Source organism: Triticum urartu, chromosome 6, assembly GCF_003073215.2.
Source record: "Triticum urartu cultivar G1812 chromosome 6, Tu2.1, whole genome shotgun sequence".
In the NCBI taxonomy this organism is placed as follows: Eukaryota; Viridiplantae; Streptophyta; class Magnoliopsida; order Poales; family Poaceae; genus Triticum; species Triticum urartu.
Genome location: NC_053027.1, coordinates 5,510,724 through 5,582,812, shown reverse-complemented (window position 1 = coordinate 5,582,812; position 72,089 = coordinate 5,510,724). Strand labels below are relative to the sequence as shown.

The 72,089-nt window shown below is 41.6% G+C and overlaps 2 protein-coding genes across 3 annotated transcripts in view; both read right to left on the bottom strand.

Moving 5' to 3' along the window:
* Positions 1-713, bottom strand: part of LOC125517445 (extra-large guanine nucleotide-binding protein 3) — a 6,240-nt gene extending 5,527 nt beyond the window's left edge. The window contains exon 1 of the mRNA XM_048682648.1: positions 1-713. This exon is cut by the window's left edge and continues 520 nt beyond it. Within this exon, the coding sequence (XP_048538605.1) occupies positions 1-482 (482 nt within the window). The 5' untranslated portion in view covers positions 483-713.
* Positions 714-24,218: 23,505 nt separating this feature from the next.
* On the bottom strand, positions 24,219-28,428 carry LOC125513490 (probable transcription factor KAN2). 2 transcript variants are annotated; one of them, XM_048678618.1, is made up of 6 exons: positions 27,558-28,428; positions 27,304-27,380; positions 26,315-26,360; positions 26,031-26,190; positions 24,722-24,779; positions 24,219-24,632 (listed from the first exon to the last, which is right to left on the bottom strand). In XM_048678618.1, the coding sequence occupies exons 1-6, from the start codon at positions 28,087-28,089 to the stop codon at positions 24,510-24,512; spliced, it is 996 nt and encodes a 331-aa protein (XP_048534575.1). In that variant the 5' UTR covers positions 28,090-28,428; the 3' UTR covers positions 24,219-24,509. The 2 variants fall into 2 exon arrangements, with proteins under 2 accessions (XP_048534575.1, XP_048534574.1); XM_048678617.1 differs by having other exon boundaries at positions 24,722-24,782; positions 27,558-28,418.
* Between the last annotated feature and the right edge of the window lie 43,661 nt (positions 28,429-72,089).

Below are 72,089 nucleotides of genomic sequence, written 5' to 3'. Positions count from 1 at the left end.
GCCCTCCTCCCGTCCCGGCTCCCCGGCCCCGGCGAGCTCTGCGCCGACCCGTGCGACCGCGACCGGGAGTCGTCGTCCTCGTCGTCGAACTCCTCGTTCTGCAGCACCGAGTTGACCGACCCCGAGCTGCCGCCCCCGCCGTCGCCGTCGCCGCCCTGCCTGGCGGCCGCCGCAGGCTCCGCGCACCGGGCGATCCGGGACACCGGGAGCCGGATCGGCTCCACCACGGGCGCCACGGGCAGCCCTCGTCCGCCGACCCCGAGGCCCTGGGGGGCCGACGCCGCCTCCGCCGTGGGGATCTCGGCGGGGATCTCCACCGGGTCCACCCTGGGGAGGTCGTAGGGCACAGGCGGGCCGTCGTAGACGAGCGCGATGGAGTAGTCGAGGTTGGGCGCCTCCTCCGGGACGGGGGCGCCGGGGGGAAGGATCCGCCGCATCATCTCCTGCCAGCTGCCGCCGTCCGCCGCCTCCGCCTCCGCCATGGCGCGGCGGATCTGGACGGCGCCGGAGCGCTAAAAGCTCGCGCCTTTACCCGTCAAAACCCAATGCTTGAGACGGGTCGCCGGCGGCGGCGGCGACGCTGGGCTGGGCCACGCCACGGCGCGGCGGAGGGGGAGGGATTGGGTAGGGGAAGTGGTGGCGAGAGGAAGAGGAAAGGTGGAGGAGGAGTTGCTGCCGCTGCTGCGCTGTGGAGTGGAGGAATCGATTTTTTTGGCAACTTGGTAGAGTACATAGTACTACTACTTCTGAATGTGATTATGTGAATAACCCCACAACTGAAAAATGGATCTAAATATGAGGTCAGCTTCAGTTTCAGGTATATACTTTTTTTTAGAAAAGTTTCAGGTGTATACTGAGAATGTCAAAAAAAAATATCTTACATTATGACACAGAGGGAGTAGTTTTTATTTTTAATTGATTAACTGAAATGATAAGGTTTTCTCAATCCAACCACCTCACCCAAAAAATGGCGTTGTCACCGTTGTCGACAACCACCTTAATAGTTGAATTGAATTTGATCGTATCATCAGCGTCAGCAGAACGTAAAGTGGCGCGAGGGGACGTCCGGGGTGGTGCAAGCGATCCATACTCTTCGTTTTTTTCATGGCCGAGCTCATGACTTCAAAAGACGTGTGAGCCCGAGGCCACCCTTGACCTTGGGGCTGCAAACCATGTCTCGTTTAAACAAGACTGGCAAATGGGTTTTCTCTAGATCTTCATCTGGAGCAGTGGTTCTTTCGGCTTTTGATGTTGGATTTAGAAGGGATTGTTTGCGTCGTCTTGGGTCCTTCAAATATTGGGTGGTCGTTTTGTGTTCGTGTGGATATAATGAACATCTTCTTCATGCTCTTTTGCGATGGTGGTGTTATGGATATCCAACGACATCGATGGAAGGTCGACCTTTGGAGATCATGATGATGTTTCCCTGGCCATTTTTGCGTCAAAGGTGAGGTTGCCATGGTTTCGCTCTATGACGGTTCATACTTCCTCGGAATCGCATTAGTGTTTTCTGCGCCCTGTTGGATGTTTTTATTAAGGGGGTGTTTCAGCTCACGGTTTTTCGATATACGTTGGGCTTCGATAATGACAACTTCTTTTTTGAATTGTTGGTCCAACTTGATCTTAGCACGACAAACTTCTCGGCTGTGAGGTACGATGTCTGATGGTGGGGCAGCGGCATCGGTGACGCGTCTTCTGCTCACACCCCTAAATAAAAAAATATTGAAGCAAGTGTAATCCATTGTACCCTTCATCCTTCACTGGAGAAAGTGAAGCACGTGTGATCCGCCTCTGCTTCAATATTTCCCTGTTCGCAACAAGGAAACCCGTGCAGGATAATCATTTGAATTTTGCAACATCTATGCGCCAAACTTTGTGTTTTGTGGATAAGGTAATATGCTTCTATTCCTGTGGTTGAAATGCTCTACGACGTGAATGTGCTTTATTTTTGTACTGTTAATTTTTCGAGACAGTGAAACCGTGTTTGTATGGAAAGAAGAGTATGTTTCAACGGTGGTTGAAATTTACTCATGGTTTGACATAATGTCATACGCAGGGGTAGACACATAGGATGGAGGCGAGCAGGGGCAAGCCCCCTCCCCCCAATTAAATTTCCCCTATGCATAATACACGTATCGGCAGGGTGTGCGCGTACATGGAGTATAGCGTATCGATTAATCATCGGCTTATTATCTCTCACCAAGGCACGACCCATAAAGCCTTTGTCATACAAAGGCAAATACAAGGGACCAACTAATCGAGGGGTACCCGGTGGATGGGCCTTGTTTTTTTTTTCTTCCGGGATTTTGGATTTTTGTTTTTCCTAGGTTTTCTTGGTTTTTTATTGTTTTGTTTTTCTCACATGAAGCATAGTGATGAAGCACAACTAGAAAATTCCCCTTTTTTGTTTTCACTTTCCCTTTTTTTTTATTTTGGAAAAACAGTTGATCCAAACTCATTAACATGGGATTTAGTTGAAAGCACCCTTTCACGCCACACTAAAGAAAAAGGGTGGAAATCTCAAAAAAGAAAAGGGTGGAGATCAACATTAAAAAAGCCCAAATATGATACTAGAAGGCACCAACAGTGACCGTAGTCATGGCAAAGATTGCGCAAGAGAGACCCGATCCATGACCCAAATGAAAACGACCGGCAGCGAGAAACCATACTCGTGTCACCGGGCTGACCATACGACGTGTTTTTTCCATTCCATGACGTAGCATGCCCAAACTTTTCGAGATAAAACTTTGATCATAAATTGATGAACCAATAAGGGCCTATTTGATTCATAGGATTGCAAAAACACAGGCATAGGGAAAACGTAGGATTAGAATGACATGTCCATTGGATCTCTATAGGATTTGAGTTTGTTTAATTGTGTCACGGGAAAAACAAAGGATTTTTTTCAAGAGGTTGGAGTGGATGTTGGAATTCCTGTAAAATGTAGTACAAATGAATTCTTAGGAAAAAATCCTACAAAATTCAATCCTACGAATCAAACAACCAATGTAGGAAAAATTCCTAAGGATTCTAATTCTTTAAAATCCTGTGAAAATCCTTTAAATTAAAGAAACCCTAATACATAAACCATCTTGCTGGAAAATTATACCTCTAAAAACGTCTTTCGAGCGCGAATTCGAAGGTATCTCTCATGCCTCTCCTATAGCCAGCCGTCTATGTTGATTAAATTTACAGTTAAAGCTAAATCTTAAAAAGAACAGACGTAGTAATAGTACGTGGTTGTGGAACGAAGACTTGATCGCTTCTTTTTTGTGTGGTGTGGGACCACGAGCTGCTAACTTTGTCATCATCGCCGTTTTTACATCTCTCGCGTACAGCTGGTAGTAGCACGTGTAGTATACGTGTAGTACGAGGTCGGGAGGGTGTACGAGTAAAGTTACATTTACTGCTACTGCTAGCCATAGCTGAGGACAGCATCGCCGTACCGGGCCACCCACCGACCGACCGACCGACCGACGCCGCCTAGTTATGGCCTTTGGATCGGTGTCGCAGCAGCAGACAGGCAGACGATGCTCCATCCACCCGCGCGCCCGTATTTCCTCCGTTTTTATTTACTTCACGCTTTAACTTTGATCAAAATCAAGCTTCGTAAACTTTGACAAAGTTTATAGACAATAATTTTAATATATACAATAAAAAAATCAATATCATTAGATTCATCATTATTATTATTTTAAAATTTTCACCAGGGGAGGAGGGGGCCCCTCAACCACTTGAATATATTCCATCGAATTTGCCTGGAAGCCTCACAGCTCCATACAAAATAGGTTCAAGTGAACTAGAATACACCGGAGAACAAAAGGAGACACAACAGAAATACACACACGCGCACGTACGCACGCACACATCCAACCGAACCTTCGGAAGACCCGCCGAGGAAAGGGCACAGAAGAAAGCCTTTCAATGATCCGAAGCTGGACACACCAACACCACCGACCGCCATTTCAGATATCATCAGCACAACCATCAAGGAGGAGGACCTCAACTTACACCTTCATCTGACCAAGCAAGGAGAGAGCCTTGAACGTTGGCCGTCTGGTCGCCACCCAACAGCCCCCCGCAGAGGTAGAGGTGCCATATATATGGGAACGAGATGATCCATTGAGTAGGATAACGACCTCGCTAACCCGGCTTTGGATGAAAATCAGACCCATTCCGGCGCATGGCTGAGCCACGATCTCGCAGAGCACCAACTCCTCACCAACAAAGCACACACCACCGTCAACCCCAAACTGGACGCACCACCACCACCATCGAACCCACAACGAGCAACCTCCACATAGCCGAACCGAGCCGAACCTAGATGATGCCTTCAAGAAGGGATGCGACACAAAATGCGCCGCCATCACCCGTTTCAGGAGAACCTGGAACATGGGTTTCCCCAGCTTTTCAGAGGGGCACTCACCATGACAGCGCCGCCTCCACGGAGGTTCACGGCGCCCGCAGGCGTCGCCGTCGCCGGCTCCGGCAGGAGCAGAGCTTTCGCCCAAGTGAGCATACCACATTCTAGAAGCATCGACAGGTCGTGGAGCACTGCCTCCTGCACATTTCCACAGAGAAGGGACACTGCAGCCCCGCCGCCACACATGACCGGATCCGGTCAGCACATGTCAGATCCGGCAGGATCCAACATGCCCCGCCCGCTCCCCGTCGGATCGAAGCCAATCCGAGGCCGGCAGGCACGCCGCCCCCACCAGAAGGCAAGGGGCGAGCACCACCACCCCACGCCTCACAGAGCACCTCCGCCGGACCCCCCAAGTCGAATCCAGCAGCCATCACCGACGCCCCCGAAGCCAACCGGGCGCCAACGCAACGGGGAGTCGCCAGTTCGAGGGAGGCCAGCGGGAGGGAGCCGCAAGCGCACCCACCCCCATCGTCCCCAGCCACCGCTCGAAGAAGTGACGCGCGCCGGAGTCACGCCGCGCCGCCCACCACCACACAGAGCTCCCCCGGCTCGTGGGTGCTCTGCGCGAAGAACGACGCCCCGCCGCCGCCAGACCTGAGCGGGCTTTGCCCGACAGGAGCTTTTGGCGGCGGCGGGAGGGAGAGAGAGTAGCGGGAGGGGGGTTCGGCCGGGGGGAGGGGTCGCCGCCCGAGCCGCCCATTAGATTCATTATTGAATGTACTTTCACATCATATATATTTGTTACCGTAAAGGGTTATATGTTTCCCTATAAACTTGATCGAATTACGAAATTTGACTTCAATCAAAACCAATATGCAGAGTAAATAGAAAACGAAAAGATTAATATGGTGTTTGGTCTGCTGCGCGGCACACTCGGCAGGTGGCAGCGGTAAGGCTGGTCACAATGGGCAAGAACATAAGCTAGTAACTTACACACTTCCCTAGACTATGTTACTACCTCCATAGTGGGTAGGAACATCTATGTAGTGTCATGCAACAATGTATTTATTAGGTTATAGACTCATTGTTTCTTGGAGTGTGTGATGTTCCGGTAACTTAGCTAGTTACCACAAGCACCTCTCTCTTCATTAAATATGTGCCACATAAGCAACATTGTATTGGAGTGTGTGATGTTACTCCTAAGTTCCTCCCCATTGTGACCAGCCTAAATAAACAAGGTAAAAACTCTCAACTCTAAACTGTAGTAGTAAGGCTGGTCATAGTGGGGAGTAACTTAGACTAGTGTCATATGCATGACACTAGTCTAAGTTACTACCCCCATAGTGCAAAGTATCTTAATAGTAGTGTCATAGTTTGTTTCATTTATTGCCTTATAAACTCATTTTACTTCGGAAAGCGCTATGTTACAGTAACATATTATGTTACTCCAAGCACCTCTCTCCTTATTAAATACTTGCCACATAAGCAAAATTGTTTTGGAATGTGTTAAGTTACTACCTAAGTTATCCCACTATGGCTAGCCTAATGACTTAGCACAACTGATTAATTCATTAATGGACTAGCCACGCCGGAGGGAAAAAAAAGTGCTGTTGGCGTCAACTGGTTATTACTCGTTCTGCAAACCGGCGGTTGCAGCGGCTTTAGCTGGGCTCGCGTATTGAAAAAGTTTAGCTGGGCTCGGACCATTGTGGTACCCCCCCCGCCACAAGACCTTGATGCACTAGTTTCATCACTTTTATTTCCTTATCCTATTTTCGTTCCTTTTTTCTATTTTTGTTTAACATTTTTTTCATTTTTCGTTTTTCTTTTTATATTTTATTTTTCCTTCTTCCTCGTTTGATGTTTTTGTTCAAATCCATCCACATTTTTTAAAACTGATGAACTTTTTCCTAATTCAATGAACTCTTTTTAAAATTTGAAAAACTGTTTATTTTTCAAATTTGATGAACTTTTTATAAAATTCGATGAACTTTTTCAAGATTGATGAATTGTACCTTAAAATTTGTGAACGTTTTTCAATATCAATGAACTATTTTCAAACTCGATGAACCTTTTGACAAAATCGATGAACTTTTTTCGAAAATGATGAACTTTTAAACTTCTTCATAGAGTTTTTCCAAAATCGGTGAACTATTTCTCTAAATGGATGAACTCTTTTTAAGTTTGTGAACATTTTCTCAAAATCAATGAACGATTTTAAATTCACGTTTTTTTATAAAAAATCTGAATGATAAATAAATAGCACGGCTACACTAGTTCGTGTACAGTTAGCGCTATTAAAATCGCAATGATCCTATTGCTATGGTGGTCAGCTAAACTTGAACAAGGCTTGACCAATTTTGACATGCGAGTTCGAACAGGAGCTCCCGGCCGTTACCCCGTCGGCTGAATTCTCAAGAAAAAACATTTGGCTGAGCCCACACGGCGCTAGGACTATATCTCGCCTAACGCGAGTCCTAACCTAAGCTGGTATTATCTGATGGTTATCCCCTTCTTTAGTTTACCGGGCCGGCCCATGTTGCTGTTTTTTTTCTCTGCTCGCTGGTGTGTGTACGTTCGTTCGGCTTTCATTCGATCGCTCTAAAGTTTTTTTTTCCGGTGGAGTCAGTTCGTTTTTCTTTCTTACTAGTCAGTGTGTACGTGCAATGCACGTTAATTTGAAAAGTATATTAAGTGCATGCGGATATTAAGTAGGATATTATTTGCGTGTTATTATGTGATTAACACTATTTTTGTCATGAAATTAACTGCATGCTAAACGTGTTGAACGCTCGACATTGAAGTAGTCTAGGTCGTTGGATTGAGATGATTTGATGGCCGAGATTAATTGGATCTGTCCCTTTGGGTCTTTTTATATTGGTATAGATATAGATTATCTTTTTATACTAATATTGTTTAACAAATTTCAAACTTGATTAACATTTTTTGGAAATATATTGTTTGATGGCTACTTTTTTCCACGCACATTGTACATTTTTTGTATACATCTAAAACATTTTCTTTGTACAAGTTTAATGTTTTTAAATGAGTGACAAATATTTTTTCAAATATATGTTTTGATGCCTAATTTTTGTATGTGTATTGTAAATTTTCTGTATACATAATGGACATTTTTAATGTATTTTTAACATTTTCCAGACATGATTTTTTTAAATATATCTTTTGATGCCTACTTTTTTCCATGCACATCGTACATTCTTCGCATACATCTGAAAAACTCTTTTTATACATGTTTAATATTTTAAAATACATTAATAGTTTTTTGAAATATATGCTTTGATGCCTAATTTTTGTATTTGCATTTTACATTTCTTTATACATAATGGGAATTTTTTATAAATGTTTTTGAAAAATTAAAATACAGGACTAATTTTTCTTCAAATATATAGGTTTTGAGTCTGTTTTTTTATATGCATTGCACATTTTTTATATACATAATGAGCATTTTTATGAGTGTTTAACATTTTACAATTACTCTAGTACATGATTTATATGTAAAAAATACATTTTTCTATGTCTACTTTTTACATGCACGTTGTACATTTTCCATATACATTTGAAACATTATTTTTATACATGTTCAGTATTCTTAAAATACACAGTTAATATTTAAGACTGAGCAAACATGTTTGGAGTGAAGTAATTGTTATGAAATATGTATTCGATGCCATGCTGCCGTGTTCGAGGCAAGATGCCTCACATGTCTACACACATGAAGTAGTTGTGGCCCGCTTGGCCCATTGAGAAAGGGGTGTGCATGCGAGATAGAGGCGTGCCCCACGCACGGTGCTCGTGATCAAAACCAAATCTCCTCTCCCTGCTGAATAATTTTATTATCCAAAACATGACAATTAATTCTCAAAAAATTCCTCCACCGCACCTCACTATTTGCTTGAATCAAGACACTTGTAATTGGAGCACGGGCCAAGGACAACTAGTTGCTATACATATGCTTGTACAAAGCGATCCTAGCGTCCTGACTCTCATGAATGGCCGTGCATACAATTGTGAGGATGGAGACGGTTGGAAGCAGCAACAATGAGAGGAACGACGGTGGATTGTGCATAAGGAGGCAGAACAAATGCAATTTGATTAGGTGGTATAGAGTTGTCTATGTGTCACCTATCGTATCCTCTATAACACTAAGCTCCTTAGTTTTAAAGAGTCCACATCCAACTGAGGTCTCCAATTAGAATTGAGTTACCACATTTTGACCGGGTCAACAATTTCTCTAAGCTGCTCTCATTCAATTTTTTATATTATTCAATATGCTTTCTAATTTTGAAGGCCTCACACTTTAATTGAGATATTCAATTTAGAATCGGGTCAGCAGATTTTGAACGGGTCAACACTTTCTCAATCTCTTCCATTCAATTTTTTTAATTCACTTTGTTCCTAAAATTTGAAAGTCTTTCATTCAATTGAGTTATCCAATTTTGGATTTGGTTTACAATTTTGATCAGTTCAACGATTTTTCAAATCAATCGGCAACAACCGGCCTATAAAAACATTATCAATTCCGCGCACCCTCCCACCACCTGGAAAAAAGAAGCGCCACCATGTGACATTGTAACAATAATATAGTACTACATGTGACCATCGCCACAAAAATCCCCCCCCCACACACACACACACACACACACACACACACACATATATATATATATATATATATATATATATATATATAGCGGATAACACAAAATCATAGCATGAAAGGCCCACCAAATAACCGCATTATAAATAAAAATAAAACACACTCTATCATCTCCCCACCCGCCAAACTAAATATTCCGCCAGCCAAAAATATAAAGGGGTATTGGATTTGTTGAAATTCAAATTTCTTTGAATTCCACCAAGTTCAGAGCAAAAATATCGGCATCCACAATATTAAAAAATGAAAATTCATTTCATGATGAATTTAAAATTTTGATTTGATATTATGGATTATGATATATTTCTCTGTAAATTTGATCAAACATAAAAGGTTTAACTTTTCAAAAAAGTAACATCTTATATTTTAAAACGGAGTGATTATTTTTTGAACAAACCCGACAACACCAATGACGCAGCAAAGCGCGTCCGACCCTTCTAGTATGGGACTAAATCCCATCTATAATTCAACAATCCATCATGTTATGAAACCTCACGTAAATCCCATCTATTTTGTGAGATGGTGCACAAAGAACTATAGAAATTTCACATGAAGTTGGAGTGGATGAATGTTTAACTAGTACAATCCACATAGGAACAATCATAATGATTTAAAATAAGTATTCTCTGAATTGAAAAGGCCTTTAAGGGCATACTGTTATGGTTATAATCTACTATCTCTGTAAATAGTGACCTAAAACGTCTTATATTTTTTGCAAAGGGAGTTATATTTGTCTCTGTGCATGCACACACACAACACACACATTGGTCATGGAAGCTCTGATGTTTTGCGCTGCCATTGGTGGTTTAGGCGAGATAAGGATGCTTACATCGCCCTGAGCAGAGCGGTCGGGGGTTGTCTCACAAACTAAACCAAATCTTCTCTCGCTGTCAAATAATCTGTTGGCCAAAACATTAAGTGTTGCTGTCAGATAACCGAGTTGTTGGTCTGCTTGCACCACCAGTCCACCGCACCTCACTTCTAGCTTGAACTAAGCCTGACAGTCGTGGAGGAAGGATTTACACTTTGCATTGCACGCAACTCAACAAGCCGATCACTAGCACAGAAAAATCTTCTTGCAGTGTTCGAAAATCATTGTTAGTGGCGCACAATCCGCACGCCACTAGTAGCACACTGCTAATAAGGTGTTACTAGTCGCGTGGCCATCCGACGCAACTAATAGCACACACATTAGTGGGATTGGTGTTGCATATCCTTGAAATATGTTTTTCATAATAATTTTTATCATATGCATCTAGTTCACCGTGATCGAAATTATATCTATAACTTTTGGCCTCGTGATGGAGAAAGTATAACTCAAACTTGGGGGAGACTTAAGAAATTAATGCTCAAATGCCCCAATCACGAGTTTTCTAAAGATATTACTGTTCATAATTTTTATGCGAGACTTCCTCTGCAGGACAAAGAAATGCTTGATTCTTCTTCTACTGATTCTTTTACAATTAAACAAATTGTTTATAAATGGGATATTATTAAAATAATTAAACGTAATGCTAAAGATCAGGAGATTAGCAAAGGTATGAAATCTGGTATAAATCTTGAATATGACTGTGTTAAGTCTTTCATTGAAACTGATGTTTTTCAAGAACTTTGTGCAAAATATGGAATTGATTCTGAGATAATTGTTAATTTCTGTAAAGTTTTGCTACTCATGTTGATCTCCCTAAGAGGAAATGGTTTAAGTATCAGGAACCCACTAAAGATGTTTGTAAGGAACCTATCATTGCTCGTAATAAAATACAAGCTTATATTGTTAAACCTATTGTGCCTACTGCTTATATTAAAAAGCCACTCTTTACTATTATGATTAAGAACGAATTAAAGTTCAATCTTAGATAGCCATGGTCAAAGATCTTGTGAATGAAAATGTAGATGGACATATTATTCAATTGTGTGAGCAAGCTTCTAACATTGATTGAGATAATGTATCTGCTAGAGTTGTTGGCATGTTTGTTGTTTCAGTTAAGATTGATGATCACTGCTATCATGATGTGACATGAGTGCTAGTATAAGTGTCATTCTTTTTCTCTCTATCAAAAAGTTAGCATAATATTTCACCTATTGAGATAGAAGAAATTAATGTTACTATTAAGCTTGTAGGGATACTATTATTATATGCATTGTCAATTTTCTGTATACATAATGAACATCTTTTCATAAATGTGTAACATTTTGCAAAGCCATGACTAATTTTAATAAATAATACATTTTCTATGTCTACTCTTTTTCATGCACGTCGTACATTTTCTGTTTACAACTGAAAAATTATTTTTATGCATGTTCAACATTCTTAAAATACACGATTACTTTTTTTTAAATATTTTTTTGATGACTAAATTTTTTTTTACATCTTAAACATTTATTTATGTATATTTAACTTTTTCAAATACAAGAATAACATTATTTCTAAAAAGAATTGAATTTTTTTAATACATGTTATTTTTTTAAATACGTGTCAAAACATTTTTTTAACACTGCACAAACATGTTTTCAAAATCTAAGTAATTCTTTATGAAATATATGTATTTTAGAATTATTTGAAAATACATCAAAACATAAGAAGGGGGGTAAGCCGCTTGCTTGTGGGAGAATTCGATGCCATGCTACAGTGGTCGAGGGCGGCCGCTGCAGCCACTATGATAAATGTGTGTGCTTTGTCGAATGAGTATTTCAACGTTACGTGAGGCAATATGCCTCACAGGCCTACACACCCGAAGTAGTTGTGGCCCGCTTGGCCCATGTAGAAAGAGGTGTGCGGGCGAGTATATATGCGTGCCCCACACACGGTGCTCGTGAGCAAAACCAAATCGCTTCTCACTGTTGAATAATTTGTTATCCAAAACATGAAAATTAATTCTCAAAAAGAAAAAAAAAATCCACCACTGCACCTCACTATTCGCTTGAATTAAGCCTGATGCTTGTAACTGGAGCACGGCCCAACGGCAGCTAGCTGCTATACAAAGTGCTCCTGACGTCCTGGCTCTCACGAACTGTTGTGCATATGGTCGTGAGGATGGAGACGGTTGGAAGCAGCAACAACGAGGGACGATGGTGGATTGTGCGCAAGGAGGCACAACAGATGCAATTTGATTAGGTGGTCTAAAGTTGTCTACGCCTCAATTGTTGTTATATGGGACTGAATCCCATCTATAATTCAAAAATCCATCATATTAAACCTCGCATGGATCTTTGAGATTTTTCAGAAACTATTTGTCAGATGATGCACAGAGAAACTATAGAAATATTCACATGAAGTTGGAGTGGACTAATTTTTAACTAGTACAAATAAATTTTAAGAAGAAATTTCTATGAATTGTAATACTACAAATTAAACAATCCATGTAGGAATAGTTATAATGATTTAAATTAAGAATTCTTTGACTCAAAGAGGCCATTAAGTACTAAATTTGTAAATAGTGACCTAAAACGCGAATATCCAATTCTGTGCCTAGGTCTAGATGAACCTGGTGAGAGAACAGTAGCGCAATAAAAAATAGAAAACAAAATTGAAATAACTCAATTTTTTTTAATTGAAGATGTTCGAGTGCGTGATGTGCGTGCAAATTTTCATCCCATTTGAACATCTGTGGAGCTCGTGGCAAAAAAGAGAAAACAGGCCAGTGCATGAACAGTAACTTTGCTCAGAGAGCCGAATTTTATCTTTTTTGTCGTGTGCTCCTCGAATATCGAAACTCCACCAAAATTTGCACAAAGATCACACACACAGGCATCTTGCTTGCAAAAAAAGAGATTTTTTTGAATTTATTTTCTATTTTTGGCGATTGATTTTGCCCGTGCTCATCTGAGCGCTCCGGCGCTCAAACGCGGCTCTCCCTAAAACACCCTATATTTATTTAAAGAGGGAGTATGCTTACACGCCGTCCAGAGTAGAGCGTCGAGGGTTCTCTCACAAAGTAAACCAGATCGTCTGTCTCTATCAAATAATCTGTTGCCCAAAACTTGAATTGTTGCTGTCCAATAAACTGAGTTGTTGGTCTGCTTGCACCACCGTACCTCACTGCTTGCTTGAACTAAGCCTAACAGTCGTGGAGGAAGGATTTACACTTTACATTGCAAACAGCTGAACCTACCGATCACTAGCAAAGAAAAATCTTCTAGCGTCGTTCGAAAATCATCGTTAGTGACGCAAAATCCGCACATCACCAGTACCACACCACTAATTAATAAGGTGTTACTAGTCGTGTGGACGTCCGATGCTACTAATAGCACACACATTAGTGGCGTTGGTGTTGCACGTCACTGGTTCTGTTCTTACCGGTGGCGTGGCCATCGAAAGCCTCAGGTATTTTCCGTATTAGTGCTGTTTGCTCGTAATCGTTCGTTGGTAGGAATTTATATATTAGTGGCATTTTGTGATACTCGAACAACACCAGTAAGCGTTGAAAGTTTCTCTTTTAAAAACTGCCGCTGAGGTACCACTTTGTCTAGTTAATCCACCAATTACTAATTCCTATTATGAGTACCTCAGGCAAAAAAATGCTGCCTGGCAGGATTTTTTAGTTCTAAATAGTAATATCATATACGGAAATTGCTAGTGGAGCTTGAGCTCATGGAGCCCTTAATTTGACATTTTCAAAATTCAAAATTTTAAGTTTCAAAAATTCAAAACACACACACACACATATACATATGGATGTATACTACTTGTCTACAAAGTTTCATGGTGAAATGATTTTTTCAGGAGCTACCAAAAAATGACAAAACCACGTATTTCTAGCACATGTATTATTCACTATAAAAGTACATGATCTTTTTGTACAGCCCACATCAGAATATATTTCGCAGTCAAATTTCGCACAATTGTAGTATACATCTATATGTACCAGTGTATTTATTTTTAGATTTTTTTTAAGACTTAAAAAGTTGATTTTTTTAAATTTGTGCTCCATGCAGGCCTAGAGCAAAAAAATCCACTCTCTGTTGCATAGGCTATATTCTCTATAACACTATGCTCCCTAGTTTTAAAGAGCCCACATTAAATTGAGGTCTCCAATTGAAATTGGTTCATCTAATTTTGACCGGGGCAACAATTTCTCAAAGCTCTCTCATTCAATTCTTTATAATATACACTATACATCCTAATTTTTTAAGGTCTCACAATTAATTTAGGTCCTCAATTTACACATGGGTCACCTGATTTTGACCAGGTAAAAAATTTCTCAACAAGCTCTTTCATTCAAGTCTTTTAATTTTCTGTGTTCCTTAATTTGATGCTCTTTCATTCAATTGAGGTATTCAATTTTGAATTTGGTATACGATTTTGACGGGGCTAACGATTTTCTAAATCAATCAAGATCAACTGGCCTATAAAAAAATATCAATCACACACACCCTTCCACCACCTAGAAAAAAGAAACGCCACCATGTGATTCTATGGCATCAATATAGTACATGCAACCATCCACGCCAAAATTTTCCTACATCAATATACGTTGGTTAGCGGATAACACAGAATCACAACACGAAAGACCGATCAAATCACTGTATTACAAATAAAAATAAAACACACTCCCTCATCTCCCCCACCCACTAAACTAAATATTTCATCGGTTACAAAATATAAGGGGTATTATTTTTTTGGAAGTGAAATTTCTTTAATTTTGACCAATTTTAGAGCAAAAAAATATCGACACACACAATAAAAAACAAAAAAAGTATGAAATTCATTTCATGATGAATCTAATCATACCGATTTGATATTATGGATTTTGATATATTTCTCTACAAATTTGATCAAACTTAAAAGGTTTGACTTTTCAGAAAAGTAGTACACCTTATATTTTGAAATGGGGTGGGTATTTCTTTTAAGAAACCGAACAACACCAATGGCGCAACAAAGCACGCCCCAACCCTTCTAGTATATATAGTACCATATAGCACAGTTAAGCACCACACTTAAGTGTAACGACACACTTAAGTTCAACAACACTTAAACATAATAGTAATATACCATATAAAATATTCAATGTAGTACTAATAGGACGAAGCTAGCATGCCTACGAACTCGGGATCAACACCGAGAACTATGGTGAGTTGGGGGAGGTGTACCATATGAGTGACGTGCATTTCCATGCCGATGTCACTTATTACCTCAGTTTATAAGGATTTCCCTACTAGTAGGTGGTGCCCTCTCCTGTATTGATGGAACCAACCGTGTCTCAGCCCTCGACAAGGCGATGGACGCTGTCGTGCAGGCTACAGAGGACTGCGAGTCACCAGATCCCATGAGCGACGGAGTACATACGTGGACTGATTTCAACTTGTTTCTACCCAGATGGAGCGAGGCATATGACGCGATGGCGTGTGGCTGCTACAGGCGAGGTGGTGGAGTAGGAGCGGCCTGGGGGCTGATGTAGAGAGGGGAGGGTCATTGTTGGCTCTTCAACTGGGAGTCGGTAGTCAGGAACTAATAATATCTACAATTGAACCTCTCAAACTGTCCCCAAACATCCAAGGGGGGGGGGGGGGCAGTTCGATCATGAGAGAGAATGAAAAGAGCCACATGTTGGGGGCGTTTTAGCCCACTAAGGCTCACCTTTTCTATTTCTTATTCTCTATTACTTCTCTACAGTCTCCCTCTTCATCAATTATATTCGTGTGACCGGACATATAGAAAAAAATAGGGGCGTGACCATGTGCATGAACATATAGGGCTTACAATGAACATGCTTGAACACTGAACAGACGTACCCGCAGACGTTTGAGGGGCCAAATTTGCGCATTATGGTCGTAGATGCCCTAATACTGTTGTGAAACTCTGAATCTCGCCGTGCAAGCTGGCCTACAACTTTTGTCAGGCATATGTAAACATATATACGTACTGACAACAGAATCAGCATGAACTAGACTAGGTAGAACTCGAAGCTAGGTACAGAAATGAGCTTAGCGTCGGTCTGCCTGAGTGTGAACACCTCATGCTTAATCCAAGACTCGATCAGTGGATGATGGGCCAAACCAATCATGGGTAATGGAGTGCCAAATCATTCATACACCTTGCTAATCACTCACACACCTCACCTTTCGGACCGACACTGCCTTTTGGGTCTAGTAGCTGCTGGACCATACATACATGCAACTGTGCGGCGGAGCCCACATGTCGGTTTGTGGGCCACTTAATTTGACCTTTGCTGGGTCGCTTTCCGGCCGTCCATAGCCATGGATGGACCTCTTTGCCTCTTGATTGTTTCTTTTCCCCCTTTTCCAACGTAATTATAAATCAAGATCACAGTTGGATATATGTAGTCTGCAACTGCATCCCCCCTGATAGACTTGCGGTTTGCAACGGCCATGGAGTTGTCACCGTGTCTCGTCCCGTTGTAGATGTTAGCCTCTGCCACGAGTTTTCTAGAGCATGTGCGATTTATTTCAGGAATTCTGGCGATACGCTTTCAGTGGAAGGAGACGTTCCCGTCGACTACGAGGCGCGCCTACGGTGACTTCGTAAAATCTCAAGATGATATGCCGGCTCAGTCTCTCGGAGGTGCTCATAGAGGTAGGGTATGTGTGTGTGCGTTCATAGAGGTGAGTGTATGCGCGTTTATATGAGCGCTTGCGTCTGTACTGTGTTCAAAAAAAAGAGAGCATGTGCGAGAGATGGCTCCCATCGATATTTGGCTGTCCATGTCTTTGTGTGACAGTTTTGTGCTCGCATGTACACATTTCATCACGTAGGATATGCACGTGAGCTGCTAATTCTTATTTTTTTTTTCCTTTTTGGATGTAATGATAAATCAAGACCATAGTTATATCTTTCTTGTTCAAAGAAAGAGACCATAACTAAATATACTAGTGGATGATGTAATTGACGATTAATTTCAATAAATCCATCCACGATGGACTTCCCTAAAGGAATCTTGATGTAGTTGTCTGCAACTCCACCTCATGGCGGTCTTGACTAGAGACAACCTTACACGAGTCATAATTGGCAAGATAGTATGCATTCTGTCCCACCATAACGAGTAAAGTAGAACACCTATTTTTTAACTGCTAGTAGCTTCTAACCTCTACCCTCACATAATGTGCGTAATATTTTTGGTAGCCGGTTGTCGGGGTTGATATGAAATTTTCTTTACATATCTTCATGGGGGCAGCGGCCTTATGTGGGCTTTATGGCTTTCCAGAAATGACGTGTTAAAAAAAAGTGTTTCATCTCATGTGCATGCACACATTATTTTGTATTGGGTCTAACATCGTACGATGACGTCTTATCGGTTGGAGCATACAGCCAAGGAAGTTCTCTCCTATCATGGATGTTTGTGTAGTCTTCGGATATGACCTCCTACGTCCTACATAACTTTTTTTTGTTAGTCCAGTACAACAATGTCTCCTACACTTTTTTCTTGGACTTATTGGTTGTGTGCTGTCTTATTATGTAGAGGCTGGGTATTGACTCATTGCAGTATTGTCCCTTCCATATAACATTTGAATGAAAATGCCCTATATATAAAAAATTGTACCCCCTTAGTGAATAGGCAAAGACTTATCGTGTGCCGTGAGCGAACAGCTGTAAGTTTCTGTATTTCCGCCAATTACACACTATTGCAAATTTACAATATCAAAAAGGGTTTGTTTTTGCGGGAGTATAGCAACTAGGTTATTAAGAGATAGCTAGGCTAGTGACTTCGTAGTCAGCGCTAATTAATCGAGCGGCACCTAGCATGAACAAATGTTGGATGTTAATTTCATGAGAGAGAAGTCCACATTTCAACCTCGAACTAGCCACTCGGTTTAATTTACAACCCCCAACTTTGAAACCGGTCGAAATACACCCCAAACTAACCACGAGGTCCAAAACACAACCCTAGTCTCGGTTTTGTGTCTGCCAAGCGGTTTTGACCGAAGTCAACGCTGACTGGACTGCTGACTAGGCACCCAGGAAATAAAAAAACAAGAACCAAACTCTACCCCCTCTTCTATCTCTCTCTGCCGATGAGTAAAAGGATGCATGCAGCCGCCGCAGCTCGTTCTCTCTATCTCTGTTCATCGCCCAGCCACCCCTGCCTCTGTCTGCCGTCGGCGGCAGCCTACATCACCTGCAGCCTGCAACCGGAACAGCCGCTCTAGCTGCTCGCAAACAACCAGTCCGCGGCGCCTAGGCAGCACCGATGCAGTACCTCCGTCCGTCGCCGTCGCCAGACAACACCAACTGCAGCCTCTAGCTGGAAGCCTGGAACAGCCGTTCCGGGCCGCCGTCGCCTGTATAGGAAGATGACGACCGGGAGGATACTATGCTCTCTGCCGCCGCCTCGCTGCGTCAACTCCGGCGAGAGATTGCCGCCTGAGGAGATGGAAACCGGTGCCTCCGAGCACGATTGTACGGTTGCCTCGCCACTACGAACCTCCCGCGCCATCCCACGAAAGAAGACGACCAAGGAAACACCGATCCTGACGAGAACCGCACTGCCCTGTCATCTTCGTCAACTCTGGCGAGCCCTCATGGACGGGATCTCCTCGGATGGACCTCGAAGATCCGGACAAGCCTGTCGTCCGGTACTGGCTGAAGGGTGCCGACGCCGTTGACCTCGCCCCCGAGCTGCTTCAAGTTGGCGGCGCTGCTGCATGGCCGGGAAAGGGGCACTGCGTGATGGACGGCGGGGAGTGGTCGGGGAGGGGCGTCAGCGGAGCTCGGGACGGCAGTGTTGGAACCGGTCTTTCAGGTAGTAGTGCATGCACAAACGTGCGTGCTGTTGCTGTGCCAACGCCCACGATCTGCATGCTACTACTCATTTCTAGGGGTGGTTAGCCTGTGCATAGCTAAGTTAGTTAAGATAGCTGTGTACCGTGTGTAATCTCTGTATATGTACACTGAGTGAATCAATACAGTTGTCCTCACTTCACTTTCTACAGGCAGCGGCAACAGTAGCAAGGACCGAGTCCAGCAAGGCACGGGCATCCAGTACCCGGCGGCGGAGAGAGAGAGAGAGAGGGGTAGGAGTGAGAGAGAAGTTTTTTTTAAAATTTCCTGGGTGCCTAGTCAGCAGTCCAGTCAGCTTTGACTTTGGTCAAAACCGCTTGACCGACACAAAACCGAGACCAGGGTTGAGTTTTGGACCTCATAGTTAGTTCGGGGTGTATTTCTACCGGTTTCGTAGTTCAGGGTTGTAAATCAAACCGAGTGGTTAGTTCGAGGTTGAAAAGTGGACTTCTCTCATTTCATGATGGTACACGGATGTGAACCTACATGACGCGTCTGAAGATGATGCAGGCCAAGTTTTGTTGCTATTCACCGTCCACAGGCAAAAGATGATGCACGCATTGCTGTCAGTGGGAATTCAGGATGGCGAAATCAAGGTTGAGAGAAAAGAGGCGTCACCTCACTTTCCCAACACATGCACACACACTGGGCCTCTACTGTTCATGCTTTTCTTCGTCTCATGCATTTCAGTGTGATGGCTGATAAGATGAGTGAGCTGAGCAGCACACACACACACATGCTGCAGAGAGGCTACAGTCAAGTGTCCTCCTATGCATGCTTTTAGGTCCACAGACGCAACCAGCAAACCAGCTGAGAACGAGGGGGGCGAGGAGGGAAAAGAGAATAAATAGTATTGCCTAGAGAGATATAGTAGGTCAGCTCGACCTCTCCAATCCATCCGTAGCCCGTCTGCCCATGCACACCATGCATGCAGATGCAGCCATGCAGTGCAGGCCACCGTGACTCCATCATATGGTAATCATTCTCATATAATTGAGCAGGCGAGTGAGTGAGTGAGCGCAGGGGCAGTGCACAGTCTTGCAGACATCTCACACACTCTCTTGCCTGTGTCCGTGGTTGGGTCAATGTCAGACGCAGACAGATGGTAGAGGTCCCAACTGCATCTGCATCTGCATACACTGCACGCATCCACACACACACACACACACACACCAGCTTTAAAGCTGAAACGAGCGAGGCACAGCAGTGATTCAATTGAAAGCTCCCATGATCAGTGAGGGAAAGCAAAGGGGGCCTCTCCCTTTTATCACTCAGCTGCTGTCACCTGGGTCTAGCTAGCTGCTAATAACAAGGGGCTTTCCATCCTTTTCACCTTCACACTAGTACCACCACTCCATATTTCCAAGTGAAAACCCCATCCACATTTGCTTTGCTTTCTCTGCTTTTCTTAGCCATCTAGGTTTGACCCTTCCCACTACTCATTGCTGTCTTTCTGCCGGCTCTACCTCATGACCTAGGCGTCATGGCACAGACGGTGTATCTTTTCTACCTTTCCTATATAACTTACCTATCAAGGGTGTGGGTACGTGCATGCATGTCTGTGTGTTTCCTTTTTCTCCATGCCGGTGTAGATGGCGAGGGTATGATGATGTTTAGTTGTGTAGGGTATAAATGGTGAGTAGACCCTACTTGAACTAGCTTGACATCCATGCATGTTTTCTCACTGTTAAGACCTATCTTATATGATGATGAATGGTTGCAACATTAAGAAAAAAAAGGAGGATGATTTGGATGACAAAAATGAAGGCGACGGGAAGACAAATTAAGGTGGTCAATGAAATTCAATTCAATTCAAGGAGCCCCAAAATATTCACTAGATGCATGTAAAACTTTGGTTTTTGTAGAGGAAACATATCGAGACATTTTAGATCGGATTCATGTGAAGGAAACAATCACAAGGATAGGGGTAGCGAACACTGCAAACAAAGAAATGAAAAACAACCAACAAACACCAGAAGCACTTAAAAAACTTCAACGGCCTAATGGCTTTTGAATACCGCGGTTGAAGCCTTCTCCTATCCGTGGGACAAAGACAATATCGATTAAATGTTGACATTAACGACGACCCACCCCAAGCTTGTAGTTGTCGGCCCTCTGACTTGGCGTCACCACTCTTGAAGAGTCTGGACGATGAAACTAAGTCAACCATCTTGCACACATAACAATATGAAGGTCCATCCTCAATTAGACCGTTGGTGCTGCGAAAACTTCTAGCATACCTCCGCCGACCAAAGGAAACTTGTTGCCATGTGCCAACCATCTTGCACACCAAGCAACATGAAGGTCGACATCCTCAACAAGACTGTTATTTTTTTTGAAAAGGGAGGATTCCCCGGCCTCTGCATCAGAAAGATGCATACGGCCATCTTATTAACCAAATAAAGTAGTGCCAACATGATTCCAAAGGTCTCCAAAAGTAATAAAAAAGCACAGAAAGCTCACACAGAGCCAATAAGGGCTAGAAACACCAACTAGCCAAGAAAAGACGCCACAACCGGCTGGCTAAAACTAGATAGGGAAACTAATTGCCTATCCTATTACATGACCGCCATCCAAACCGGTTGAAGATATCCCGAGCTACCATCTCCCAGCGGAAAGACCCAGTAACCAAATGATCCCTGGCCTCCGTCTGGGTGAGTAGCGACCACGAACAGATCAGAGCCGTAGTTCGGAATATGACCTGCAAAAAATGTATACATGATATTCTGTTAAAAACCAAATCATTTCTGCAAGTCCAGATAGTCCACAGCAAAGCACAAACTCCAACCCGAATATATCTCGCTAAGTCAGGCTCAATCCCATTAAGCCATGTCCCAAATAACGCATTAACAGAATTCGATGGATTGATATTAAAAGCAATGTGGACCGTCTGCCAAAGTACCTTGGCCAACGGGCAATCAAAAAAGAGATGTTTGATAGTCTCATCCCGATCGCAGAAACTACACCTAGTAGGTCCTGTCCAATTACGCCTTATCAAGTTGTTCTTAGTTAAAATAACTTGTTTATGGACAAACCACATAAACACTTTTATTTTCAAAGGAACTTTGACATCCCAAACATGCTTGGACGTAGGAATGGAGTTCGAATTAATAACATCAATATACATTGATTTAACCGTGAATACTCCAGACTTAGTCAATTTCCAGCGTAATTCATCGGGTTGTTGTGAAAGCTGGACCTCCATCAGTCTCCTAACTAGACGGAGCCATTCTTCCCAACGATTGCCCGCTAGCGTTCGTCGGAACTGAATATTAAGGGGGGTAGATTGAAAGACCGATGCGGCGAACACCTCACGTCGTTGAACAATGCAGTATAAAGACGGATATTGGATGGCCAAGGGTGTCTCGCCGAGCCAAGTATCCTCCCAGAAACGTGTACTCGTGCCGTTTCCAATAACAAACTTCGTCCTATTAAACAAGGACTGTTTGACTTTCATCAGGCCTTTCCAGAAAGGTGAATGGGACAAAGTTTTTGTCTGGAGGTACTTGCTGCGAAGGATTTGAGCCCACATAGCATCATTCTCCGATGAGAGCTTCCACAACCACTTGCTAAGAAGGCATTTATTCTTAACTTCTAGATTCTCAATACCTAGACCCCCTTGGTCTTTCGATCTACAGATGATATCCCATTTGGCAAGCCGATATTTTCTTTTAAACTCATCACCCTGCCAAAAGAAACGCGATCGATAGAAGTCCAGTCTCTTCCTAACACTAACTGGGACCTCAAAGAACGATAGGAGAAACATTGGCATACTCGTGAGCACCGAATTAATCAGGATTAATCGGCCTCCGTATGACATGAGCTTACCCTTCCAGCAACTCATTTTCTTCTCAAATCGGTCCTCGATGCACTTCCACTCTCTGTTTGTCAGCCTACGATGGTGGATTGGAATCCCCAGGTAAGAGAAGGGTAACTCTCCCAACTCACACCCAAACAATTGCCTATAAGCATCCTGTTCGTCTTTGGCCCTACCAAAACAGACCAGGTCGCTCTTATGAAAGTTAATCTTTAACCCGGTCAATTGTTCAAATAGGCATAACACAAGCTTCATATTTCTCGCCTTGGCCAAGTCATGCTCCATAAAGATGATTGTATCATCAGCGTACTGAAGGATGGATACACATCCATCAATAAGATGAGGTACCAATCCACCTACTTGACCATTTTCCTTAGCCCTTCCTATCAAATTGCTAACATATCCACCACAATGTTAAACAGTATAGGGGACATCGGATCTCCTTGTCTTAGGCCTTTATGTGTCTGCAAGTAATGACCTATGTCATCATTAACTTTAATTTCCACACTACCTTTTTGCGTAAATGATTCAACCTGTCGGCGCCAGGCTTCATCAAAACCTTTCATACGCAATAACTGTTGGAGGAATGGCCATTTGACCTTATCGTACGCTTTCTCGAAATTCACCTTAAAAATTACTCCATCTAATTTTTTGGAATGGATTTCATGGAGTGTTTCATGCAGGACGACCACCCCTTCAAGGATATTTCTGTCCGGCATGAAAGCAGTTTGGGACTGTTGCACCACAGAATGCGCAATCTGTGTGAGCCTGTTAGTCCCGACGTTGGTGAAAATTTTGAAACTAACATTGAGGAGACAGATCGGCCTGAATTGCTCAATTCTCACAGCATCCCTCGAGCATACCTCTGCCGACCAATGGCAAACCCTGTGAAACCAATAAGTCAATGGAAGGAAGATTATTCGAGCTAGTGTCACCACCACCGTTCGTACATGCCAAGCGTTGGACATACACAAACTCCCGACACATGGCACAATAGATACGGCTGCCAAGATCCACCGGACCACACCCTCACAAGCCATCCGTTGGAGCGAACACGTCGAAACTAAAAGGAGACTAGAGGAACTTATTCTATCGCTGCAATGCCACCACCTTAGTATTATGTCAAGGTATAAATGTGACGGTGTTTGCTCAAATAGACAGCTTATGTATGTTCACCTCAAGACATTTCCCTCCAAAGAAAATTGATGCAAAATAATTTATAGGGAAGTAAAGTAATTAATCCTGCCCTATTTTCTTGAAAAAAAACACGTACGCATGTACAGATTCAACCAATGCTAGTACAACAGCTACACACTGCACAAGAGATGCAAAGGCAAATTGAGCCATCGACCTCTTCTTTTCTGGCCGTCCTTTCCTCGATGTGAACTTTCTTTGCAGGACACGCTTACCGATTAATTCCATGAAAACCAGGCACTGTATGTACGTCCAGATCTCATCCAAACTTTTCTCTCTTTTTCGCTTTTGGGCTTTAGTTATTTAGTGACTTGCACGTGGATGAATCTCGTCTTCTTTTTTCCTTTTCCAGCTTTATTTGGCAGTAAAAAAGATGGATGAACAGCCCCCCCCTCTCTCTCTAGATCTCTCTCCATGCACAAACTTTAAATAAACAACATAAGACCACTTTATACATAAAGCATACCATTCATGGAGAACAAGATCAGATACTTCACTCTCACTCTCTCTAGCAACCTAGATCTCTCTCTCTCTCTCTCTCTCTACCCGACACACACACATATAATGGAGGGGAGACTGATTATCACTTTCTATCTCATCACCTTTGGCCTTGATCAGATGTTTCATCCATCTTTCTCTTTACCTTGATCTAGCTATTGTTGCTGGAGTACACTAGATCAATTAATTAATCTAGCTAGAAACCTGTTGTTTAACTAGTTACTTAATGGTGTGTCCTCCCTAGGGTGAACTCAAGGTTCGGCACCGGCGGGCTCGATGTTTGATCGGAGATGCATGACACGTTCATCTCCGCTGACATCTCAAGGCTCTTTGATGCATCAGCTTCCTGCAAATGCAAAATGTCAATATAATGATAGTTGGTCCTTGTATATGTAGAAATATAATACTATATATGTGTTGCTTGATATGTGTTACCTTGTGACACTGTCCTCTATTTTCAGTGCTATTTGTGCCTAAACCAGGCCATCCTACCCTGCTGCAAAGCCACAACAAAGAGAAATTAAGCAAAACAAAGGAAAGGTATTTAGTCACAAATATGCCACAGGGCACAATTACTATTGTACATAATGTATAGTACATTAGTCGATAAATAAACACTATTCATGGTATTATTGCAGCATATGTTTAATTACTATATGCTAAATCACCAGATATATAGCTGGGGCCCCAATGCATTGGGAAATATATAAGATGCTTAATTAAGTTGTTGACCACTGAACATTCGGTGTGCACATCGAGATGATGTTTAAAAATGTTATCTATCCAGTAGTATGATTCTTGAACAACTCCAAAGAAGCCCCAAACTTTGTCCTTTGTTTGGACCCTATTTTTACTATGCAGAAAAGTATATATTTATTGTATTTTTTTGGGGGGTGGGGGTGGCTTTTCATGCAGAACTAAAGGAGGCACTAGTAAATTTTCAGTAGGTACCCAGTACACTTTGTCATCTTGATCTTTTCTGGACAAGTGGGCCCCTTCCTGCTCTCCCTTGGTACATGTGTACTGCATATGTATGTGTTCATGCAAAATGCACAGTGGAGAGGACCAACTTTTCATTTCAGCCATTAAACTACTCAAGGGGATCATTGCACCATCATGAGGTTTCAAATGTCTACCCTATACTGGACAAACCGAACAATGCCAAGATTTCTTATCCCCACTTTTTCCTCAGAGCCCTTCTTGCATTTGCATGTGGAGAGAGAGAGAGAGAGAGTTGTGCGAGGCAGCTCAAGGTAGAAGAGAGAGAGAGAGAGAGAGAGAGAGAGAGAGAGAGATGCTGCCACTGTGTCTCTGTGTGGCTAAAACAAACAGAAATGGGAGCCTTTCTTGCCATTAACATGAATCAGGCAAGCATCCAAATGTTTGCAGTGGTGCTATATGTCATCTACAGCTGCACGTACATATGCATGCATGCAGCAATCAGTATGACTACTACTACAGTACTGTCTACTCCTACAATGGTCTTTTGTTCCTTGTGCTCACTGCTTTCCTGTTACCTTGCAATGTATATTTTCCATCATTTGTGGTGTGTATATAGATCAAGTATTAGGAGAAGTTGTGCCCTCCCCATAGTTATATATTTAAAATATCATATTATATGGTTTAGCACTAGTATTATTTGGCTAAATACCTTTAAAAAATATATGCTTTGGTTAAATAAGAAGGTACATAAGCTATTTAAAACGTCAGGGCAGATTAAATAGATCAAGTAAAATTGATGTACCTTGAGGAGTTACTCCACAGACCACCATTGTAACTGCTGCTGCTGTGAGAATTTGCGCTGGTTCCATTTTGATCTGTGCCCCTGTGGGTGTTGAGGGCCTCGGGCAAGCTCTCATCAGAGATCTCACCCGCTGATCCGTTATCGAATCCTTCATTTTGTCCTAAAAATATGGTTGAGTTTTAGCGCTCATAATCGATATCAAATACTCAATAAATACAAGTATGGCATGTCGTGCCCGTACGTAGGTGCTCGAGTTCTACAAAGTATATACATATATACTATACCTGGGGAAGTCATGGGTTTGTCGGTACTCTTTATCGTGCGATACATCTGCAAAGACAATATGATATATGCAACTAAATTAGTAATCGTAACAAAAAACTTGTGCATCTATCAGCTCTTAATGCGACCAATGATTTGGCATATGTGCAGACGTACTAAAAAAGGGGCTGCTATCAGCCATAAATTTTATTAACTGTATTATCATTAGCAATGATTTGTGATACCCGTAGTACATAATTAGTACTAGCGACATGCATTTACCATCACTATTATTTCTCAGCTGTACATATATTATAGCCATTTCATAGTGCATTCTGAGGTACGAATCCAACAACTGTTCCACAATGTACTTGCTGTGCTGTCTTGCTGCATCCATTTACCAAAGTGAAAGCTTGCATTGATTTCTTTCTGCTAGTATAGCTAGGAACAGTGCATGCATGCACCAGTCAGTCACAAAAATTCAGTTACTACAGCAGAAACAGTGCACACATGCACATACACGTACACACAGATGCTCATCAGCTTTTTTTTTCTTTCGGTTGCAAAAGCCTTGTGCTCCCGCCTGGTTTGCAAAAGCTGCTCCATTACTAAATGCTTGTCTAGTCCACTCCACACAAAATTCAGAGGAATGCATGCAGAAGCTAGATCAGCACCAGCTAGCTAGCTAGCTAGTACTACTACAACTACTGCTGCTGTTCTTTCCTTTCTTTTTCTCTCTGCTCATAATCTTTTTCAGGATTTATCTGCTCATACGATGATATACTAATAATTATATTTAAAGAAATAATCTTGGACCTCCATGCATTCAAGAGTTAGCTACCTAGCTAAATGATAAGAGGGATGCACGAGAAGCTAGCTACACTGCCATGAACTTTGTTTTTCCTTTTGACAAATACTCTTGTTGACATCAGGAATTAAAAATGCAGCATATATAGAACAAGATAGATAGCTGAAACAAAGAGGTGTGCTTTGAAAGAAAAAAGATGTGCACCTGCAAGTGAGACTTGACATGTGCCAAGGTGAGATCCTTCACATCCATCAGCTCCAGCACCGACTTGGGAGTGGCTCCTAATCAAATCCAATCAAATAAAAAAATCACTAAAAGAACAAAAACATCACTAACAAATTCAGCTTCATCACTGAATTAATTTGGGAGTAGCAAGAAACCAACTTCATGGAAATTAATGATCTTGCAAATTAAGCATCCAGGCATAGCTAGTAAACAAAATCTGCATATGTACATACTCTCATGGCCCCCTAGGAGCTCGACGGCGTGCACGAAGCGCGCGTGCAGCGTGGTCGTCCACCGCATCCTCGGCGCCCTCACGCTCCGCCGCCCGGGCGGGAACCTCGACCTCGACGACAAGAAGCCGCCGCCGCCGCCAACGCCGCTGCTCCGGTAGGCCATGGCCATGTGCTGGTGCTGGAGCTGCTGGAAGGAGGGGTGGTGGTGGTAGATGGGGACCCCTCTTATAGGCTTGAGCAAGGCGTTCATCCGGTGGTGGTAGTGGTTGCTGATGTGGTTGGAGTAGCTGGCGGCCGTGGCAGCTGAAGGCGGCGGCGTCCACGCCGACGGCGGCGTGCCGTCTTTGTTGGTGATGTCGGTGGCTCGCAGAAACCCTAGGTGGTGGCTGAAGTGGTCCATGCTGGTGGCGCCGGTCGTGGCGTCCGGTGGCCGCCCCCAGCTGCCCGGCGGCGCGGTCGGCGGCGAGGAGGAGGAGGAGCTGTTGGTGCTGATCTGCAGCGCCAGGTCCGGCTGCCGGGGGAACAGCTCCATGGGAATTGCTTGCTCCAACTAATCGAAGCTTTTGCTGCTTCAAGAGGTGGCTTGAGACCAAGAAGGTATGGTAGCTAGCTAAGGTTCCTGAGTGGATCGATGGAGGAAGAGATTGAAACCTAATTCTTCTCCCTTGATCCTCAATTTGGGAAATTTCTTGGATCTTTCTTGGCTCGATCTGGTGACGGATGGACGGATGGATGGATGAGTGTTGTTGTTGCTTGTTGGTGGTGGTGAGCTTTGCTAGCTAGAGGAGGAGGAGGAGGATTTGGTGAGGGTGAGGGTGAGGGTGAGGTGGGGTGGGTGAGATGTGTGACGAGTGAGGCTACTGTATATATTGCGTGTGTGTGTGTGTGTGTGTGGCTGTGTGCTACCGAATTGAATGGCACAAGACTAGCTAGCTGCGAAATGACTCTGGCAATTGACAATGTGTGTGTGTTTCTTTGTTAGAGAGAGAAAGACCTACATGTGTAACAATGCAAGCTAGTACTACTGCCATTTGCTTGTTTCCTTCCCCTCTCTCTCTCTCTCTCACACACACACACACACACACACACACACACACACACACACACACACACACACACACATGTGCTGTGGACGCATAGCTAGCGAGCTAGGTGCGGTGAGTACTGTACAATGCTAGCCTACTGTTTGTACCTGGACATGTGCGCACAGGTAAATTAAATTGGGAGCAAATGCTGGGGCGTGGTGCTGTACGTCCTGCTAAAAGGTGTACTAATAGAAGAAGGGCGCCCGTTATTTTGCCACATCACCGTGGGGTAAAAAATCTTTGTCCCTTTCTAGCCACGGTATACGTACGCACCTTGCAGACACCGAGAGAGAGGTGTGTGATGATACGGCGCAGTGCACGCATGTACAACCTGCGTCGTCTGACGACGTCTGATGACATATATTGGCCATGCACATGTACATGCATGGCATTCATGCATCGTGTTGTACCGATTCCTGCTAACGGGACACCCACGCACGTACTGGATTTGTGTCCTTGAACACGCAATGATAGGTTTCGATAAAGCTTTCTGTTGTCCGATCGAAAACAATAATGCGTCGTCTGCACACCTTGCATTGAGGGCCCTTGGGAGACACGGGCATTAATATGACAGACCTAGAGTAATAAGACTTTGGTCTAAACAATCCCAAGGTGTCATAAATATGATGGTCTCATGTTTTCGGAAACGGTAAATATATAAGCGAAATTCAAATGAGGGAAAGAGAAACAAATAGTAGTAGTAGTTGATCACTTTTGTTTTTGAAGGTAAGATTTTATTTTATTTTTGCGGGGAGAAGGTAAGATTTGTTCTTATCTCCTAGGTTCAAGTCGTCGAGGACATGAACTTGGGTTTTCTGCTTTCGCTGTCCAGGCTTTCATGTACCATTTTCCTTCAATTCTATATTTTGCAGCTCCTCTTCATTGCGGGTTTAACGGAGCATTAGTTGATGTGTCGCGAAGGCTACGAAAAGGTTTACCGGAACTTTCAATGTGGTTCTGGTTCGATTGTCCGTCGCATTTTCATTGCAATTTCGGTGTTTAGGTTAGCCTTGACAATGGCAATTGGGTTTAATCGGTGTTATGAGATTTCATAAATGATAGGTGCATCTGCTCATCTCGAGGGTCCTTTGCAAACACGCAAATACATAAGAAATAGCAGGAACTAAATGTGGGTTATCATACAAATCTGAGATGCATGAACTGCAAAAAGAACCCCCCCCCCCCCCACCACCACCAGGAAAAAACATATCTAGTCGTGTTGTACAATTTGGTCTCCTAGTTTCAAAAAAGTGAAAAGAGGAACAACTTGCTTTGATTTTTTTCTCAAAAGATCTTGTTTTGGTAGTAAATATTCTTGACTTTCTACTTATATTGTCAGGGGGAAAGTTATGGCTCAACCTAGGCACACTGCACCCCCTTATCTAGCCAATCATTTTCTGCTTCGTGATCTATGCGACACTTTTTTTCTTTTTTTGTTTCTCCGAAATAAAGATACATTGAACTTCAAACTTTGCATGACAAGAAAACTTTACAACTGCAATGTGAGAAAAACTTTCAGATTTTTTACTCATAAATACTTTAGGAATATATTTACTCAAAAAAATATCTTTTTTTGTATAGCTAGACCAAAAAATCCAAAAATGCTTCATACATTGTTGTTCTAGAATTCTGTGGACCTCAAAAGTCTGAAGTCAATATGTTCATTTATTCAGAGAAAAAAAAGACAAATATTCATGTACTAAATTAGTTGGCTAGCACAAATCACAAAGCAATGTTTGAGCGTAAGGATAAGCAATGTTGGCTAGCACAGACAAATATTTCCAGATTTTATATGCCGGTCTCATGTTTTGAAAAAGGGTAGATATAGAAAATTCAAATGACGGAGAGAGAAACAACTAGCTCACTTTCATTTTTCGAAGGAAGGTTTATTCTTACTGTGTAGATTCAAGTTGATGATGACATGAACTTGGGTGTTTTACTTAAACTGCCAGGGCTTTCCATTGCCATTTCGGTGTTTAGGTTAGCCTTGACAGTGGCAATTTGGTTTAATCGGTGTTATGAGATTCCATAAATGTTAGGTCCATCTGCTCATCTCGAGGGTCCTTTGCAAACACGCAAATACATAAGAAATAGCAGGAAATAAATGTGGGTTATCATAAGAATCTGAGATGCATGAACTGCAAAAGGATCACCCCCCCCCACGCCACCGAAAAAACCATATCTAGTTGTGTTGTACAATTTGGTCTCCTAGTTTCAAAAAAGCGAAAGGAGGAACAACTTGCTTTCATTTTTTTCTCAAAAGATCTTGTTTTGGTAGTAAATATTCTTGACTTTCTACTTATATTGTCAGGGGGAAAGTTATGGCTCAACCTAGGCACACTGCACCCCCTTATCTAGCTAATCATTTTCTGCTTCGTGATCTATGCAGACAGTTTCTTTTTTTTGTTTCTCCGAAATGAAGCTACATTTGAACTTCAAACTTTGCATGACAAGAAAACTTTACAAGTGCAATGTGGGGAAAAACTTTCAGATCTTTCGCAGACACCATAAATACTTTAGTAATATTTTTTTACTCAAAAATATCTTGTTTTGTATATTTACGCTAGACCAAAAAATCGAAAAATAATTCATACATTGTAGTTCTAGAGTTCTGTGGACCTGCAAAGTTTGAAGTCAATATGTTCTTTTATTCCAGAGAAAAAAGGATAAATATTCATGTAGTAAGTTAGTCGGCTAGCACAAATCTCAAAGCAATGTTGGAGCATAAGGATAAGCAATGCTGGAGCATAAGGATAAGCAATGATGGCTAGCACAGACAAATATTCCTAGATTTTATATGCCAGTCTCATGTTTTGAAAAGGGCCGGGGTAGATATAGAAAATTCAAATGATGGAGAGAGAAACAACTAGCTCACTTTTATTTTTGAAAGGAAGATTTATTCTTACTGTGTAGATTCAAGTTGATGGCGGCATGAACTTGAGTGTTTTACTTACACTGCCCAAGCTTTCCAGTACTATTTCCCTTCGATTCTACATTTTTGTAGCTTCTTTTAATTGTGGTTTAATGGAGCATTAGTTGATGCGTCCACCGCGTTCAAAGGTTACAAAGGGTTTATCGGAGCTTTCAGTGTGAATCTGGTTCGGTTGTCCGCCACATTTTCATTGTGATTTCGGTGTTTCAGTTAGGCTTGACAAAAGGTAATTTTGTTTAATTGATGTTATGGAATTTCAGTAATGTTAGGTGCATCTGCTCAATCTTGGGGGTCCTTTTGAAACACGCAAGTACATAGGAAATAACGGGAATTAAATGTGGGTTATCATAAGAATCTGAAATGCATGAACTAGAAAAGAACATTGTCCCCCCCAAAAAAATCTTATTGTGTTGTACAATTTGGCCTCCTAGTTTAAAAGAACTGAAGAGAAACTACTTGCTTACCTTTTCTTTTTCCTCAGAGATCTTGTTGGTCACTCCGGTAGTAAATGTTCTTCTGTTTCTACTTATATTGTCTCGACATCTTGTACCATTTTTCCTCAAAGAAGGGAGACAAACAACTAAAATGTGTGTAACACAGCAAATACCATCAAGGTGAAATATTCCGCATGCATATAGTTATTATTGTGGTGTTCACATACATTATCCATAAAAATTACCTGCTAATTATTTTGATCGCACCAAAGTATCAAAGCAACAAATCCATTATTATCCAACAATAAAAAACTCAATTCTGTCACCTCATATCTATATATCGGTGTAGATTTCTTAGTATACCTATGCATCACTTACTATCACTAAGTTAGCCACACAATTAGTGTTCTCTTATGTGTGCGTCATAATGACGTGTACATCTCAGTACTCATTTCTCCTGCTCATCTGTCCTCTTTTCCTGCCTTTTTGTTCTGGCTTTACTTATCCAATATTATATTGCATATTGGCTTTAATTAACTAATTTAAAATGGGAATTGAAAAGATAAGTTTAGCAAAATGATCTTGCTGGCATGGTTAATTTTATGAAACAATTAGCCAATTACATTAATTAATAATATTATTTTTCTCGACTTCTCGCGACAGCCGATCATATGATGGGTGGAATCGAAGGTTAAATAATTTGGGAAGCCTCATTATTCTCACACCATGGAAATATACAGAAGAAACAAGTTGAGACAGTGAGAGAGACAGGGGGAGGGGTGAGAACATATATCTTTGGGTAGCTTTCTGTCGGTGTCAAACTTAATTTTTAGAAAGGGAAACACCAAGACTACTATCCACCCATCTGTTTGCTTAGTTTCCGGACCAGCCTCTTCCAAGATATGCCACACATGATGTTGCCTCTCTCTCTCTCTCTCTCTCTCTCTCTCTCTCTCTCTCTCTCTCTCTCTCTACACGTGTACAAACGTAGCTAGAAGCTGAGAAAAATGGGCACAAGTTTTACCCTAGCAGAAAAAGGACACGACATGTCGCCACACACACAAACACACACACACACACACACACACACACACACACACACACACACACACACACACACCTTTGATCAATTTGGTTGCTTTGTAAACTGGGCACTACTGTACTACACTACCACACGACTAGCTAAGAGTTTTCGTATGGACTACTACATACTCCAAGATCTCTGTAATAAGATTCCAAATTTACCTCAGCGGCGGTGCACACATCCAGCTTAGCCTTCAAAGGAATTTAATGTCCCTGATAATTATCTATAATGAGCCTAGATCTGTACCAGTACCACACTACGTGTCCAGTCGATCTGCACGCGCAATGCCGCCAACAAATGATTTGATTTAATCATTACCCGATCTCCAGGCCAGGGCACACCGAGGTAGGTCAGTAATGCCTTCTTCCTATGCTTTGTCCTCTCTTTGAAATTAATTAAGGTGCATCCCAAGGTTAATTGCTAGTAGGAGGGTACGGTGCACGGGCAATTCTATATAACTCCAACCAGGACTGACCACAGAACATGCATGTCAACCCTCTTGCATTGGTAAGTGTGTGTAGCAGAGTAGCCACAAGGGGTAGAAAATATGGACAGCTCTAGCTAGATCGAACCTAGAAATGCAAGTGTGGACATTGGATCCGTTTGAACCAGATGAGTAAATTAGTTAACTCCACCAAAAGTTACATCCTAAGATCTAAACACTGTCAAAAAACAATCACGTATATAGGGAGGGTAGAGGCACATTCATGTAAAATTTGATAAAAGTATAAATTACCTAAATGATAAGCAGGGCCACACGTCAGGTGTATGGCACTCCGGCCCTGACGTTTTTCGATGGCAATTCCTCTCACGCAAGGATGGCAAATTTCAGTGACACACGGCAAATTTCTGCCAAAAAATAAACTGAAACACCAAGTTGCCATGCTTGCCAACTAAAGTTATCATCCTCGCATAACTAAACATATAGTCTGTGTTTAGTATAACTTTTAGATGTACTCGTTGTTTTGTGCCAAGTTCTGTAACTTGAACTATAGCTAATTGTACAGTGTAACTTGATTTGTGGTTTATTTCCAACTAGCAGATGGTCATAATTTTTCAGAAAATTCCACATGTATATGTGTTTACTTGACCTCTACATGCTTGTTTTTTTACAACTTTTAAAAACTAATAACTATATTTTGTGTGAAGCTTTTACTATGGTTCATAGGACCCATGTTAGGAAAACTCACGGTCGATCAAAATCCCGCTGTTATACATGTAGTACCACACAATTAATTTCATGATCGTGGTGAGTTAGTGTAGATAGTAGCATGATCTTAAGCATACAGTACTAGAATTGAATGATACTAGCATGATCTTAAGCATATTGTACGTGGAAGGCATATGCGTCCATGGTTTGTAATAAGGATTAAAGTAATACTAGTATAGTATTGGGCGTGCAAAGCATCATTTGACTGAGATATCCTACTAATTTATTGGATGCTACTGTAGTAGCTAGTGAGCATTGAATGTCTGTGATTAATTATGTCTCCCTAGACCATTTGTCTCGGAGGAAAAGGGAATCTTGATCTAGTGAAACGGGCAAGATTTGACTAGAGAAGAGAAGGAGAAAGCTAGGGTTCTGTGCCATGTGTTTTGACTGTCGGGATGTGATCTCAGCTCATCACATGCATGACCATCTCGATCTTCAGCATTGGTTAATTTAATTGGTTTAGTTCAACTAGGTCTTCTCTTCCCGATCTTAGCTTGGTCCCTGCACTGACCAATTGATTAAAGAAACTTAGGAAGCTCGGTGATGTGTTCCTTTCTGTTCCCAAGTCATGACCTTGGAATTGACAAAGAAAATTGATTTATATATGCTCTTGGAAGAAGAACATATGCTGGCTGTTTAGATGTTAATATCCACCAATAATTGGAGTATCAGTGTCAGATATATGCCTCCTGATTAGCACTTTGTGCTACCTTCCACTTATTCCCAAGTGAAGTAATCAAGGAATAAGCATGTGCTACTAAATAAGAGATACATGAAGAATTACATTCTTGCTCAACCAGAAGACAGCCCCAAGTGGTGTTTTTTATTTATGTAACAACCAAGTATGACATATGCATATGCTTCTCATGGGAAACGAAAACCAACCACTATATATATTTAATCTTCCACCACATATATGCTTTCAATCGTCATATAATGGGGTGCTTGTCCTTTATTTGTCAGGAAAAAGATTGTATTTCAGAACTTCTTGAAGGTTGTATTTATTTGATTTTGAAAACGATGAATGTTGTGTAGGTGATTTGGCAGACAAATAGGCATAGACCTCATCTAAGACCGGTTTTGAAATGATCAGACTGCTACTTTGGAATCATCTGAGTGGAGTATTCTCATGAGTTTTTATTGTAGTTAGATTTATTGGGTTTCTAAGTTTGGCAGGATAATTTGTACTCTACAACAACACTTGAGGTGTGAAAACATGATTTTCCTCATAAGAGACATGTGTTGAACGTAACATTGTTCCATCCACGTGACAGAGTTCGGAACGTTCTGGAGATAATCACCGCGCGCCAGGAGTCCAACTAAATAGACTAGGATCTTTGTGTTATTCGCATATGGTTGTAACTCCCTTATCTCTTTCTCTCCAAGAATGTAATCTGAACCAACTTGTACGCTTCACCAGGAGGTCGCGACCTGGTTATTTAACACGCAACCGTCGCCCCAGGATGGGTACGGCGTTCCTCCTCATGGTATATAGAGCCTAACTCTTCCCATCTAGCCTTCCTCCTTCCACCACAGCTTCCTGCCATGGCCTCATCCGCTGCCGCCTCCTATCCCCTCTCCGGCCAGATCACCAAGCGCCTTACCCGCACCAACTACGTCCTTTGGCGCACTCAGATCACGCCGCGACTGAGAGGAGCTGGAGTCTTCGGGTACGTTGATGAAAGCATGGTGGAGCCGGCCAAGTTCGTCGTCGGCAAGGAAGGATGGAAAGGAGGAAACCATCCCCAACCCGCTCCATGCCGTCTGGTTCCGAGAGGATCAGCAGGTACTCGGTTATCTTCTGAATAACCTGTCCAAAGAGGTGCTAGTGCAGGTCACCTCCATCGCGCACGCACACGAACTCTGGACGGTGCTGGCGAGCATGTTCTCGTCAACGTCGCTGTCCCGCGTCAACAACATCCGCGCCGCTCTCACCAATGCGCAGAAAGGAACGCAATCGGTGGCCACCTTCTTCGCGTATATGCGGGGACTCGCCGGCGAGCTCGCCGCTGCTGGCAAGCCATTGAAGGATGATGAGTTAATATCTTATATCCTCAACGAGCTTGACATGGAGTACCAGCCATTGGTGTCCGCCCTTGACGCCCGCACCACCCCGGTCACCCTCGACGAGCTGTTCGAGCAGATGAGTAACTTCGACCAGCGGGTGGCTCTTTTCCAGGGAGCGGGCGTGGCAGGCGGCTTCAAGTCGTCGGCAAACGTTGCCACTCACGGCCGGGGCGGAGGCTCCCGCTACCGCGGTCCACCTCGGAACGGCAAGGGCCGGGGCTCCGGCAACGGCAACAGCAGCGGCGCCAACAACACACATGGCGGCCGGCCTTTCTCCTCCAACAACCGAGGCCGGCGCAACATCTCCTCCAATAACAGATCACGCCCTGATGCAATCAGGTGCCAAATCTGTGGCAAGCCTGGACACTCGGCGAAAGATTGTTGGTATCATTTTGAAGCAGATGAAGATGATTCCTCCCAAGATGAAAAGGTGGCTGGAGCTGCTGATGGCTCCTACGGCGTCGACACCAACTGGTACGTCGACAGCGGCGCCACAAACCACATCACCGGTGAGCTGGAGAAGGTGACCATGCTCGGCAAGTACCGTGGTAAAGATCACATCCACACAGCAAGTGGAGAAGGTATGAAAATTAGTCATGTTGGTCACTCAATTATTAAAACCCCTCATCGGAAAATTCACCTTAGGAAAATTTGCATGTCCCTAGTGCTTCAAAAAGCCTTCTTTCCGTTCATCGCATTGCCATTGACAATCATGTCTTTCTTGAGTTTCACCCTTATTTCTTTTTGATCAAGGATCAGGCAACGAAGAAGGTGCTATGTCGAGGTAGATGCATTCGTGGGCTTTACCCTTTGATTCCGGAGATTAGAAGATTCAATAAACAAGTTTTTAGTGCCACCAAAGTGTCTTCAACACGATGGCACGATCATTTAGGACATGCATCTTTTTCCTTAGTTGAGAGATTACTTCAGAAAAATAAGCTCCCGTATGTTGGAGAGCGTGATGTTGAGACAATTTGTGATTCTTGTCAAAAGGCTAAAAGCCATCAATTACCTTATCCAATTTCTACCAGTGTTTCTACCAAGCCTTTACAACTTGTTTTCTCTGATGTGTGGGGGCCTGCCCCCTCCTCTGTTGGTAGACACACGTATTATGTGAGTTTCATAGATGACTATGGCAAGTTTTAATGGATATATCTTCTTAAGAAAAGATCGGATGTGTTTCAAGTGTTTCTGAATTTCCAAGCTCTTGTTGAGTGCCAATTTGATTGCAAAATCCTAGCTCTCCAATCTGATTGGGGAGGGGAGTACGAGAAGTTAAACTTGTTCTTTTAGAAAATTGGCATATCCCATCACGTGTCATGTCCTCACGCTCATCAACAGAATGGGTCTGCTGAACGCAAACACAGACACATCGTTGAAGTCGGTCTAGCTCTACTAGCCGGCGCCTCCATGCCCTTTAAATTTTGGGACGAGGCCTTTCTTGCTGCGGTACATATCATAAATATGCTCCCTAGCCGTGTCATTAACTATGAAACTCCTATTGAGCGTCTCCTTCACACCAAACTTGACTACACGAGCTGTCGCGTGTTTGGTTGCGCTTGCTGGCCCAATCTCCGTCCATACAATGCTCGCAAGCTCATGTTTCGCTCTAAGCAATACGCTTTTCTTGGCTATAGCGCCCAACACAAGGGTGTCAAGTGTATTGACATCTCCACTGGTCGCGTTTATATTCCCCGCGACATCGTTTTTGATGAGACAAAATTTCCTTTCTCAGAACTCCATCCAAATGCCGGTGCACTCCTTCGCAAAGAAATTCTTCTTCTACCATCTAGTCTTACCGGTATTTCTCATGGGGATAATGATTGTGGTGATCCAATATTGACTAATGTTCATAACCAAGTGCATGAGTTCTATGATGTTGCAGATGAAAACAACGCAGAAATTGGTGCAGAACCCATCCAAAATGGCGAAAATATGCAAAATACGCCATATATCATGTGTCCAGGGCTGGGGGACAGATCTTCCTCGGGATCAGTTCCACTGCAGCCTGACAGCAGATCCTCCTCAGGATCGGAGTTTCATGGGGGCGCGCTGCGCGGAATTCCGCGTCGCCCGACAGCCAACCCAGCGGCGGCCCCGCGTCTGCCACTCGGCGCATCATCACGGGCCTGGGCGATCCATCCCGCCTCCACCACTCGGACGCCCCCGCGCGGCGGCCCGAGACTCGCTGGGCCACTGATGGGCCCCGCCACTACATGCGCCGCCAGCCGACAGGCGGGGAGGCAGGCGCGTTTCCCAGGGCAGATCCGGCCCCGTCCGCTGGCACGCGATCCGGTGCAATCCCGCCAGGATTCGTCTCCTCATTGCGCCATGATGGGTCTGCGCCGGATGTCTCCCGCGGCCCAGGATTGTCTGCGCCTGGTTCCGCCGCATCTCCACCATCTCCAGCCCGTGTCGGTATAGAGGATCCGACTGGTCCGGTTGGCAGCGAGGCGGGGAATGCCACAGGATCCTCCTCGGGTTCTGCTGCCCCTGACGCTGCAGCATCAGGATCTTCTGCATCAACACCTGCTGCTGCTCCATGGACACATCTTCAAAAAGGGGTAATAAAACCAATTAATTACAAACAATTGACAAACTTCAGTCTAATGTGCTCCACAGATGAACCAAGTACTCTTAGGAGGCACTCAGCGACAAAAATTGGAAGGCAACCATGGAAGAAGAATACATGGCACTCCTCAAAAATAAAACGTGGCATCTGGTTCCCCCACGGCACGGTAAGAATTTGATTGATTGCAAGTGGGTCTTTAGAATAAAAAAGAAGGCTGATGGAACCATTGATCGCTACAAAGCCAGACTAGTTGCAAAGGGTTTCAAACAACGGTATGGTATAGACTATGAGGATACCTTTAGTCCAGTTGTTAAAGTTGCAACCATTCGTCTTGTGCTCTCTATTGCTGTTTCCAGGGGATGGAGCCTTCGCCAGCTAGATGTCAAGAATGCGTTCCTTCATGGTGTTCTGGAAGAGGAAGTGTATATGAAACAACCTCCTAGTTTTGAAAACAAGAACAAACCGTTCCACATGTGCAAGCTTGATAAAGCACTATATGGACTCAAACAAGCCCCTAGGGCGTGGTACTCCAGGCTAAGTCACAAGTTGCAAGCTCTTGGATTTGTTCCTTCTAAGTCTGACACATCCCTGTTTATTTACAACAAGCTGAAAACATCCATATTTGTTCTTATATACGTTGATGATATTATTGTCACAAGCTCATCTGATGAGGCTATATCAGGACTGTTGAAGGATTTAAATGCTGAGTTTGCTCTCAAGGATCTGGGTGACTTGCATTTTTTCCTAGGGATTGAAGTTAAGAAACAAGGTAACAGTCTTCACTTATCTCAAGAAAAGTATGCCACTGATCTGGTGAGAAGAGCTAGGTTACAGGGGTGTAAATCTTCATCAACTCCATTGTCCAGCATAGAAAAATTGTCACTTGCAGAAGGAGAGACCTTGGGTCAAGATGACAGTACCAGGTACAAAAGTCTGGTAGGTGCACTTCAGTATTTGACCTTGACAAGACCTGATCTCTCATTTGCAGTAAACAAGGTTTGTCAGTTTCTTCATGCACCCACTACAACTCATTGGACTGCTGCAAAACGTATAGTGAGATATGTAAAAGATACAGTCAATCTTGGTCTCACATTCCACAAGTCTTCATCTACACTTGTTAGTGCTTTCTATGATTCAGATTGGGCAGGATGCTTAGATGATAGACGATCCACTGGTGGTTTTGCAGTATTTCTTGGTCCAAATATAATATCATGGTGTGTAAAGAAACAAGCCACTGTATCAAGATCAAGTACTGAAGCTGAGTACAAAGCTTTGGCCAATGCCACAGCTTAAATCATTTGGGTCCAGTCCTTGTTGCGAGAGCTTGGTGTAAAGGTCACTCAAGCCCCATGTTTATGGTGTGATAACCTTGGTGCCACCTATTTATCTGCGAACCCTGTTTTTCATGCAAGGACAAAACATATCGAGATTGATTTCCACTTTGTTAGAGAACGAGTTGCAAGCAAACAGCTGGAAATTCGTTTTATTCATTCTTGTGATCAGGTTGCAGATGGATTCACCAAAGCTTTGCCCATACGAAACTTTGAAGAATTTAAGCGTAATCTCAACTTGACCAAGTTGTGATTATGGGAGGGTGTTGAACGTAACATTGTTCCATCCACATGACAGAGTTCAGAACGTTCTGGAGATAATCACCGCGCCAGGAGTCCAACTAGATAGACTAGGATCTTTGTGTTATTCGCATATGGTTGTAACTTCCTTATCTCTTTCTCTCCAAGAATGTAATCTGAACCAACTTGTACGCTTCACCAGGAGGTCGCTACCTGGTTATTTAACACGCAACCGTCGCCCCAGGATGGGTACGACGTTCCTCCTCAACATGCATGGACATATTAGAGTTCTATGGTCAGGCTGATTGTGTCCCGGATGCTCAATAACGTCTCCGGAGTCGGTTTAGCGATTGCGCATGCGCGGTGTTATCTCACATTGTATTCAGAACATCACAATTTCTGTCTCCACCCAAATCAACGATTGTTTCTTATTGAAAGGTTGGGACAAGAATGGTGCCATCATACTGTGTACCTCATTGTTGTTGGGTCCTCTCACTCCTGGACTCGCCATCGTAGGATCTAGCCACCCCACGGTCCTCATTCATCAAGCAACGGCATACGCATCATCCAATGTTGTCCATAGCCCTCCTATGCTAGAGGCCATGGTGGAGCTCATGGCAGCATTGGTGGTACACTCGGATCAGGAGGGAGGCCACCTCGCTACACTTGGAGAATAGAGGGAAAGGACCACTAGTCTACTACAATAGATCTGTATAGCACTGCCCATAGCACTAACTGGCTACCTCTAGCGTGTCAGTGATAAGCATCTTGGTGCTTGGCGGGGTGCTTATCACGGACCGTTCTAAAAGTAACCCTGATGTGATATTGTGTTTCAGGTTAAAGAAAATGCTCTAGTATTTACCACTAATCAACTGCTTTGCTTGACCCGTATGAGTTTACCTATTAAATCTGACCCTTCGGGTTTTCCGCCTGTCAGTGTTGTTGTGTACATGGGTTATTATATCCCTCTTCCACTTCATGTCTCCATTTCAAACCCTCACTATCACTGCCGAGCACCACTCTCTTTAGTTTTCACTCTCCTGACGCGCATTTCCATCCCGCCAGCCTTCCTCAAACGTCCCCGGTGCCCTCGTGGATGACCCAGCGGTCATCTCCGACGACGGTGCCCTCGCTGACGCCCATGTGGCTAGCCGGCGCGTGGGCAACGCCCCAACACGGTCGCACCCACTCCGTCCCAAGAGGCATTCTCTTGCCATGCATTGCCTCGACGATCGACCTGGCCTCCATCCAACTACTACTTGTGAGCTGCATTGAGTTTTTCCCCAAAGAGGAAGGAAGAAGCAATATAGTAGTGGATAGTATTTCCCTCAGTAGAGAACCAAGGTTATCGAACCAACAGGAGATTCCCACAGACATTCTACCTACACACAGAAACAAAATACTTGCACCCAACACGGGAAAGAGGGGTGTCAATCCCCTTGTACTCATTAATTGCAAGGGTTAATTCTGATTGTGATGGATATATACATTGCAAAAGGTAATAAAAGTAAATAAATTGCGGCGAGCTTTTTAGGGTTTTAGTAAATATGGTGAATAGACCTGGGGGCATAGTTTTCACTAGAGGCATCTCTCTCAAGAACATAGCATACAGTGGGTAAACAAATTAGTGTTGAGCAATTGATAGAGAAGTGCATAGTTATGATGTTATTCATGGCATGGTCAGTACATAGGAATTATGTCCGTGACAAGTAGACCGAAACAATTTTGCATCTACTACTATTAATCCACTTCGGGAGCGCTTTTATGCTTGCCTCTCTAGGTATTAAGTTCATAACAAACAAAGTAATGCATGAAGTATGATGGCATAATGTAGACAAAATAAAACAAATCAGTATGATCAAATCCCGTCATTTTACCCTTAGTAGCAACAATACAAATATGTGCCTCGCTACCCCTCCCGTCAGAGAGTGAGAACGCCGCAAGATTGAACCTACTAATATGCACCACTTCCACTGAAGATCTAATCATCAACTTGGCCAAAGAAAATTCATAGATCGAAAAACATTACATAGTAACAATCACACATAATAAAGTTCAGAATATAAGTCGATTAATTTCAATGAATAATCTGAACATAAACCCACAATTCATCGGATCCCAACAAACACACCGCAAAATAAGATTACATCGAATAGATCTCCGAGGGGAACATTGTATTGAAGATAAAAGGGAGAGAGAAAGTCATCTAGCTAATCACTATCGACCCATAGGTTATGTGGGGAACTACTCACAGAGGTACAACAAGATTAATGTAGAGGCCCTCTATGATCGATTCCCCCTCTGGCAGAGCACCGACAGAGGCCTTCAGATGGGATCGCGGAAGAACAAAGACTTGCGGTGGCAGAATAATTGTTTCGGGTCTCGCTCTGTGGGTCTTGGAATATTTGGGAATTTATAGCGCTGGAATTAGGTCAGCCGGAGCCACGAGGGCCCCCCAAGACATTAGGGCGCGCCTGCCCCCCCCCCCGACGCGCTCTGTTGTCTTGCCGTCTCCTCGTTTGGCTTATGGTCCTCCCCCGAAGCTTCTAGGGTCCCTCCTGGTTCAGAAAAAATCGTCAAAAAGTTTCGTCCTATTTGGACTTCGTTTGGTAGGGATTTTCTGTAAAACAAAAAACATGTAGAAAGCAACAATTAGCACTAGGCATTGGGTTAAAAGGTTAGTTCCGAAAAATGATATAAAATTGCATACAAAGCATACAAGACTGATGATATAATAGCGTAAGACAATCAAAAATTATAAATACGTTGGAGACATATCACCATCCATCGTGTGTGGTCGTAGATTCGCCCGTCGTGGTTATTGTGCTGCGGTATTTATCCACTCTACAGCCAGGTATCATGCACCTCCATTCATGGTTCTAGAACCGTCATGTGCTTCTTTCTTCAGTTACAACACCAACCACGGTGGTAAGCTTCATTCTTTTAAAATAAAATAGCAATTTCATTTTAGTTATGCATGTTATAGATGATTCTGCAGTTGTGAATGTTACAATTGGTTGCTATGAATATTACAATTGGTTGTAACATTTTAGTTTTGCATGTTATAGATGATTCTGTAGTTATGAGTGTTACAATTACAATTTTATAGTTTATTTTGTTGTTATAAATGTTCAATTGGTATATGTGACAATGTAGTTGTGAATATTTTATGCAAGATTTTATGTGACAATGTAATTGTGAATAGTTCTGGAAAAAATCATATACTATGCAAGCTTCTATGTAAGAAAATATATTCCGTTCTTCATTATTGTAGCTGAAAATGTATATTATGTTCCCTCGCATCTAATTTGAACAAACATAAGCCACCATTTGTCATATATGAAAGCAATTTCAATAATAAGACATATGCAATACAAGATCTGTTATTGAAGCATTCTTTGTGATTACATGACCATAATACCCAAGGCAACATATCACTTGGAAAGTGTCAGATTTGTCTATAGACCAATGAACATTTATATGTTTGAACATTTTGTCTTTCATCACTTCATTTATAACTTTTTACCAACCGGGATAATTTTCGGTTGCACTGTAGAAAAATGATTTGCTTGGGTTTGGCTTGCTCTGTGTGAGGCTGTCCTTCTTGAGGGAAAGCTTTCGATGACCAAGGAAGAAGTTTTCGTGCCTGAAGGGCCTCGGAGAAAAGGAGTTGTCCTATGGACAACCTCCGGACTTCAGCGCCCTAACAGATTATCTCTGGAAGCAAGGCTTTGACCAACTCTTCAAATGCAAGAATCAAACTTGGGTAACTACACTAGCAACATCAATCAGTAACACTAAACTTAATATGAGTTGTCCTTCATATTTTAATAGGTGGTTATATTTTATCGCACTGTACAAAAAGAGCAACCCATAAGTACAAATAGCTTTCCTCGGTTAATATGACAACTTAAGTATGACAATGATAATGTAGAGGACAGAACCAAGGTAGAATATAAGTCCTATATCTTATAGGTTGATGACGAAGCCGAGTGGACCAACTTTCCTCGTAAGAGGAAATGAGTATCCAAGTGGTGGTGTGTGGTTGATCATTCGGCCCCGAAGGGAACAGAAGCGCCTAAGGTGGAGATTGTTTCATGTCTCGACTATCACCTGGGTCTCGCCTTATTGAAGGGGACGAGATCTAGGGTTACACTATTTACTAATCGACATAGAGACATAGGGCGTCCCTAACTTGTATGTAAAGATGGTGATTTTCTAGAAGGTAGACTTCTTGTGGGACGAGGGGCCTAGGCTATGCCTTGGTCTGTTGGGCCCTGAAACCGTCCTGGCGACTGACTTCCTGGTTAACTGGCCACCCTGGTACTTGCTACTTCTTAAACTTGCGTTGGTTTTTCCCTTGAAGAGGAAAGGGTGATGCTGCACAGTAGAGATAAGTATTCCCCTCAGTTAAGAACCAAGGTATCAATCCAGTAGGAGAAATGCGCAAGTCCCCAATAGATGCACCTGCACAAATAATCAAACACATGCACCCAACGCGATAAAGGGGTTGTCAATCTCTTCACGGTCACTTGCAAATGTGAGATCTGATAGAGATAGATAAAACTAAACAGAAGATAAAATATTTTGGGTTTTTTTGGTTTATATATCTGAAAATAAAATATTGCAAAATAGTAGATCAGAAACACATATGATGGAAAATAGACCCGGGGGCCATAGGTTTCACTTGAGGCTTCTCTCTTGAAGGCAAATAATACAGTGGGTGAACAAATTACTGTCGAGCAATTGATAGAAAAGCGCAAAGTTATGACGATATCCAAGGCAATGATTACGCATATAGGCATCGCGTCCGTCTCAAGTAGACCGACTCCTTCCTGAATCTACTACTATTACTCCACACATCGACCGCTATCCAGCATCCATCTAGAGTATTAAGTTCATAAAGAATGGAGTAACGCCTTAAGTAAGATGACATGATGCAGAGGAATAAACTCAAGCAATATGACGAAAACCCCATCTTTGTTATCCTCGATGGCAACAATTCAATACTTGTTCGCTACCCCTACTTTGTCACTGGGTGAAATCACGCAAGATTGAACCCAAAGCTAAGCACCTCTCCCATTGCAAGAAAAAGCAATCTAGTTGGCCAAACCAAACCGATAATTCGAAGAGAAATACAAAGATATCAAATCATGCATATAAGAATTCAAAGAAGATTCAAATAATATTCATAGATAAGCTGATCATAAATCCACAATTCATCTGATCTCGACAAACACACCGCAAAAGAAGATTACATCGGATAGATATCCAAGAACATCGAGGAGAACATGGTATTGAGAATAAAAGAGAGAGAGAAGAAGACATCAAGCTACTAGCTATGGACCCGTAGGTCAGTGGTAATCTACTCACGCTTCATCGGAAGGGAAATAGGGTTGATGTAAATGCCCTCCATGATCGAATCCCCCTCTGGCAGGATGCCGGAAAAGGCCCCAAGATGGGATCTCACGGTAACAGAAGGTTGCGGCGGTGGAGAAGTATTTTTGTGCCTCTCTCTGAGGGTTTTGGAATATATGTGAATATATAGGATGAAGAGGTTGATGACCCACAAGTATAGGGGATCAATTGTAGCTCTTTTCGATAAATAAGAGTGTCGAACCCAACGAGGAGCAGAAGGAAATGGCAAGTAGTTTTCAGTAAGTTAATGTTTGCAAGTGCTGAAATTGCAAGTAACGGAGTAGTTTGATTGCAAGATAATTCATAATAAGAAAGTAACGATAGTAGTAACAAAAGTGCAGCAAGGTATCTCAATCCTTTTGAGGCAAAAGACAGGCCAAAACGGTCTTATGATAAGCAAAGCATTCTTGAGGGTACACGGGAATTTCATCTAGTCACTTTCATCATGTTGGTTTAATTCGTGTTTGGTACTTTGATAATTTGATATGTGGGTCGACCGGTGCTTAGGTGATGTTCTTACTTGAACAAACCTCCCACTTATGATTAACCCTACCGCAAGCATCCGCAACTACGAGAAAAGTATTAAGAATAAATTCTATAGCATTAAACTTTTGGATCCAATCAGTCCCTTACGAAATAGCGCATAAACTGGGGTTTAAGCTTCTGTCACTCTCGCAACCCATCATCTAATTGCTACTCCACAATGCATTCCCTTAGGCCCAAATATGGTGAAGTTTCATGCAGTCGATATTCACATGACACCACTGAGGGAATCACAACATACATACTATCAAAATATCGAACACATATCAAGTTCACATGATTACTTGCAACATGATTTCTCCCGTGACCTCAAGAACAAAAGTAACTACTCACAGATGATAATCATGCTCAAGATCAGAGGGATATTAAATAGCATATTGGATCTGAACATATAATCTTCCACCGAATAAACCATATAGTAATCAACTACAAGATATAATCAACACTACTAGTCATCCACAAGCACCAATCTATAGTTCCGGTAACAAGATTGAACACAATAGATGAACTAGGGTTTGAGATGAGATGGTGCTGTTGAAAATGTTGATGGAGATTGCCCTCCCCAAGGTGGGATAGTTGTTGGTGATGATGATGACGATGATTTCCTCCTCCAAGTGGGAAGTTCCCCCGATGGAATCGCTCCGCCGGAGGGCAAAAGTTCTCCTGCCCAAGTTCCGCCTCGAGATGGCGGCGCTCCGTCCCAAAAGTCTTCTCCTTATTTTTTCTAGGTCAAAATGACCTATATACCAGAAGATGGGCACCGGAGGTGGACCTGGGTGAGCACAACCCACCAGGGCGCGCTTGGGCTCCCTGGCGCGCCCAGGTGGGTTGTGCCCACCTGGTGGGCCTCCTATGGTAGTTATTTGCTCCAATATTACTCAAATATTCCATAAAAAATCTCCGTAAAGTTTCATCTTGTTTGGAGTTGTGCAGAATAGGTAGCCTGACGTAGCTTTTCCAGGTCAAGATTTCCAGCTACCGAAATTCTCCCTCTTTGTGTATACCTTGCATATTATCAGAGAAAAGGCATTAGAATTACTCCAAAAAGCATTATTATGGATAAAAAATTATATATAACACTAAGAAAACATGATGCAAAATGGACGTATCAACTCCCCCAAGCTTAGACCTCGCTCGTCCTCAAGGGAAAACTGAAATCGAAAACATGTCCACATGCTTTGAGAGAGAGGTGTTGATAAAAAAATACGGACATAGAAGCATCATGTTGATTATTATAACAGCAACAAAATTAAACATAAGATATTTATCATAGAACTTTTATCATATACTTCTCATGAATAAGTAACAATTCACCACACAATCAAAGTATAAAGCAAAAACTCTATTAAAAACCAACAAACTATGTTCTCAGTCAACTTTGCAACTGCAATTCATCATCTTTTCAGGAAGGGTCACGTATCGGAGCCTTTAGGCAAGTCCAAATACTCAACCATCATATAGTCTTCTATGATTGCTAACAGTCACCGCGTACACATGAGCAAAATGTTTCAACCGGACACAAAGAAAGATAGGGGCTTATAGTTTCGCCTCCCAACGTATTCACCTCAAGGGTGATGTCAACAATAATAACTCATGCTATCTATATTCAACTGGACATATGTGCCTAGATCTTTCCTCGCCACATGATGCTTGCCAAAGGAGAAAAATAAGAAGGGATAAAAGGAAAACTTTGACTCTTTGCATAAAAGTAAATACATAAAAGTAAAAGATAGGCCCTTCGTAGAGGGAAGCAGAGGTTGTCTTGCGCTTACTTGTTTGTATGCTCAACCCCTTAGTGCAAAAGAATGTCACGTTGCATTGCCCCTTGTGATAGTGACCTTTATTATGTAGTTTGTCGCTTTTATTCTTCACCATCACAAGTTCGTGCAACGCTCAATTTTCTCTTACACTAAATGATCTCACGCATTTACAAACAATTTTATTGCCTTTTTCCACCGCTGACAACTTATTTGACACTTGAAAATAAGATTTGGGTTTAAGGGTTTTTGGATGCACAAGTAGTATCTCTACTTAGTGCGGAATTTTTGGCTAGCAAAGATAGGGGCAAGCATCACATGTTAAAGGATCTATGACAATATGACTTCTATGTGAATAGAATATAAACAGACATAAACCATTAAGTTGTCTTCCTTGTCCAACGTCAACAATTTTGGCATATAATATTCTGATGATGGCTCACAATCACAAAAGATTTCTAGGATAGTATATTTATATGTGAATCTTCTCTTCCCTTGTTAATTCTTTCATGAGTTGCATCATTGACTAATACTATGTTTGTCAATCTTTAACAAAATTTTCTACTTATACTTTTCCTTATATGGTGTCATCACCTACCATAGGATCAGTATATGATCTTTTCTTAATTTATTTCCTTTCTTTTATTTATTTCCTTTCTCTTTTTCTTTCTTATTTATTTTATTTTATTTGCAACATGAAAGTAAAGAAAGCAAAAACTCAAACTAAACTTTATTATATAACTTGCACACGATTACAAGGATATATCACTAAGCAAATTCTCAAACAAGAAAGGATCGAACTAAAATTTTATTCATCTAAAGAAAAAGATTGAACTAAAATAAGTAAATGCAAAAAGATAGTGGGATGATATGATACCGGGGCACCTCCCCAAAGCTTGGAGGAAGCCAAGGGGAGTGCCCATACCCGATAATCAGTTCTGTTTTGGTGGTGGAGAAGATGATGGTGATGATGAAGCGATCCTATCCTTAAGGATCAATAGATTCTCCAATCAACGGATGACGCTCCGAAGATGGATGATATGCTCTTGATGTAGAATATTTTGGCGAGTAAGATACTTATTTTGTATGCGAACTATTTCAATGATGTGGAAGGCTTCAATCTCAACAGAGGTAAGGTGAGCAAGATAAGGCTTAAGGATATCTTCTTCTTCTTCCTCGGCCGGCAGTGCTTGTTCTGCCACCGAGGTTGGATTTACGGTAGCCTCCTTGTCCTTGTCTCCCTTGACGATGTCCGTAGGCTCCTCCCTCTTTAGCTTGATCTTCATCAACCAAGCATCTTCTTCCATGTTGTTGGAGGAGGAGGAAGACATGATGTGTTGCTTGATAAATCTGACCAAAAACAACAAGAAAAGAGAACAGAGGATTTCTCCGCGATACGGTGATCAACAGGTTCGGGAAGTATATATATATAGATCTTTTATCTTGGAGGAAAAGCATATGTTAGAAAAACGGAGTCTGGAAGGTGTCCCAGGTGGGCAAAACCCACCTGGGCGCGTCAGGCTTGCCTGGCGCGCCCTGGTGTCTTGTGCCCACCAGGGTATGCTTCCTGGAAGTTTCTTTATTGCCTAAATTTTTAAATATTCCAAAACTGATAAAAAATATTTTTGTGGATTTTTCGGAGTCCGTTTACTTACCGTATCACGTACCTCCTTATTTTCACGATTCTGGAAGGACTCTTTTATGTGTTCTTCCGGTGTCAAAGTTTGAATAATATTACTTTCAATATTAATGGGCATACCTGAGATATAATGCTTATTCGTTGCCGATCGACAACCTTCGGGTTAGTACCTTCGGAATTATTTATTTTGATGCCTCCAGACCGATAACCTCCTCGATAACAAGGGGCCTTCCCATTTTTAGAGGAGTTTTCGTGCAAAGAATCTGAAACAAGAGTTGTACAAAAGAACATATTCTCCAACTTTAAACTCACGCTTTTGGATTCTTTTGTCATGCCATCTTTTAACCTTTCCTTTGAATAATTTTGCATTTTCATAAGCTTGGGTTCTCCATTCATCTAAAGAGCCAATATCAAATAACCTCTTTTCACTAGCAAGTTTAAATCATAATTGAGCTCTTTGATGGCCCAATATGCTTTATGTTCTAACTCAAGAGGCAAATGACAAGCTTTTCCATAAACCATTTTATAAGGAGACATACCCATAGGATTTTATAAGCTGTTCTATAAGCCCAAAGTGCATCATCTAACTTCTTGGACCAATTCTTCCTGGACCTATTGACAGTCTTTTGCAAAATTAATTTTATTTCTCTATTGCTAAGTTCAACTTGACCACTAGACTGAGGATGATAAGGTGATGCAATTCTATGGTTAACATCATACTTCGCAAGCATTTTACGGAAAGCACCATGAATAAAGTGTGAACCACCATCAGTCATTTAATATCTAGGGACTCCAAACCTTGGGAAAATAACTTCCTTAAGCATTTTAATAGAGGTGTTGTGATCAGCACTACTGGTTGGAATAGCTTTTACCCATTTAGTAACATAATCAACAGCAACCAAAATATGTGTATACCCATTAGAGGAAGGAAAAGGTCCCATGTAATCAAATCCCCAAACATCAAATGGTTCAACAGCAAGTGAATAATTCATAGGCATTTCTTGACGCTTACCGATATTACCTATTCTTTGACATTCATCACAAGATAAGACAAACTTACGGGCATCCTTGAAGAGAGTAGGCCAATAAAATCTGGATTGCAATACCTTGTGAGCAGTTCTATCTCCAGCATGATGCCCTCCATAAGCTTCGGAGTGACATTTCCGTAGGATTTGTCCTTGTTCATGCTCATGTACACAACATCTAATAATACCATCTACTCCTTCTTTATAAAGATGTGGGTCATCCCAAAAGTAATGTCTTAAATCATAGAAGAATTTTTTCTTTTGTTGGTATGTAAAGCTAGGTGGTAAATATTTAGCAACAATATATTTAGCATAATCAGCATAGCAAGGAGTACTGTGAGCAACATTTATTGCAGCTAACTGCTCATCAGGAAAACTATCATCAATAGGTAGTGGGTCATCAGGCAAATTTTCAAGCCTAGGTAAATTATCAGCTACTGGGTTCTCAACTCCTTTTCTATCAATGATATGTAAATCAAACTTTTGTAACAAGAGAACCCATCGAATAAGTCTAGGTTTAGCATCGTTCTTTTCCATAAGATATTTAATGGCAGCATGGTCTGTGTGAACAGTTACTTTGGAATCAACAATATAAGGTCTAAATTTGTCACAAGCAAACACCACTGCTAAGAATTCTTTTTCAGTAGTAGCATAATTTCTTTGAGCACTGTCTAGATTTTTACTAGCATAATGAATAACATTCAGTTTCTTATCAACTCTTTGTCCTAGAACAGCACCAACAACATAATCACTAGCATCACACATAATTTCAAAAGGCAAGTTCCAATCAGGTGGTTGAACAATAGGTGCAGAAATTAAGGCTTTCTTGAGTGTTTCAAAGGCTTCTAAACAATCGTCATAAAAAAGAAAAGGAATATCCCTTTGTACAAGATTCATAAGAGGCATAAATTTTTTAGAGAAGTCTTTGATAAATCCCCTATAGAAACCAACATGACCTAAGAAACTATGAATACCTTTCATATCTTCAGGACATGGCATTTTCTCAATTAATTGCATCAACCTTAGCTTGGTCCACTTCAATACCTCTTTCAGAAATTTTATGACCCAAGACAATGCCTTCATTAACCATAAAGTGGCACTTTTCCCAATTCAAGAAAAGATTTGTTTGTTCACATCTCTGCAAAACTCGCTCAAGATTGCTTAAACAATCATCAAAAGACTTCCCATAAACAGAGAAGTCATCCATGAAAACCTCAACAATCTTTTCACAAAAGTCAGAGAATATAGCAGTCATACATCTTTGAAAGGTAGCAGATAGGTATTTGTGAAAAACCATAATATCCATCAAGGAAGCAAAAGTGTGTGTGCTTAGATAATCTTTCAAGCATTTGATTAATAAAAGGTAGAGGGTAATGAACTTTTCTAGTTGATTTGTTTAATTTTCTAAAATCAATCACCATTCTATAGCCTGTAACAATTCTTTGTGGAATAAGTTCATTCTTATCATTAGGAACAACAATTATACCTCCCTTCTTAGGGACACAATGAACGGGACTTACCCATCTACTATCAGCTATAGGATAGATTATACCTGCTTCCAGAAGCTTTAATATTTCCGTTCTTACCACTTCTTTCATCTTCGGATTTAACCGACGTGGGTGATCAACAACGGGTTTAGCATCAGGTTCCATATTAATTTTGTGCTTACATAGAGTGGGACTAATGCCCTTTAAATCATTAAGAGTATATCCAATAGCAAATCGATGCTTCCTTAGAACTTTCAATAATCTTTCTTCTTCATGTTCTGAAAGGTTAGCACTAATAATAACATGATATATCTTCTTTTCATCAAGATAAGCATATGTCAAAGTGTCTGGCAATTATTTTAATTCAAACACAGGATCACCTTTAGGTGGAGGAGGACCTGCTAGAGTTTCAATGGGCAAGTTGTGTTTAAGTATAGGACATTGTTCAAAGAAAATCCTATCTATTTCATTTCTTTCAAGCATATGTAAATCATTTTCATGGTCTAGCAAATATTGTTCTAAAGGATCAGTAGGTGGTATAGCAATAGAAGCAAGACTAATTAATTCATCCTTACTAGGCAATTCTTTTTCATGAAGCTTTATACTAAACTTGGAAAAATTAAACTCATGAGACTCATCACCAAAACTAACACCGACAGTTTGTTTCTTACAATCTATCTTAGCATTAACGGTGTTCAAGAAAGGTCTACCAAAGATAATGGGACAAAAGTCATCTTGTTGGGAACCAAGAACAAGAAAATCAGTAGGGTATTTTATTTTCCCACACAAGACTTCAACATCTCTAACAATCCCAATTGGTGATATAGTGTCTCTATTAGCAAGTTCAATAGTAACATCTATGTCTTCTATCTCTGCAGGTGCTATGTCTTTCATAATTTCTTTATATAAGGTATAAGGAATAGCACTCACACTAGCACCTATGTCACATAAACCATGATAACAGTGATCTCCTATTTTAACTGAGATGACGAGCATGCCAACAACAGGTCTATGTTTATCCTTTTTACCAGGTTTGGCAATTCTAGCAGCTTCTTCACAGAAGTAAATAACATTCCCATCCATATCTTCTTCCAAGAGATCTTTAACCATAGCAATACTAGGTTCTACTTTAATTTGTTCATTAGGTTTAGGTGTTCTAATATAGCTTTTGTTAACCATAGTTGAAACTTTAGCATGTTCCTTTATCCTAACAGGGAAAGGTGGTTTCTCAATAAAAGCAGAAGGAACAACTGGATCAACATTGTAAAGTATAGTTTCTTCTTTAACTGGTACCGGTTCTTTAATTTCTTCTTTAATAGGTGGGTGATATCTAAACCACTTCTCTTTAGGGAGATCAGCATGAGTAGCAAATGATTCACAAAAGGAGGCTACTATCTCAGAGTCAAGTCCATATTTAGTGCTAAACTTTTGAAAAGCATTGGTATTCATAAAAGATTTAACACAATCATACTTAAGTTTAACACCTGACTCTTTACCTTCGCCAAGTTCCCAATCTTCAGAGTTGCGTTTAATTCTTTCCAAAAGATCCCACCGGAATTCAATAGTCTTCTTCATAAAAGAACCCACACAAGTAGTATCAAGCATGGTTTGATCATTACGAGAAAGCCGAGCATAAAAATTCTGGATAATAATTTCTCCTGAGAGGTCATGATTGGGGCATGAATATAACATTGACTTTAGCCTCCCCCAAGCTAGAGCGATACTTTCTCCTTCATGAGGCCAAAAATTTTATATATATATATATATAAAATTCCGATCACGATGAACTAGATGCATAGGATTTTTTTTGGTGGAACTCCAATTTCAATCGATTCCAATTCCAAGATCCAATATCATCGCATAGCCTATACCATGCCAATGCTTTTACCTTCAAACATAAAGGTAAAACCTTCTTCATAAATCCATCTCCGGGTAAACTTGCAAGCTTAAACAATCCACAAATTTGTTCTGCATATATCAAGTGCATATCAGGATGTTCGGTTCCATCTCCTGCATAAGGATTAGCTAGCAGTTGTTCTATCATACTCGAAGGAATTTCATATTTAATATTTTCAGTAGGTGCAGTAGGTTGAGGGGTAGCTAATTGTGGTTCCGGACGAGGTGAAGATACCCCGAAGAAACCCCTCAAAGGATTGTTTTCCATAGTAACAAGTGACAATAAATTTCAGCACACTATATAAATGTTTCCTTACCAAATTCCACTTACCAAAGGCGCTTCACTCCCCGGCAACGGCGCCAGAAAACAGCCTTGATGACCCACAAGTATAGGGGGTCAATTTTAGCTTTTTTCGATAAGTAAGAGTGTCGAACCCAATGAGGAGCAGAAGGAAATGACAAGTAGTTTTCAGTAAGGTAATGTCTGCAATTGCTGAAATTGTAAGTAACAGAGTAGTTTGATAGCAAGATAATTTGTAATGAGCAAGTAATGATAGTAGTAAAAAAAGTGCAGCAAGGTAGCCCAATGCTTTTGAGGGAAAGGACAGGCCAAAGCGGTCTCTTATGATAAGCAAAGCGTTCTTGAGGGTACACGGGAATTTCATCTAGTCACTTTCACCATGTTGGTGTAATTCGTGTTCGGTACTCTGATAATTTGATATGTGGGTGAACCGGTGCTTAAGTGTTGTTCTTACTTGAACAAACCTCCTACTTATGATTAACCCTCCCGCAAGCATCCGCAACTACAAGAAAAGAATTAAGACTAAATTCTAACCATATATAGCATTAAACTTTTGGATCCAATCGGTCCCTTACGGAATAGTGCATAAACTGGGGTTTGAGCTTCTCACTCTCGCAACCCATCATATAATTGCTACTCCACAATGCATTCCCTTAGGCAAAAATATGGTGAATGAAGGAAATATGCCCTAGAGGCAATAATAAAGTTATTATTTATTTCCTTATATCATGATAAATATTTATTATTCATGCTAGAATTGTATTAACCGGAAACATAATACATGTGTGAATACATAGACAAACAATATGTAACTAGTATGCCTCTACTTGACTAGCTCGTTGAATCAAAGATGGTTAAGTTTCCTAGCCATAGACATGAGTTGTCATTTGATTAACGGGGTCACATCATTAGAGAATAATGTGATTGACTTGACCCATTACGTTAGCATAGCACTTGATCGTTTAGTTTGTTGCTACGCTTTCTTCATGACTTATACATGTTCCTATGACTATGAGATTATGCAACTCCCGTTTACCGGAGGAACACTTTGTGTGCTACCAAACGTCACAACGTAACTGGGTGATTATAAAGGTGCTCTACAGGTGTCTCTGAAGGTACTTGTTGGGTTGGCGTATTTCGAGATTTGGATTTGTCACTCTGATTGTCGGAGAGGTATCTCTGGGCCCTCTCGGTAATGCACATCACTATAAGCCTTGCAAGCATTGTGACTAATGAGTTAGTTGCGAGATGGTGTATTACGAAACGAGTAAAGAGACTTGCCGGTAACGAGATTGAACTAGGTATTGAGATACCGACAATCAAATCTCGGGCAAGTAACATACCGATGACAAAGGGAACAATGTATGTTGTTATGCGGTTTGACCGATAAAGATCTTCGTAGAATATGTGGGAGCCAATATGAGCATCCAGGTTCCGCTATTGGTTATTGACCGGAGACGTGTCTCGGTCATGTCTACATAGTTCTCAAACCGTAGGGTCCGCACGCTTAAAGTTCGATGACGGTTATATTATGAGTTTATGTGTACTGATGTACCGAAGGTAGTTCGGAGTCCCGGATGAGATCGGGGATATGATGAGGAGTCTCGAAATGGTCGAGACGCAAAGATCGATATATTGGACGACTATATTCGGACATCGGAAAGGTTCCGAGTGATTCGAGTATTTTTTGGAGTACCGGAGCATTACGGGAATTCGCCGGGGAGTATATGGGCCTTATTGGGCTTTAGGGGAAAGAGAGGGGAGAGGTTGGGCGCCCCCAAGTCCTAGTCTGAATTGGACTAGGGGGAGGGGCTGCGCCCCCTCCTTCCTTCTCTTCTCTCTTCCCTTGCCTTGACTCCTACTCCTACTACTTGGAAGGGGTGGAATCCTACTCCCGGTAGGAGTAGGACTCCTCCAGGGCACGCCATAGGGGCCGGCCCTCTCCCCCCTCCTCCACTCCTTTATATACGTGGCTAGGGGGCACCCCATAGACACAACAATTGATCAAGTTGATCTTTTAGCCGTGTGCGGTGCCCCCCTCCACCATAGTCCACCTCGATAATACTGTAGCGGTGCTTAGGCGAAGCCCTGCGTCGGTAGAACATCAACATCGTCACCACACCGTCATGCTGACGAAACTCTCCCTCAACACTCAGCTGGATCGGAGTTCGAGGGACGTCATCGGGCTGAACGTGTGCTGAACTCGGAGGTGCCGTACGTTCGGTACTTGATCAGTCGGATCGTGAAGACGTACGACTACATCAACCGCGTTGTGCTAACGCTTCCGCTTTCGGTCTACGAGGGTACGTAGACAACACTCTCCCCTCTCGTTGCCATGCATCACCATGATCTTGCGTGTGCATAGGAATTTTTTTAAAATTACTACGTTCCTCAGTAGTGGTATCAGAGCCAGGTTTTATGCATAAATGTCATATGCACGAGTAGAACACAAGTGAGTTGTGGGCGATATAAGTCATACTGCTTACCAGCATGTCACACTTTGGTTCAGCGGTATTGTTGGATGAAGCGACCCGTACCGACATTACGCGTACGCTTATGCGAGACTGGTTTTACCGCCGTGCTATGCACACAGGTGACTAGCGGGTGTCAGTTTCTCCAACTTTAGTTGATCCGAGTGTGGCTACGCTCGATCCTTGAGAAGGTTAAAACAGCACTAACTTGACAAACTATCGTTGTGGTTTTGATGCGTAGGTAAGAACGGTTCTTGCTTAGCCCGTAGCAGCCACGTAAAACTTGCAACAACAAAGTAGAGGACGTCTAACTTGTTTTTGCAGGGCATGTTGTGATGTGATATGGTCAAGACGTGATGAGATATAAGTTGTTGTATAAGATGATCATGTTTTGTTGAAGTTATCGGCAACTGGCAGAAGCCTTATGGTTGTCTCTTTATTGCATAAGATGCAAGCGCCAAATAATTGCTTTACTTTATCGCCATGCGATAGCAATAATTGCAAGAGCAATAGTTGGCGAGACGACCATGTGATGACACATTGATATAGATCAAGATGATGGAGATCATGGTGTCATGCCGGTGACGATGGAAATTATGACGATGCTTTGGAGATGGAGATCAAAGGCACAAGATGATGATGGCCATATCATGTCACATATTATGATTGCATGTGATTTATATCTTTTATACATCTTATTTTGCTTAGTTCGTCGGTAGCTTTATAAGATGATCTCTCACTAATTATCAAGTTACAAGTGTTCTCCCTGAGTATGCACCGTTGCGAAGGTTTTTTGTGCTGAGACACCACGTGATGATCGGGTGTGATAGGCTCTACGTTCAAATACAACGGGTGCAAAACAGTTGCACACGCGGAATACTCAGGTTAAACTTGACGAGCCTAGCATATAACAGATATGGCCTCGGAACACTGAGACCGAAAGGTCGAGCATGAATCATATAGTAGATATGATCAACATAGTGATGTTCACCATTGAAACTACTCCATCTCACGTGATGATCGGACATGGTTTAGTTGATATGGATCACGTGATCACTTAGAGGATTAGAGGGATGTCTATCTAAGTGGGAGTTCTTAAGTAATATGATAAATTGAACTTAAATTTATCATGAACTTAGTCCTGGTAGTATTAGCATATCTATGTTGTAGATCAATAGCTCGCGTTTAGCTCCCCTGTTTTATTTTTGATATGTTCCTAGAGAAAACTAAGTTGAAAGATGTTAGTAGCAATGATGCGGATTGGATCCGTGATCTAAGGTTTATCCTCATTGCTGCACAGAAGAATTATGTCCTTGATGCACTGCTAGGTGACAAACCTATTGCAGGAGCAGATGCAGATGTTATGAACGTTTGGCTAGCTCAATATGATGACTACTTGATAGTTTAGTGCACCATGCTTAAACGGCTTAGAATCGGGACTTCAAAGACGTTTTGAACGTCATGGACCATATGAGATGTTCCAGGAGTTGAAGTTAATATTTCAAGCAAATACCCGAGTTGAGAGATATGAAGTCTCCAACAAGTTCTATAGCTAAAATATGGAGGAGAATCGCTCAACTAGTGAGCATGTGCTCAGATTGTCTGGGTACTACAATCGCTTGAATCAAGTGGGAGTTAATCTTCCAGATAAAATAGTGATTGACAGAATTCTCTAGTCACCATCACCAAGTTAGTAGAACTTCATGATGAACTATAATATGCAAGGGATAACGGAAACGATTCCCAAGCTCTTCGTGATGCTGAAATCGACGAAGGTAGAAATCAAGAAAAGCATCAAGTGTTGATGGTAAACAAAACCACTAGTTTCAAGTAAAGGGACAAAGGGGGAACTTCAAGAAGAACGACAAGCAAGTTGCTGCTCAAGTGAATAAAAACCCAAGTCTGGACCTAAGTCTGAAACTGAGTGCTTCTACTGCATAGGGACTGGTCACTGGAAGCGGAACTACCTCAAGTAATTGGCGGATAAGAAGGATGGCAAAGTGAACATAGGTATATTTGATATACATGTTATTGATGTGTACTTTACTAGTGTTTATAGAAACCCCTCAGTATTTGATACTAGTTGAGTTGCTAAGAATAGTAAATCGAAACGGGAGTTGCAGAATGAACAAAGACTAGTTAAGGGTGAAGTGACGATGTGTATTGGAAATGGTTCCAAGATTGATATGATCATCATCACACACTCCCTACTTATAATTTGATATGTGGGTGGACCCGTGCTTAGGTGCTGTTCTTACTTGAACAAACCTCCTACTTATGATTAACCCTCCCGCAAGCATCCGCAACTACAAGAAAAGAATTAAGAATAAATTCTAACCATACATAGCATTGAACTTTTGGATCCAATCGGTCCCTTACGGAATAGTGCATAAACTGGGGTTTGAGCTTCTATCACTCTCGCAACCCATCATCTAATTGCTACTCCACAATGCATTCCCTTAGGCCCAAATATGGTGAAGTGTCATGTAGTCGACATTCACATGACACCACTGAGGGAATCACAACATACATACTATCAAAATATCGAACACATATCAAGTTCACATGATTACTTGCAACATGATTTCTCCCGTGACCTCAAGAACAAAAGTAACTACTCACAAATGATAATCATGCTCAAGATCAGAGGGGTATTAAATAGCATATTGGATCTGAACATATAATCTTCCACCGATACACCATATAGTAATCAACTACAAGATGTAATCAACACTACTAGTCACCCACAAGCACCAATCTATAGTTCCGGTAACAGGATTGAACACAAGAGATGAACTAGGGTTTGAGATGAGATGGTGCCATTGAAGATGTTGATGGAGATTTCCCTCCCCAAGATGGGAGAGTTGTTGGTGATGATGATGACGATGATTTCCCCCTCCGGAGGGAAGTTCCCCGGCGGAATCGCTCCGCCGGAGGGCAAAAGTGCTCCTGCCCAAGTTCCGCCTCGAGACGGTAGCGCTCCGTCCTGAAAATCTTCTCCTTACTTTTTCTAGGTAAAAATGACCTATATACCAGAAGATGGGCACCGGAGGTGGGCCTGGGTGAGCACAACAGACCAAGTCCTGCCTGGGCTCCCTGGCGCGCCCACGTGGGTTGTGCCCACCTGGTCGGCCCCCTCTGGTAGTTATTTGCTCCAATATTCCTCAAATATTCCATAAAAAATCTCCGTGAAGTTTCAGCTTGTTTGGAGTTGTGCATAATATGTAGCCTGACATAGCTTTTCCAGGTCCAGATTTCCAGCTGCCGGAATTCTCCCTCTTTGTGTATACCTTGCATATTATGAGATAAAAGGCATTAGAATTACTCCAAAAAGCATTATTATGGACAAAAACATTATATATAACAGCAAGAAAACATGATGCAAAATGGACATATCAGAGGTAGGTCAGGAGATCCCCGAGGGCGCTACAAGGTAGGCCCCCCCTAGGGCGTGCCCTCCACCCTTGCCACCGCCTCGTGGCTCTTATGGTTTTGACTCCAAGTCCTCAAGGTGTCTTCTGGTCCAAGAAAAATCACCGTAAAGTTTTATTCCGTTTGGAATCCGTTTGATATTCCTTTTCTGCGAAACTCAAAAACAAGGAAAAAACAGAAACTGGCACTGGGCTCTAGGTTAATAAGTTAGTCCCAAAAATAATATAAAATAGCATACTAATGCATATAAAACATCCAAAACAGATAATATAATAGCATGGAACAATAAAAATTATAGATACGTTGGAGACGTACCAAGCATCCCCAAGCTTAATTCCTACTCGTCCTCGAGTAGGTAAATGATAAAAACAGAATTTTTGATGTGGAATGCTACCTAACATATTTATCCATGTAATTTTATTCATTGTGGCATGAATGTTCAGATCCATAAGATTCAACACAAAAGTTTAATAATGACATAAAAAAAATAATACTTCAAGCATACTAATAACGCAATCATGTCTTCTCAAAATAACATGGCCAAAGAAAGTTATCCCTACAAAATCATATAGTCTGGCTATTCTCCATCTTCATCACACAAAGTATTAAATCATGCACAACCTCGATGACAAGTCAAGCAATTGTTTCATACTTTTGATGTTCTCAAACTTTTTCAACTTGCACGCAATACATGAGCGTGAGCAATGGATATAGCACTATAGGTGGAATAAAATATGGTGGTTGTGGAGAAGACAAAAAGAAGGAGATTGTCTCACATCAACTAGGCGTATCAACGGGCTATGGAGATGCCCATCAATAGATATCAATGTGAGTGAGTAGGGATTGCCATGCAACGGATGCACTAGAGCTATAAGTTTATGAAAGATCAAAAATAAACTAAGTGGGTGTGCATCCAACTCGCTTGCTCACGAAGACCTAGGGCAATTTGAGGAAGTCCATCATTGGAATATACAAGTCAAGTTCTATAATGAAAAATTCCCACTAGTATATGAAAGTGACAACATAGGAGACTCTCTATCATGAAGATCATGGTGCTACTTTGAAGTACAAGTGTGAAAAAAGGATAGTAACATTGCCCCTTCTATCTTTTCTCTCATTTTTTCTTTTTTTATGGTGGGCTTCCTTGGCCTCTTTTATTCTTTATAAAGTCTGAAGACTCATCCCAACTTGTGAAGGAATCATAGCTTACATGATCCTTTCCTCACATGGGACAATGCTCTAATAATGATGATCATCACACTTTTATTTACTTACAACTCAAGAATTACAACTCGATACTTAGAACAAAATATGACTCTATATGAATGCCTCCGGCGGTATACCGGGATGTGCGATGATCTAGCATAGAAAATGATATAAAAAACAGACAAGCCATGTAAAGATCATGCTAGCTATCTTACGATCATGCAAAGCAATATGACAATGATGGTAATCATCACACTTTTATTTATCCTTTCCTCACATGGGACAATGCTCTAATAATGATGAGCATAACATTTTTATTTACTTAAAACTCAAGGATTACAACTCGATACTTAGAACAAAATATGACTCTATATGAATGCCTCTGGCGGTATACCGGGATGTGCAATGATCTAGCGTAGCAAATGACATCAAAAAACAGACAAGCCATGTAAACATCACGGTAGCTATCTTACGATCATGCAAAGCAATATGACAATGATGGTGTGTGTCATAATTAAACTGAACGATGGAAGTTGCATGGCAATATATCTCAGAATGGCTATGGAAATGCCATAGTAGGTATGGTGGCTGTTTTGAGGAAGGTATAAGGTGGGTGTAAGGCACCGGCAAAAGTTGCGTGGTACTAGAGAGGCTAGCAATGGTGGAAGGGTGAGAGTGCGTATAATCCATGGACTCACCATTAGTCATAAAGAACTCACATACTTATTGCAAAAATCTATTAGTCAATGAAACAAAGTACTACGTGCATGCTCCTAGGGGGATAGATTGGTAGGAAAAGACCATCGCTCATCCTCGACCGCCACTCATAAGGAAGACAATCAATAAATAAATCATGCTCCGACTTCATCAGATAACGGTTCACCATGCGTGCATGCTACAGGAATCACAAACTTTAACACAAGTATTTCTGCAATCCACAATTACTCACTAGTATGACTCTAGTATCACCATCTTTTTATCTCAAAACAATCATAAAGAATCAAACTTCACATAGTATTCGATGCACTTTATATGAAAGTTTTTATTATATCCCTCTTGGATGCCCATCATATTAGGACTAAATTCATAACCAAAGCAAATTATCATGCTATTTAGAGAGACTCTCAAAATAATATAAGTGAAGCATGAGAGTTCAATAATTTCTATAAAATAAAGCCACCGCCGTGCTCTAAAAAGATATAAGTGAAGCACTAGAGCAAAATTCCCTAGCTCAAAAGATATAAGTGAAGCACAAGGAGTATTCTAATAAATCACGATTCATGTGTGTCCCTCTCAAAAGGTGCGTACAGTAAGGATGATTGTGGCAAACTAAAAAGTAAAGACTCATATCATACAAGATGCTCCAAGCAAAACACATATCATGTGGTGAATAAAAATATAGCCTCGAGTAAATTTACCAATAGACGAAGACGAAAGAGGGGATGCCATCCAGGGCATCCCCAAGCTTAGGCTCTTCGTTGTCCTTGAATATTACCTTGGGGTGCCTTGGGAATCCCCAAGCTTAGGGCCTTGCCACTCCTTATTACATATCCATCAAATCTTTACCCAAAACTTGAAAACTTCACAACACAAAACTCAACAGAAAAACTCATGAGATCCGTTAGTATAAGAAAATAAATCACCACTTTTTGGTACAATTGCAAACTCATTCTTTATTTATATTGGTGTAATATATACTATATTCCAGCTTCTCCATGGTTCATACCCCCCGATACTACCCATAGATTCATCAAAATAAGCAAACAACACATAGAAAACAAAATCTGTCAAAAGCAGAACAATCTGTAGCAATATGTAAACTTTGAATACTTCTGTAACTCCAAATCTTCTGAAAAATTAGGAAAATAGAGGCAATTTGTACATCAATCTTGTGTAAAACATTCAGAATTTTATCATGCTTCTATGATTTTTAAAAATTATGTGACTGGGTGCAAAAGTTTCTGTTTTTTAGCAAGATCAAATCAACTATCACCGTAAGCCATCCCAAACTTCTTACTTGGCACATACACTAATTAAAACATGAAAACACATCTAACCAGAGGCTAGATGAAAAATTTATTGAAAAACAGAACCAAAAAAGCAAGAACAAAAAATAAATTGGGTTGCCTCCCAACAAGCGCTATTGTTTAACGCCCTTAGCTAGGCATAAAAACATAGATCTAGATGTTGTCATCTTTGGTATGCAATCCATAAGTAACTCTCATAATAGATTCATATGGCAACTTAATTTTCTTTCTAGGAAAGTGTTCCATGCCCTTCCTTAATGTAAATTGAAATCTAATGTTTCCTTCTTTCATATCAATAATTGCACCAATCGTTCTAAGGAAAGGTCTACCAAGAATAATAGGACATGTAGGATTGCACTCTATATCAAGAATAATGAAATCTATGACAACATAATTCCTATTTGCAACAATAAGAACATCATTAATTCTTCTCATAGGTTTCTTAATAGTGGAATCCGCAAAATGCAAATTTAAAGAACAATCATCAAATTCATGGAAACCTAACACATCACATAAAGTTTTTGGAATCATGGAAACGCTAGCACCAAATCACACAAATCATGGCACTCATAATATTTAATCTTAATGTTAATAGTAGGTTCCGACTCATCATAAATTTTTCTGGGAATAGAAACTTCCAATTCAAGCTTTTCTTCAAAAGATTTCATCATAGCATCAACGATATGTTTAGTAAAAGCTTTATTTTGATTATAAGCATGAGGAGAATTCAACATGGATTGCAACAAGAAAATACAATCTATCAAAGAACAATTATCATATTTAAAATCCTTGAAATCCAAAAGAGTGGGTTCATTGCTACTTCAAGTTTTGACCTCTCCAAACCCACTTTTATCAATTTTTGCATCAAGATCTATAAACTCCAAATTATTGGGACACCTTTTGACTAAAGTTGACTCATATCCAGTCCCATCTTTATCAAGATTTATATTAGAAAACAAAGATCCAATAGGAGTCAAATCAATCACTTTAAGATCTTCATCGTTATTTTCACAAAAACTAGAAGAACACGCTTTTACAAACCAATCTCGCTTAGCACACATCTTAGCGGTTCTTTCTTTGCACTCATCAATGGAAATTCTCATAGATTTTAGAGATTCATTCATATCATGCTTGGGTGGAATAGATCTAATTTTCAAAGAATCAATCTCAAGAGAAATTCTATCCACGTTCCTAGCCAAACCATCAATCTTAAGCAATTTTTCTTCAACCAAAGCATTGAAATTCTTTTGAGAACTATTCTTTAATATTGTTCTCAAGATCAAAGGGCATATTATTATATTCCATAGGAATTGTTGTAGGAATTACCATAATTATTAGAGGAATTACTAGGAACGGCCTAGGATTGAAATTATCTCTATATGCGTTATTGCCAAAATTGTTCCTACCAACAAAATTCACATCCATAGATTCATTATTATTCTCAATCAAAGTAGACAAAGTCATATTATTAGGATCAATAGGAGCACTCTTGCTAGCAAACAATTTCATAAGTTCATCCATCTTTCCACTAAAAACATCAATCTCTTCAATCGCATGCACGTTTTACTAGTAGAAGGTCTTTCAGTATGCCATTGAGAATAATTAACCATAATATTATTTAGGAGTTTATTAGCTTATCCTAAAGTAATTTCCATAAAGTACCTCCCACGGCCAAATATAAAAGATTTCTAGAAGCAAAATTCAATCCGGCATAAAATTTTTGTATGATCATCCAGAAATTTAAACCATGAGTAGGGCAATTTCATATCATCTATTTCATCCTCTCCCAAGATTGTGCAACATGTTTATGATAAAGTTGAATAAAATTCATAATGTCTTTCCTAAGGGATATGATCTTAGTGGGAGGAAAATACTTGGAAATAAAAACATCTTTACACTTATTCCATGAATCAATACTATTTTTAGGCAAAGATGAGAACCAAGTTTTAGCACGATCTCGTAGTGAGAACGAAAATAGCTTCAATTTAACAATATAATTATCCACATCTTTCTTATTTTGCATATCACATAGCTCACCGAGATTATTTAGATGGGATGCGGCATCTTCACTAGGAAGGCCGCAAAATTGATCTTTCATAACAAGATTCAGCAAAGCGGCATTAATTTCACAAGATTCCGCACTAGTTGAAGGAAATATGTCCTAGAGGCAATAATAAAGTTATTATTTATTTCCTTATTTCATGATAAATGTTTATTATTCATGCTAGAATTGTATTAACCGGAAACATAATACATGTGTGAACATAGACAAACATAGTGTCACTAGTATGCCTCTACTTGACTAGCTCATTGATCAAAGATGGTTAAGTTTCCTAGCCATAGACATGAGTTGTTATTTGATCAACGGATCACATCATTAGGAGAATGATGTGATTGACTCGACCCATTTCGTTAGCTTAGCACTTGATCGTTTAAGTTTACTGCTATTGCTTTCTTCATGACTTATACATGTTCCTATGACTATGAGATTATGCAACTACCGAATACCGGAGGAACACTTTGTGTGCTACCAAATGTCACAACGTAACTGGGTGATTATAAAGGTGCTCTACAGGTGTCTCCGATGGTGTTCGTGGAGTTGGCATAGATCAAGAATAGGATTTGTCACTCCGATTGTCGGAGAGGTATCTCTAGGCCCTCTCGGTAATGCACATCACAATAAGCCTTGCAAGCAATGTGACTAATGAGTTAGTTGCGGGATGTTGCATTACGGACGAGTAAAGAGACTTGCTGGTAACGAGATTGAGCTAGGTATTAGGATACCGACGATCGAATCTCGGGCAAGTAACATACCAATGACAAAGGGAACAACGTATATTGTTATGCGGTTTGACCGATAAAGACCTTCGTAGAATATGTAGGAACCAATATGAGCATCCAGGTTCCGCTATTGGTTATTGACCGGAGACATGTCTCGGTCATTTCTACATAGTTCTCGAACCCGTAGGGTCTGCACGCTTAAAGTTCTGTGACGATCGGTATTATGAGTTTATATGTTTTGATGCACCGAAGGTAGTTCAGAGTCCCGGATATGATCACGGACATGACGAGGAGTTTCGAAATGGTTGAGACATAAATATTGATATATTGGAAGCCTACATTTGGACATCGGAAGAGTTCCGGGTGAAATCGGGATTTTACCGGAGTGCCGGAGGGGTTACCGGAACCCCCCGAGGGTTAATGGGGCTTATTGGGCCTTAGTGGAGAGAGAGAGAGGGGCCGGCCAGGGCAGGCCGCGTGCCCCTCCCCCTCTGGTCTGAATTGGACTAGGATAGGGGGGGCGCCCCCTTTCCTTCTCCTTCTCCCCCTTCCTTTCCCCCTCCTAGTAGGAGTAGGAAAGAGGGGAATCGTAATCCTACTAGGAGGAGGATTCTTCCTCCTGGCGCACCCTCTAGGGACGGCCGACCTTCCCCCTTGCTCCTTTATATACGGGGGCAGGGGGCACCTCTAGACACACAAGTTGATCATTGATCTCTCCCAGCCGTGTGCGGTGCCCCGCTCAACCATAATCCAGCTCGGTTATACTGTAGCGGTGCTTAGGCAAAGCCCTGGAACGGTAGCTTCATCAACATCGTCACCACGCCGTCGTGTTGACGAAACTCTTCCCCGAGCTCTACTGGATCGTGAGTTCGCAAGACGTCACCGAGATGAACGTGTGCTGAACGCGGAGGTGCCGTATGTTCGGTACTGAGGATCGGTCGATCGTGAAGACGTACGACTATATCAACCGCGTTGTCATAGCACTTCTGCTTAACGGTCTGCGAGGGTACGTGGACGACACTCTCCCTCTCATTGCTATGCATCACCATGATCTTGCGTGTGCGTAGGAATTTTTTTGAAATTACTACGTTCCCCAACAGTGGCATCCGAGCCAGGTTATTGCGTTGATGTTATATGCACGAGTAGAACACAAGTGAGTTGTGGGCGATACAAGTCATACTGCTTACCAGCATGTCATACTTTGGTCGACGGTATTGTTGGATGAAGTGGCCCTGACCGACATTACGCGTACGCTTACGCGAGACTGGTTCTACCGATGTGCTTTGCACACAGGTGGCTGGCGGGTGTCAGTTTCTCCAATTTAGTTGAACCAAGTGTGGCTATACCCGGTCCTTGAGAAGGTTAAAACAACACTAACTTGACGAACTATCGTTGTGGTTTTGAGGCGTAGGTAAGAACGGTTCTTGCTCAGCCCGTAGCAGCCACGTAAAACTTGCAACAACAAAGTAGAGGACGTCTAACTTGTTTTTGCAGGGCATATTGTGATGTGATATGGTCAAGACATGATGCTATATTTATTGTATGAGATGATCATGTTTTGTAACAGAGTTATCGGCAACTGGCAGGAGCCATATGGTGGTCGCTTTATTGTATGCAATGCAATCGCCCTGTAATTGCTTTACTTTATCACTAAGCGGTAGCGATAGTCATAGAAGCAATAGTTGGCGAGACGACAACGATGCTACGATGGAGATCAAGGTGTCGCGCCAGTGACGATGGTGATCATGACGATGCTTTGGAGATGGAGATCAAAGGCACAAGATGATGATTGCTATATCATATCACTTATATTGATTGCATGTGATGTTTATCCTTTATGCATCTTATTCTGCTTTGTTTGACGGTAGCATTATAAGATGATCTCTCACTAAATTTCAAGGTAATAGTGTTCTCCCTGAGTATGCACCGTTGCCAAAGTTCGTCGTGCCAAGACACCACGTGATGATCGGGTGTGATAAGCTCAACGTTCATCTACAACGGGTGTAAGACAGTTTTACACACGCAGAATACTCGGGTTAAACTTGACGGGCCTAGCATATACAGATATGGCCTTGGAACATTGAGACCGAAAGGTCGAGCGTGAATCATATAGTAGATATGATCAACATAGTGATGTTCACCATTGAAAACCACTCCATTTCACGTGATGATCAGTTATGGTTTAGTTGCTTGATACGTCTCCAACGTATCTATAATTTTTGATTGTTCCATGCTATTATATTATCTGTTTTGGATGTTAATGGGCTTTATTTTACACTTTTATATTATTTTTGGGACTAACCTATTAACCGGAGGCCCAGCCCAAATTGCTGTTTTTTGCCTATTTCAGTGTTTCGTAGAAAAGGAATATCAAACGGTGTCCAAATAGAATGAAACCTTCGGGAACGTGATTTTTGGAACAAACGTGATCTAGAGGACTTGGAGTGGACATCAAGCAATCAACGAGGCGGCCACGAGGCAGGGGGCGTGCCTACCCCCCTGGGCGCGCCCTCCCCCCTCGTGGGCCCCTCGTAGCTCCACCGACCTACTTCTTCCTCCTATATATGTTCACATACCCCGCAAACATCCAGGAGCACCACGAAACCCTATTTCCACCACCGCTACCTTCTTTACCCAAGAGATCCCATCTTGGGGCCTTTTCCGGAGCTCCGCCGGAGGGGGCATTGATCACGGAGGGCCTCTCTATCAACTCCATGGTCCCTCCGATGATGTGTGAGTAGTTCACCTCAGACCTTCGGGTCCATAACTAGTAGCTAGATGGCTTCTTCTCTATCTTTGGATCTCAATACAAAGTTCTCCTGGATTCTCTTGGAGATCTATTTGATGTAACTCTTCTTTTTGCGGTGTGTTTGTCGAGATCCTATGAATTGTGGGTTTATGATCCAGATTATCTATGAAAAATATTTGAATCTTCTCTGAATTCTTTTATGTATGATTGGTTTATCTTTGCAAGTCTCTTCGAATTATCAGTTTGGTTTGGCCTACTAGATTGATCTTTCTTACAATGGGAGAAGCGCTTAGCTTTGGGTTCAATCTTGCGGTGCTCGATCCCAGTGACAGAAAGGAAAACGACACGTATTGTATTGTTGCCATCGAGGATAAAAAGATGGGGTTTACATCATATTGCATGAGTTTATCCCTCTACATCATGTCATCTTGCTTAAGGCGTTACTCTGTTCTTATGAACTTAATACTCTAGATGCATGTTGGACAGCGGTCGATGTGTGGAGTAATAGTAGTAGATGCAGGCAGGAGTCGGTCTACTTGTCGCGGATGTGATGCCTATATACATGATCATGCCTAGATATTCTCATAATTATTCGCTTTTCTATCAATTGCTCGACAGTAATTTGTTCACCCACCGTAATACTTATGCTATCTTGAGAGAAGCCACTAGTGAAGCCTATGGCCCCCGGGTCTATTTTCCATCATACAAGTTTCCAATCTATTTTATTTTGCAATCTTTACTTTCAATCTATATCATAAAAATACTAAACATACTTATCTTATTATTATCATCTCTATCAGATCTCACTCTTGCAAGTGGCCGTGAAGGGATTGACAACACCTTTATCGCATTGGTTGCGAGGTTCTTATTTTTTTGTGTAGGTACGAGGTGACTCGCGTGTGGTCTCCTACTAGATTGATACCTTGGTTCTCAAAAACTGAGGAAATACTTACGCTGCTTTACTGCACCACCCTTTCCTCTTCAAGGGAAAACCAACGCAGTGCTCAAGAAGTAGCATTGATATGGATCACATGATCACTTAGATGATTAGAGGGATGTTTATCTAAGTGGGAGTTCTTAAGTAATATGATTAATTGAACGTAAATTTATTATGAACTTAGTACCTGATAGTATTTTGCTTGTCTATGTTATTGTAGATAGATGGCCCGTGCTGTTGTTCCGTTGAATTTTAATGCGTTCCTTGAGAAAGCAAAGTTTAAAGATGACGGTAGCAATTACATGGACTGGGTCCGTAACTTGAGGATTATCCTCATTGCTGCACAGAAGAATTATGTCCTGGAAGCACCGCTGGGTGCCAAACCCGCTGCAGGAGGAAAGATGATGACTACTCAATAGTTCAGTGTGCCATGCTTTACGGCTTAGAACCGGGACTTCAACGACGTTTTGAACGTCATGGAGCATATGAGATGTTCCAGGAGTTGAAGTTAATATTTCAAGCAAATGCCCGGATTGAGATATATGAAGTCTCCAATAAGTTCTACAGCTGCAAGATGGAGGAGAATAGTTCTGTTAGTGAACATATACTCAGAATGTCTGGGTACCATAATCACTTGACTCGGCTGGGAGTTAATCTTCCAGTTGATAGTGTCATTGACAGAGTTCTTCAATCACTACCACCAAGCTACAAGAGCTTCGTGATGAACTATAATATGCAAGGGATGGATAAGACGATTCCCGAGCTCTTCGCAATGCTAAAGGTTGCGGAGGTAGAAATCAAGAAGGAGCATCAAGTGTTGATGGTCAACAAGACCACCAGTTTCAAGAAAAAGGGTAAAGGGAAGAAGAAAGGGAACTTCAAGAAGACGGAAAACAAGTTGCTTCTCAAGAGAAGAAACCCAAGTCTGGACCTAAGCCTGAGACTGAGTGCTTCTACTGCAAAGGGACTGGTCACTGGAAGCGGAACTGACCCAAGTATTTAGCGGATAAGAAGGATGGCAAGGTGAACAAAGGTATATGTGATATACATGTTATTGATGTGCACCTTACTAGAGCTCGCAGTAGCACCTGGGTATTTGATACTGGTTCTGTTGCTAATATTTGCAACTCGAAACAGGGACTACGGATTAAGTGAAGACTGGCTAAGGACGAGGTGACGATGCGCATGGGAAATGGTTCCAAAGTCGATGTGATCATCGTCGGCACGCTACCTCTACATCTACCTTCGGGATTAGTTTTAGACCTAAATAATTGTTATTTGGTGCCAGCGTTAAGCATGAACATTATATCTGGATCTTGTTTGATGCGAGACGGTTATTCATTTAAATCTGAGAATAATGGTTGTTCTATTTATATGAGTAATATCTTTTATGGCCATGCACCCTTGAAGAGTGGTCTATTTGTGTTGAATCTCGATAGTAGTGATACACATATTCATAATGTTGAAGCCAAAAGATGCAGAGTCGATAATGATAGTGCAACTTATTTGTGGAACTGCCGTTTGGGTCATATTGGTGTAAAGCACATGAAGAAACTCCACACTGATGGACTTCTGGAATCACTTGATTATGAATTACTTGGTACTTGCGAACCATGCCTCATGAGCAAGATGACTAAAACGCCATTCTCCGGAACAATGGAGCGAGCAACAGATTTATTGGAAATCATACATACTGATGTATGTGGTCCGATTAATATTGAAGCTCGCGGCGGGTATCGTTATTTTCTCACCTTCACAGATGATTTGAGAAGATATGGGTATATCTACTTAATGAAACATAAGTCTAAAACATTTGAAAAGTTCAAAGAATTTCAGAGTGAAGTGGAAAATCATCGTAACAAGAAAATAAAGTTTCTACGATCTGATCGTGGAGGAGAATATTTG

What these genes read in the sequence shown, in the direction of transcription:
- LOC125513490 (XM_048678617.1), bottom strand. Translation starts at nt 28,089, where the DNA reads ATGGAGCTGTTCCCCCGGCAGCCGGACCTGGCGCTGCAGATCAGCACC. An exon ending in ATGTCAAGTCTCACTTGCAG is followed by an intron (nt 26,361 to 27,303) that starts GTGCACATCTTT and finishes TTGTCTTTGCAG; the next exon opens with ATGTATCGCACGATAAAGAG. An exon ending in CTGTGGAGTAACTCCTCAAG is followed by an intron (nt 24,783 to 26,030) that starts GTACATCAATTT and finishes GTGGCTTTGCAG; the next exon opens with CAGGGTAGGATGGCCTGGTT.